Consider the following 61,050-nt stretch of genomic DNA (forward strand, 5'->3'; position numbering starts at 1 on the left):
ACTTTTTCCTATTAACATACGAGCAATACTGAGCACTGTGAAACATTCAAATAATATAGATGTGTATAAAATAAAAAGTGAAAGTACTCCCTTTAAATCACTATCAGACGTAGCAACTACATATAATTTGAGGTTGGAAGAACATAAACACATCTTTTATTATTTGTCTTCATATTTAGATCTTTAATTCAGTCATATTTTACAATTATGAAACCTGTAAAAAGGGCTCCTTTCAAATTTCAAGTTTATTTTTCTCTAATCCAGCTTGCAGGAAAGGGGTTTCAGGAGATATTTTGCCGAGAACCGAAGGGAAATTGCCAGCTAAAGACGCACACGTTTTGGCAGACGCATGTGCTCGGCACTTTGTATACAGCGCGTGATTTTCTCCTCAAGCGAGTTTAAACTCCCAATTATAAATAAAGAAACTGGGTATTACGTAACATTACGTAAGGCAAGTACCCCGTACTGCCGGGATCGCAAGAGACCGGAACAGGCCAGGAGCCGAGAACAGCGTTTAAGGCACCAAACGCCACCCCCACTTTCCAAACTCTCGCGACAGTTGTGCGTCATCCGGGAGCGCCGGTGGCCGGGACTGTCGCGGGGCCTGCGACGCGCGGAGCTCTGCTCGGAGGTGCTGTCTCACCCGTGAGGCGGAGAAGCCGGCCAGCCCCGCGCTCGATTGAACCTGCAGTCCCCGGCCTCCTGCTACCATGGAGTACCTCATCGGCATCCAGGGTCCCGACTATGTCCTTGTCGCCTCCGACCGGGTGGCTGCTAGCAATATTGTCCAGATGAAGGATGGTGAGAGGAAGCAGGGGAGGCCAGGCCGGGCCTGGGTATAGGGACAGCCCGGGAGGAGTTCGTGGGAGGTTGGGTGAGTACCGGGGAGGTCTTGGGCCTGGAACCCCGACTGCTCTGGTCAGCTCTTGCGTAGTTTTAGAATTAGAAGACAGGCAGACAGGCTTAGGGCCTTGACTTTGGCTCCTCCCAGGGTTCCTGGGTCAGTACTGCGCTTCAGCTTTAGCTGAACTAGGCGAGAGTTGCTTAAGGGAACTCAGTTTAAGTGTTTAAGTGCCAGGCCGGCTCCAGGATTCCTAGACCCCCTAGTTTCTGATAAATTTCTTCTTGTCAGTGCTGAAGAGGTTAGATTGTGACAACACAAGGTGGGATCCTGGGGAGAGATTGTGGGACTAGAAACCTGCCATTTCCCTTCCACTGCCTGTATCTTCCCTAGTCTTAGCTCTGATCCTTCTTTTTCAGGGCACTGGCTACCTAGTTTTCCTTGTATTTAAGTAGCTAGTGGAGTTAGGAAACTGGAGCCCCATCACTCATTTGCTTTATGACTTTGCACAAGTTATTTCGCAGTGCCCAAGTTTCCTCATCTGCTAAATCAGGGTTAGTAACACCAACCTCAAAACTTGTTGAGAGGATTGAGTTGATAAAGTTTTGTGCAGATGTTTAACACTATGACAGATACCTGGTAGTAAACATACTGAGCGCTTGTATACGTGTTATTTTAAGCAGTTTACATTAATTCATTTAACCTTTTGAAATGGATGCTGTCACATTGACAGGAGGCATAGAGGTTAAGAAACTTGCTTAAGGCCTCAGCTGACAAAACCCAGGTTCAGACGTGTGCAGTTTGACTCCATATTTTTAAAAGATTTTGGTTGCTTGTCTGTGGAATCTTAAAGAGTGTGTTTTCATGATTCATAGATATCCTACTTTTGAAAAAGTATTATCTGTTGGCCCAGATGATTTAATGTTCATTTGACAAATAGGTTTGGGACACCTATATGTCTGTTGTAGTGCTAGGTGCTGAGGGGATGCAGAGAAAAATAAGATGTCTTATTAAGATGTCCCTTATCTTAGAAGTTGCAGTTTAATAAGGGATTCAGATATATGTACAAAGAATTATAACACAAGCTAGAAAATGATGCTGCATATGAAAAGTGCATTCAAACTTCTCAGGTAGTGCAGAGAAAGCAGAGACTGTTTTTATCTACTCCAGAGGAAGAAACTAGATCTCTAGTTGTAGAGACTAGGGATGGCTTTGAGGGCAGGTAACAGTTCATTCTTGGCTTAAGGAAAGGAAAATTATCAAACTGTTAAACATTGATGGTGTGGATTGTGTTCCTTAAGTCAAATTACTTTGTGAAATTCCATGATTAGTTTGTAGAAGTTTTACTTGTAAACCATGTTTTCCAAAGGAGTCAATTTGTTTTTTAAGGGTAAATTTGTTCATTATTTTGAATACTAAGGCCTTTGACATGCAGGTGAGTTTAGCATGAAGTAGTTTAGCAGTAACAAATTCAGTACATTTATAGGTGTTCTGTTTCTTCACAATAATATATATGAAGCCACTTCAAAAAATAGAATGTGTTTTAAGCCTACTTACATACACAGTGCTTTTAGGTGTTACAGGGTATGCAGTGTATTTGGTATAATCCATAAAGGGGTCTAAGACATTAAGAAAACCAGGAAATAAATATCACAAGATGATTTTGTATGATAAGAAGTATCACCAGTGAGTGTTAGGTTAGCTTTTATTTATTTATTTATTTTTTAAACATTATTTATTTGGTTGCTTTCGGTCTTAGTTGCACCATGTAGGCTTAGTTGTCCTGAGGCATGTGGGATCTTAGTTCCCCAACTAGGGTTTGAACCTGCATCCCCTGCGTTGCAAGGTGCTCTTAACCACTGGACCACTGGGGAAGTCCCTAGCTTTTAAATTAATGGTTTCAAAAGTAAATCCTTATGGTATTCAGAGAAATCACTGTGGTATAGAAGGAAGATGAATTTGAATTAGTTCTTTAAAAATGGTTGAAAATAATTGTATTTAGCTCTAATTTTCCCTATAGTGTTTTCAGATATAAAAATGTTTATGATAGAAGCTTTGGAATTGTATAAGGACTTTTTCCTTCCTTTCATTTCATAAAGAAACTATATAGGGTAGGCTGAAAATGAATTAACCTTTTGAGATTCATTATTCTTCTGGTATAAAATGAGAGTGACGCTTCCAATCAGTTTTTAGGTTTGTTGCTGTAAGATATTTTGATACTATAGAGAAGATGTTTCCCAGAGATTGCTTGCTTGTTAAAGTGGCACAATATTTCAGTCTGGTTATATGCCCCATTTCATTTCTCTTATCTTCTGGCCTGGGTAGAATTGCTTTTAAATTTCTCACAGTGCCTCAGCTCACACAGATTGCTCTTTTTACCCCCCAAATTCCTGTAGCATGTGTAAGCTGAACCACATCGTCTCACACTGAGTATGATAATGTTGTACAGTTTTCCCCACCTATGAGTTAGGCAGGGGTAGGTGACAGTATCTTCATCTTACATACCGGAAACTGGCTTAGAAAGGGCAGATAATTTGCTCAAGGTTAGACTTGAGCTCAACTAGGCTTGCTCAGCCCAGACTCCGAAAATCTCCTGGGTTCCGTCTAGAGTATTGTATGCTTACCTTGCTTATTTTGTTGTCCACTTGTTTCCTGCATGTGGATCTTGTATGTTCTTTTTTAAGGATGAGAAATTGCCTTGAGCTACATAGCCCGTTTCCTGCATGATTTAGGGAGTCCTTAGCATCTTTCTTTCTTTTTGATACCCCCTTCACCAATCACTATACAATGCATGTTTAAAAAACACTATTTTGGCCTTGAATTAAGTGTATTTCAAAATTGAATAGTTGAAGAGTTTACTGTTTCAAAATTTAGCATTTCTTCTAAGTATAACATAAATTCTTTGTAAACAGGCCTCCCCCCGCCCCGATATGAAGCTTTTTTTCTCATTATGACAATAAACATATTAAGTAGTATTTTCTTACAAAGATGATGCATATGAAGTATAAATATTATAGGAAATATTCATAAGCATAATGAAAGAAATAAAAATTGCCCATACTTCTGCAACTGCAGGAACTCAGATGCTAGCGGCATCTAATACTCTTTTGGTTCTTTTTCTTTGCATAGATGATTTATCTATACGTGAATTTTTTCTTTCATAAACAGTCTTTAAATCTTTAAAGTCATAGTCTTTAAATCTCCTGTAGCCTTTAACAAATAAAAGTGTTTCAATCTAGGAGTTTCAAGGCAGCTTGATACTACAGGCACATTTTGTGTGCACTTCCCCTCTAAAGTCTAGGAATCCTTATTACTGGTATCTCCAGTTCTCAAATACTTGTAGACTATAGCATTTGTTTTTTAAATCCGGTTAAGAGATTTTGACGTTTCAAAAGCTTTCAGACAGGAAGCATGTCTCCCAGCGAAGATTATTCAGCACTATTTGAAAAATGAAAAGTGAAAGTGAGAGTAAGATAGGGAGATTTAGCTTTTTTCTGAAGCTACGGACTGAATATAGAGTTTTCTTCCTTGGGCACTAATTTCTATCTGAGTATTTATTTATCTGTTTAATCTGAATGTGTCTGGTTCAGCTAGATAAGATTAGAGTATTGGGATTTTTGAGGTATTTTTAAATAGCTTAGTGCAATATTTGTTAGGATTTTTGCTTTGGCACTCATTGTAACTTTCTCTTTGCTTTGTAAATGGAGTTGGTTTACTTTTTTAGGTGATTTATAGTCTTAGTTGATTTTTTGTTCTTCCTTGAGATGGTTTCTTAATTGCAGCATTGATTCTTTTCATATATGCTTTTGTTTATATAATAATTTACATTCATATTTCTAAAGACATTTCAGGGTTTTGGAATCTTGAACCTAAAGACAATGGCCACTGGCTTGATTCCTTCAGTTTCTTCAGTTGTTGTTCATTGCATTTCAAGTGCCTTAATGTTTTTATGTGTATTTTCAGTTACCAACTTTTACATATATTCTCCACCTGAAATTGATGTTAATAAAATATGCAAATGAATTTAACCTGGCGAGTGAAAGAAAGTAATTGATACAGTTGCCCATCAAAGTCTTCATAAAAGTTATTCATAAAATTCAGTATGGTAATTGATAAACCTGTTTGTAGTTGCCATGTAATAAGAATAATTTTCTGCTAAGGTAATTTCTAACACTGTGTGTTTTTTCTTTGAGCAGATCATGACAAGATGTTTAAGATGAGTGAAAAAATCTTACTCCTGTGTGTTGGAGAGGCTGGAGACACTGTACAGTTTGCAGAATATATTCAGAAAAATGTGCAGCTCTATAAGATGCGAAATGGTGGGTAATACTTAGAATGTGGCTCTGGTGGTTTTGTCTTTAAAGTGTACTGAAAGAGAATATTCTATACTGGCAGTTCTATACATGCGCTCTTATTTTTATTTGAGTCTTACTATTTTTAAAGCCATAGTTAGATCTTCCTTCTGGTCCTAAGGATTTTCTACAAAAATCCCAGAGCAGAAAAGAGAACTATTACAACACTGATACATGGGGGATAAAAATAACCCCACCTTGAAAAATGAGCATGAGGATATAAGATTTTTAAGTGTTAGAGAATGTGACTTGAGCTACAGTATGTACGAAATCTCAGAACTAAAAGACCTAAGTTATACTTGGTTATACTGTTTTTTTATGTGACAAATCACTTAGCCTCTCTGGACCTTTACTTTCCTTATCGCTAAAATGGCATTATTGGGAATTCCCTGGCAGTCAGGTGGTTGGGATTCTGTACTTCATTGTAGAGGGGATTGGTTCGATCCCTTGTTGGGGAACTAAGATCCCACAAGCTGTGCAGCGTAGTCAAAAAACAAATAAATGGTATTGTTATAATAATATTAATGAATAGTATGTATGAAAATGCTTTGTAAACTTTAGACTCTGTGTAATTATAGGAGATTTACTGTGTCATAAAAGACTTCTGCCTTGCCTCTCTGGTAGGTTCTTGTCTAGGGAGATAATTAGAATTTTTGTGAGATATTTTGTGAACTCTCTGGGGCTAATAAACTCTTATCCACTGGGAAAGCCTTCCTGTGAAATAGTACTAGCCACTAGCCTTTTGATCCAGGGAAGTTTATAGTGATGCTTCAGCAGAAAAGAACCTTCCTTCCAGTTACTTACTTCACAGTGTAATAATACTGTTATACATAGAACTAATATAAATTAAGGAGCTTAATTTTAATATAATTGTATGTGTAAAATGGCTGGGTATGATCCATTTGTATAGTTTTTTAGGTGGTAAGCTTAGCATCATGCATTCAGTTCTATAAATGTTTTTGAGGGCCTCATCCACGTTAAGCCTTCTGCCTAGTATCACAGAGAATTCAAAGATGAATAAGGCTCAGTTCCTGCTGTTAAGAAACCTAAAGTACGTAGTATTTAGGTTTAAGCAAGTTTAGAATCCTTTTTTTGAAACTTTTTATTTCCTAATGGGATATAACCAACTAACAATATTGTGATAGTTTCAGGTGCAACAGTGAAGGGCTTCAGCAATACATGTACATGTGTCATTTCTCCCCCAAATTCCCCTCCTATTCAGGCTGCCACATAACACTGAGCAGAGTGCCATGTGTAAAATACTTTAATAATTATTTTTAGTGACTACTTGTTGTCTACATGGCCCCCATGAAGGATCCCAGTATTTCTGAAGTACAGTTGATAGAGCAATACTTCCCTGTCCTGGCCCAGGAGAGGGTGGAGTGATAAACAAGAGAGTTTCTGTTACATAACTCTCAGGGTCTAAAGTCAGTGCATAAAACACAAATTGTATATGGTTTAAAATTGCCCTTAAAACTCCTTAAGTTACCTATCGAATGTATTTTGTGTATGTAACCCTACACAATAGAGCTTGTGCATTTAAAATTCAGTCAGTTCAGTTCAGTTGCTCAGTCGTGTCTGACTCTTTGCGACCCCATGGACTGCAGCACGGCAGGCCTCTCTGTCCACCAACTCCCGGAGTTTACTCAAACTCATGTCAATTGAGTCGGTGATGCCATCCAGCCATCTCTTCCTCCGTCGTTCCCTTCTCCTCCTGCCCTCAATCCCTCCCAGCATCAGGGTCTTTTCAAATGAGTCATCTCTTCACATCAGGTGGCCAAAGTATTGGAGTCTTAGCTTCAACATCAGTCCTTCCAATGAACACCCAGGACTGATCTCCTTTAGGATGGACTGGTTGGATCTCCTTCAGTCCAAGGGACTCAATAACTGAGCCAAAATAAGGGAAAGAAAGAAAATCTATATGCACATGGTCAGGCATCAGACTTTTCTGCCTTTTAAGATAACTGTGAAATCCTTAGCACTGTTTAGAGAGTTAGATAGAGAACTGACAAGTATTCCTGCTTGTTCAGAGTTGTTTTCATTATAGTTTAACATGAACTAATAGACTTCTAAGGATGAAATTCAGTAATATATGTGAAAGCACCTAGTGTAAGCTCTGAAACATAATAGCTGTTCAATAAATGTTTGTTAGAATTTTAATCCACATCTTACCTGATGTGACGCTGGTATTGTGAGTGTTGTAGGAAATAATCACATGCAATCTTTCCAAACTGGCATTTTCTTGTGGGTCTGCTGAGTTGGGGTCATTCTTGTGATTTTTGACACTAGCCCCATTTTATGCTGGAGTGTTAATGTCCAGAGTGTGTTACTAAGGCACATCTGATGCCATTCCTCTGGGATGTACTTTGCTTGGCATTACAAATTTATTTAGAGGTTTTATGCTGGAGAGCCTCTGTTTTTAAAATGTTACAGATAGCGGTAGAACCAATTTTTTCCCTGTGGCTTGTGCTTTTGAAAATCATATTACGCTTCTTAATAAAATTACTTCACTTTAAAAAAAGAAAACCTTATAAAGTATGGCTGAGGCTATTCTAATTTCCAGCCTCTCTTTCCCAGTATCTTTTTAAAACAAACTAAAAACATTGTCATCTCAAGACCTCTTTCTTTTATATATATATATAAAACATCTGTATATATGTGTACCTCTTTCCTTCTACAGAGGAAGCCACAGTCTGTTGCTGAATGAATAGCTTAATCAGGAGGATGAATTCAGTCTCACTGTAGAATAGTTACCTTGGTTCTGTTTTATGCCCAGTAATCACTGCCGGTACTAACTAGCTATTTCCCAACTGTTGACAAAGGCTACCCACTCCAGTAGTCTTTCCCTTCTCCAGGGGATCTTCCCAACCCAGGGATCAAACCCAGGTCTCCCACATTGCAGTATTCTGGCCTGGAGAATTCCAAGGACTGTATAGTCCATGGGGTCGCAAAGAGTCGACTGAGCAACTTTCACTTTCACTTTTCAACTGTTGACAACAAGTATGTATCTCTTGTACCAGGTTATGAACTGTCTCCCACGGCAGCAGCTAATTTCACTCGCCGAAACCTGGCTGACTATCTTCGAAGTCGGGTAAGCAATACAGCAAGCAGCCTTAGGAACAGAGAAATCTATGCTTCTTTTCTGTTGCTGTTACACACGAGTAGTATTTTTGTCCTTATTTGGCCTTCTTGAGCCCTTCCTATTGCTACTTGTTATTCTTCAGTCTTGTGGGATTTGTTTTTTCTTTCTGCATAGTTGCTAATTAAAGCCCAGAGGGTGAACATACAGTTGCACAGAATTTGGAGGGGGCACACCGACAGGAAGGTCTGGCAGTGGCCTTTTAATTTTCAGTGTTTTCACAGCAAACCGTGTTTCTTAATTCCTGTGGTTGGATTATGTGGTGGTGGAGATGAAACCTTAAAATACTATTATATTCAAATTTTATTTTGAGAGTAACAGTGTCTTTCTGTGACTCTTCTTGTCAGTGCACACAGAACTATTCCTCTTCACTTAGTCTGGCCTTGTTGTTACCTTAGAACTGTCTTTGTTCCATTGACAGCATGTTAACAGATGCAACATCTTAAAGATTCAATGAGAAAAGAAAGGGGGAAAAGAGGATTGAATGTATTAAAGATTGTGTAGGATGTGCCAAGAAAGTTTATGATTGCTAAAGGTGTCTATTATTCCCTTCCCACAGGGACTAAGTAAGTAGAGCTCTGCCATGTGACTTTACCCCTGTGCCTGTTTACTCATCTATGAAATTGTGATAACTTCCTAAACCCCACAGGAGTGCTAGGATAATGAGTGCTTGTAAATCAGAATATTGAACATTCATATGACTTTTGCCTGAAGCGTTTTGCTTAATAATTTAATCTACTCACTAGTCTGCTGAGATATATAGTAGTTAATTTTCTATCACTGATAGGAATGAAAAGCATAAAGTGGCAAAGAGTTTAGCTCCAGGTCACACAGCAGGTCAGGCAAAAGCTACACTAATGGTACCATAATTACTTGCCTATTCTACCTTGGCAGCTACTTGGTTTTTCAGTAGTGTTTCTAGAACATAATTTTTTTTTTTAATCTGTACTTATTTAAGCTGTTTTATGACAAATCAAAACAAGTACAGGTTTTGATTTGTTACTTATTATAGATTTTAAAGCAGTTTATTTTCTAGTGTCTAATACTGAATTGAGAACTTCTCAGTAAATAGAATCTCTCTTTGCTAGCTTCGACCAAGGAGTTTGTGCAATATGAAAAATTGTGAAGTTTGAATAGAAGTTAAAAACAGAATGAATTGGGTAGAGGGGATAAATTTGTATACATTGTTTTAATCTGGGTGAAAGATCAGTGGCCTTTCTTATTTACTCTTCCCCAAGAGAGGTAAATGGATCAGAGACAACCTTTCCTGCTTCTTAGAAGTTCCTGTGGTATTCAGTAGAGAGTATACTGTGGCTTGCTGTGTAAAATATCCCTCTGACTTGCCAGGCAGAATTGGAATAAGAATTCCAGCTTTGGGCACAATAAACACTTTGTCTTAAATGCTACAGACATTAAGTGAGTTAAGCTCCTTTTAGAATTGAGATAAGAGTGGCAGTGTGCTTTATGCAAATATAGTGAATCCGGTTAATCTCCTAGCAGAAATGTTTGATGTCTTAACAAATAAATATCCCTTGTAGACAGTGACATGGGGCTCTAGTAAACATTGGCTGCCTCTGCCTTGCGCTTCTAGACCCAGTCCCTGCTCTGCCACCTTCCAATCAAATGAGATTGTTCTAAAATACTAATTCATATTTCAGGCATTTTTTTATGAGGAGAAAGGTGATGGTGGTTTTTCAGTCTTCCCAATAAGTACAAAATCACTAGATTTGGCATTTTTATATAGTCACACCATTTGGCACATGATACTTATTTGAGTCAGCCAGTTACCATGCATAATTTCATGTCTGTAGCTCAAATTGTTTGATCTCCAGTTTGCTATGTGCTGTGTTGTTTGCCAATCTTATATAAATTGGTTCTTTAAGATACAGACAGTTTAGTTGGTTGGTTAAACACAGTATCTGGAATTACACTACCTGGGTTTAAATCTTTGCCCACTGACTTGCTAGTTGTGTCTTTGAACAAATTCGTAGCTTAATTTCCCTACTTATAAAATAATGGTACCTAATTCATGGAGTTATTATGAAGATTAAATGAGATAATCATACAAAGCTGTTAACACAGTGTATGACACATAAACCTAATTAATACATTCATTTAGTAAATAATAAAACTTTCATTTTTATGGTGTATTACTGTTAAATTGCTGTTACAGAAGCAATTTAATAGTTAGTTTCCTATGGGAGATTGTTTTTTGTGCTATTTTATATTTTAGTTCAACAACCTGCTAGTAAAGAGTGCTATTAATAAGGAAAATAGAATTAAACCAACATCCATCATATATTATGTGCTCAGCTTTTTTCTAGATTGACATAGTCCAGCATGGTAGCTACTAGTCATATATGGCTATTTAAATTTAAAATAATTAAAATTATGTATCAATAGATGAATGGATTAAAAAGATGTGGGGTGTGTACACACATACAGTGGAATATTACTCAGCCATAAAAAAGAATGGAATCCTGCAATTTGCAACAATGTGGATGGACCTAGAGCATACTATGCTTAATGAAAAAAGTCAAAGACAAATACTCTGTTACCATTTGTATGTGAAATCTAAAAAACAGAATAAATGTATATAGCAAAACAGAAGCAGATTTACAGATACAGAGAGCAAACTATTGCTTACCAGTGAGGATAGGAAAGAGAGGAGAGGCAAGATAGGGGCATGGGATTAAGAAGTACAGACTACTCTGTATAAAATAAATAAGCAACAAGGATATGTTGTAAAACAGGGAAATGTAGCTATTTTATAACTTTAAATGGAGTATAATGTATAAAAATATTGAATCCCTATACTAGACACCTGAAACTGATAAAATATTGTAAATCAACTGTTTTAATAAAAAAAACTTACTTCAATTTTATTTAAAATTCAGTTCCTATGTGAGAGTCTCTTGAACATTGAAAGAGAAATAAACTTTTGTTTCTTTAAAGAAAAGACTTTGGTTCCTCAGTCACATTAGTCACATTTTAAGTGCTCAATGGCCACTTGTGGCTAATGGCTATCATATTGGAAATTATAGATGTAAAGTTTGAAAACTAGTGTAATTGAATGATTCCTGATACAGGAGGTATAGCACCAGCTCTCCCATGAACTAGATGAAAAACCTTGGGAGAAAGAACATACGGGTAATTTTTATAGTTTCTTTCAGCTCCCAGATAGCATGATTTAAAGATCTAATGTCAAATACTACAAAACTATAGTAATGAAAACAAGGTGATATTGGCACAAAAACAGACTTATAGGTCACTGGAATGGAAGAGAGAGCCCAGAAATAAACCACATACTTGCGGTCAGTTAATTTACAACAAAAGAAGTGAGAATATCCAATGAAGAAAAGACAATCTTTAGCAAGTGATATTGGAAAAGCTGGACAGTTAAATGTAAATCAGTGAAATTAGAACACTTTCTCACACCACATACAAAAATAAACTCAAAATGGCTAAAGACCCAAATATGCAACATGACACCATAAAACTCCTATAAGAGAATATATGCAAAACATTCTTTGATATAAATTATGGCAATGTTTTCTTAGATCAGTCTCCCAAGGCAAAAGAAATAAAAGCAAAAATGAAGAAATAGAACCTAATCAAAATAAAAGCTTTTGCACAGTGAAGGAAACCATCAGCAAAATAAAAGGCAACCTACGGAATGGGAGAAAATATTTGCAAATGGTGTTACTGACAAGGGGTTAATATCCAAAATATATTAACAGCTCATAAAATTCAGTATCAAAAAAAAATTTTAAAAAGTGGGAAGAAGATTTAAATACACATTTCTCCAGAGAAGATAGATAGGTGACCAACGGACACATGAAAAGATGCTCAACATCATTCAGTTCAGTTCAGTTCAGTTACTCAGTCGTGTCCGACTCTTCGCAACCCCATGAATAGCAGTACGCCAGGCCTCCCTGTCCATCACCAACTCCCGGAGTTCACTCAGACTCACGTCCATCGAGTCAGTGATGCCATCCAGCCATCTCATCCTCGGTCCTCCCCTTCTCCTCCTGCCCCCAATCCCTCCCAGCATCAGAGTCTTTTCCAGTGAGTCAACATCATTAATTATTAGAAAGTGAAAGTCTCTCAGTCATGTCTGACTCTTTGTGACCTCATGGACTATATAGTCTGTGGAATTCTCCAGGCAAGAATACTGGAGTGGGTAGCCATTCCCTTCTCTAAGGGATCTTCCCGACCCAGGGATCAAACCCAGATCTCCCACATTGCAGGCAGATTGTTTACCAGCTGAGCCATGAGGGAAGCCCAAGAATACTGGAGTGGGTAGTCTTTCCCTTCTCCAGCGAGTCTTCCTGACCCAGGAATCAAATGGGGGTCTCCTGCATTGCAGGTGGATTCTTTTAATTATTAGAGAAATGAGAAAGGCAAATCAAAACTGCATTGAGGTATCACCTCACACCAGTCAGAATGGTTATTATCAAAAAGTCTAAAAACAATAGGGATTTCCCTGATGGTCCAGTGTTAGGGCTCTGTGCTCCCAGTGCAGGGGGCACAGGTTTGATTCCCCTTGGGGAGCAAAGATCCCACGTGCTGCATAGAACTGTCAAAAAATAAAAATAAAAAGTCTACAAATAATAAATGATGGAGAACATTGGAGAAAAAGGAGATCTTGTACATATTGGTGGGGATGCAAATTGGTGCAGCTACTATGGAAAACATTATCCCTAAAAAATTAAAAGTTGCCATATGATCCAGCAACCCCACTCCTGAGTATACAGCCAGAAAAGACAAAAGCTCTAATTCGAAAAGATACATGTACCCCAGTGTTCATAGTAGCACTATTTACAACAGCCAAGACGTGGAAACAGCCCGAGTACCCATCAACAGATGACTGGTTTAAAAAGATGTGGTATGTATACACAGTGGAATATTACTCAACCGTAAAAGAGAATGAAATAATGCCATTTGCAGCAACAAGGATGGACATAGAGAATATCACATTAAGTGAAATAAGTCAGGTAGAGAAAGACAAATATTTTATTGTGTCACTTATATGTGGAATCTAAAACATAATACAAATGAATCTATATACAAAACAGAAACGGACTCACAGACATCGAAAACAAACATATGGTGCCAAAGGAGAAAGGCAGGAGTAGGGGTTAAATTAGAAGTATGGGATGAACAGAAACAGACTACATAGAATAGATAAGAAAGAAGGGTTTTGGAAGAAAAGCTATGAAAAGCCTAGACAGAGTATTCAAAAGCAGAGACATCACTTTGCTGACAAAGGTCTGTATAGTCAAAGCTATCATTTTTCCAGTAGTTATGTATGGATGTGAGAATTGGACCATAAGGAAGGTAGAGTGCCAAAGATTGATGCTTTTGATCTGTGGTGTTGGAGTACAAGGAGATCAAAGCAGTCAATCCTAAAGAAAATCAATCCTGAATATTCACTGGAAGGACTGATACTGAAGCTGAAGCTCCTGTACTTTGGCCACCTGATGTGAAGCATTGGCTCATTGGAAAAGACCCCGATGCTGGGTAAAACTGGGGGCAGGAGAAGAGGGAGGTGACAGAGGATGAGATAGTTGAATGGCATCACCAACTCAATGGACATGAATCAGAGCAAACTCTGGGAGATAGTGAAGGATAGCGAAGCCTGGCATTCTGTAGTCCATGGGGTCGTAAAGAGTTGGACATAACTTAGTGACTGAACAACAACAGCAAACTATATTCAATGTCTTAAAATAACCTGTAATGGAAAATAGTCTGAAAAAGTAAATGTATGTAACTGAAGTCACTTTGCTGTACACCTGAAAAAAGCACAAGATTGTAAATTAAAACTATACATCAGTTAAAAAAAAAATCTGACATCAAGACCATAACTAGGACTTCCCTGATGGTCCAGTGGTTAAGAATCCGCCTGCCAGTGCAGCGGACATGGATATGATTCCTGGTCCGAGAAGATCTCACATGTCGGGCAACTAAGCCCATATACCACAGTTACTAAGCCCACACTCTGTAGCCTAAGAGCTGCAACTGTTGAGCCCACGTGCCACAACTTGTGAAGCCTGTGTGCCCCAGAGGCCGTGTTCCACAGGAGAAGCCCCTGCACCACAGTTAGAGAGTAGCCCTCACTCACTACAACTCGAGAAAGCCTGACTGCAGCAACCAAGACCCAGTGCAGCCAAAAGTAAATTCATTTTTTAAAACGACTATAGCTAGACTTGAATTTATTTATTTTTTTTAAGTGAAAGGGAAAGAATATATAGGAAAGAATTTCAGGTATCAGTCATTTCTAAAAGTGACTTGTCTCAGCACTCTGGCCTGAATTTGAGTGTGTTCAGTCTGGTTAATGGTAGGCAGGTATTGTACGCTCCTGTCCTAGAAAAACCCTGTTGCCTTGAGCCTTCTATTCAAAGGACAATATTGTCCTCTTGCCTTTGGTGGCTGACACAAAGACATCATCTGTTTATTGGTATTGGTGAGGTCATGTGATCTTGTGAACAGATGGCCCAGGTAAAACCTTGGCTTTGCAGGTCTTGTCCCCTAAACACAACCAACCATTTGTTACTTGTGATTAAAATATCACTAACAAGGGTAATTTCACAAGCTTTTTGGCAAATGTGGTTAGCAGGATGTGACATGACACAGCACTGCTTTCTTCCTGCACGTGCCTTCTCCCTTGAGGCCTCGTCTCCCTGCTCGCCCATCTCACCCATGCCCAGGCTTGCCTTCTAGCTCACCTGCTCCAGATGGGCGACACAGTGGGAGGACGCTGGCAAAGGCAGATGTGTTTATTTTCCGGAGACAAAATGTTGTGTTGCTGCAGATGGCAGTGCCTTGGAGCAAATGGCAGCCTTTGACACTGCTGCCATGCAGCCCGGGCATCTTGACAGGCAGAGCTGGCTCACTCTTGGTGATGGGGAAATTGAAGAAGAAAAAAAAAACCAAGACGTTCCTCATGGAACTCATGGAGTTCAGTGCAGTCAATGGTTTTTAAGACCTGGAGAGCTGTTTTCTTCCCTGCCAGACCTCGGTTAGCTAGTCTGCTAGCTGGATTTTCACTATGGGCCAAGAGTTATATCTGTTAATTACTTTTGTCTACTAGCCTTAATAGAACATAGAGTAAAAACTTAAATGGCTACATATAGATGGACATTCAATGGTATTGCAAAACGTGCATTTCAAGTCACATCTCACTGGAATCTCTCAGGGTTGGAAGTGACTCATGTCTGACCCATTGGAGATACCACCATTCTATTTTTAGTGGTCTTTTTGATTATCCAGAGGCCTAGGGACAGATGTGCCCTGAAGTTCAAATGCCTTAATTAATATGACAACACTTTGTGCTTATAGTGTTTTTCTGCCAAGAAGAATAAGAATTCTGACAGCTGCCCTTTTAAGCGGTTTATTTATACAGTCATTAGGGCTTGACTCAGTCCATTAAGGAGACAAAGACTTGGATGTTGAATCATTGCGCCCACTAGTTTCCTAGGAAAAAAATGACTTAAGAACATCCTTCTCTGAAAGTTACTAGCTTTATCAGGAAACCTTTTTTCTTTTTCTTTTTTTTTTAAATATGTGCTGTTTTTCCCAGTCCTGGCGCTGATAGAGTTAGGAGTTTGCAGGTGTAAAGTCCTCCCCCCTCGCCTTCCCCATCTCTCTCCAGGGGGTTGTATGTGAGAAGGTGTTGCTTTCTCGCTCAGAGAGCATATATGTGCTACCCTGTTGTATGCCTGCTGTGAGCATAGAGAACCCCTATTCTCCGCTGAGTGGAATGAGCCTGTTGGGTGGCTGGGATTGTGTAACCTCATAATGCCAACTTTTCACTTAGAGCATCTTTCCTGTCCACAATGGGGGTGAAGCAGTGTAAGTAATTTGCCTTAAATTTGTGTTGTTTTGAAACTTTTATCTTGAAAATTATGTGGTTTCCTGTTAGGATTTGGTTTAAACCATAAGCAGTAGAATACTATTTTACTAAGCAGCAAAGTGTTTACCATTAGAAATACAGATTTACCCCACCTTTTAAGATTGCTTTAAACCAGTGCCTTGCCCTGTGTGGGCATGCCCTCACACATATTCACAGATACAAATACACATGTACCCTGGCATCTTAGTGCTTCTCTTTACCTGCCATGGACCAGGATCATGCAGAGATACGAATTTAGGGGCTGATCCCCACAGGGGGATACAAAGCCTTTGGAGGGAGAAATAGTTGACTGTTCTATTTCTTGACTTTGGTTGTAGTTAAATGTATGTTCACTTTATTCACTAAACCATATGTGTATATTTTATGCACTTTTATGTGAGTGTATTATTTCACCAAAAGAGTTTAATAGCATAAAAAGGAAGAGTAAAGGGTTAGGAAAGCATAACACATTTTTTTAAAAGCTAAAAATGGAAAAAAAGTTTCAGACTTACCATTACTTTTGAGTGTAGACAATAAAGCAGATAGCATGAAGTAGATAGGAAAGAAAAAGGGAAGGGAGAGGAAGTAATCTGAATCTATATTAACTGAAATACTTGGCCAGAATTTCACATCTCCTTTTCTGATGCCTCCTAATTTGTACAGTATAATATAGCTAAGAAGTTCCATAGGTGCTGCTAGCCATCCATTCAACAAATCTATAGCCTGCACTGTCCTTGGGAGCTGAAGAAATGTGCAAAGCTTAGGATGTGCCTTCAGATGGGGTGGTGGAGAAATAAATAGCTATACTGCAGAGTGACAAGTACCACAATAGCCTTACAGGTAGTTGCTCTGTAAACTGAGCCTAACTTGAGTGTTGAAGGACCAGCTGTCATTAGGCTAAGATGAAGCAGAAAGGAACACTGAAAGTGCAGACCTAGAGGAGTGTGAGAGAGGGTTAAGTTGGTGGTGGTGGTGGTTTAGTTGCTAAGTCATGTCTGACTCTTGTGACCCCATGGGCTGTAGCCTGCCAGGCTCCCCCAGCCATGGGATTCTCCAGACAAGAAAACGGGAGTGGGTTGCCATTTCCTTTGGCACAGTCATTGTCTAATGATGTTTGGGGCAGGCACAAATAGTTTTCTTGAGCCTCCTACTCCTCATTTTTCACCTGTTTTAACTAGTGGGGTACTGGATACGAATTAGGACTCTTCTGATGGAAAAACAAATAGAAATACATAACTTCATATAGTTTTTACTCTAAACACGATATATACAAAATCTGTAATCTAAAGTAGTTTGTTAAATATGGCTCAGAGTTTTAGGGGAATGGTAAAAGATTGAAACTAGAGAGTTAGTCCATGTCATGAAGACTGATAAAAAAAAAAGCTCTTGTGCTAAAAGCAGTGGGCCTCTCTGGAAGCTTGTTGGCTAAGAGGAGGTTAGCATGATCAGATGAGGTTTCGTTAGACCATTGGCCACTCTTTGGTAGATCATTTGGGGAAAGTAGACGGCAGCAGTGGCTCAGTGGTAGAGGATCCACCTGCAGTGCAGGAGACTCAGGAGACGCAGGTTTGATCCCTGGGTTGGGAAGACCTCCTGGAGGATGAAATAGCAACCCACTTAGGGTTGTAATACTCAGGCAAGTATTCTTGCCTGAAAAATCCCATGGACAGAGGAGCCTGGCAGGCTAGAGTTAGATATGACTGAGCACAGCACACGGCGCAGAAGGAAGCCCGAAGACTAATGAGGAGCTTTCATGTCCATTGTGCTGGGCCTAGGCTGCTATTGGGGAGTACTGTGTTCTAGTTCAAGGGCTTCTTAATAGTCTTTTCCCCAGGATTTTCTAGTTGCTATGGGCATCTGAAAACATACAATTCTGTGTAGCCCTAAGTAGTTTTTTTTCCCAGCGACTTACTTATTAATTCAGGGAGATGAATTAGGACACATGCTCAACATTCAAAGATACTCATGGGTGGGAGTTCCCTGGTGGCCTAGTGGTTAGGATCCTGGGCTTTCACTACCACAAACCAGGTTCAGTCCCTGGTTGGGAACCGATACACCACAGCTGAGCAGTGTAGCAAAACAAAACAACAACCCCAAGCAAAGATATTCATGGGCACGTTCACCATATGCAACTTAATATATATCTGCCTTGTGGTGTACAGAGTGTGACTTCGCCCTGGAATTTTTTGGGAACCAGTGAAGGTATACGGAGTCTTATATTGGGTTGACTAAAAAGTTCGTTTGGGTGTTTCTGTAAGCTATTACGGAAAAACCCAAACAACCTTTTTGTCCAACCCATAATTTTCCTTGGAAACTGCTAGCTCATGAAAAAAACAGTTCAAGTGACCTTGTTGCAGATATGGTGTTGTTAGTTTTACCATTGCACAATCAGCAATTTTATTTTGATGTTATTTGGGAGAAAGCAGTATTTTTGATTAGCAAGTAAAATTAATGTAGAAAACAAATACTGTGTTAACTAGTTGGTATAATAAGGCAGCTGTGCCATGTTACATTTCAACTCATTAAATTTCTGAACTTCTAATTATGATGAGATTACAACTTTAATAGAAGAACCACTCAAACTTGGGGTTAGTGATGGTTTTAGAGAGGTAAAATTTACAGAAATTTCATAATTATTGAATATAATTTTGCTAAAAATTGAAATATACACAGTATTTAATTTTTTGCTTGTAAAATTCAGATTCAGTTGACATTTATTAGGCACCTATTACTTACTGGGCCTTATTCTAGAAACTTTTAACACAGATGAGTACTTTTCATTCCTTGCAGCTATCAGGCAAGCAGGACTGTTCCCATATTCAGATGGGGCACTTGAAACTTCAAGGCCAAGTGGACTGTCTTTTGTAACACAACTGTAAAGTGCTAAAGCCACATTTGACCTCAAGTCCTTATTTTTCACAAAAACACGTGCCTAACTTTTGGCATATGTCATTTTAAAAATATCATTTTCCAGGGAAACTCTGTATTTCCCCATATATGTTCGTTACTCACGAGAGCTTCTTTGTGCTCTCATGATGACCTAAGGAGAATATCTCTGCCATGGTGTGTCCTGTAGTAATTGTTTCCTCTGGTGTCTTCCACACGTGAACATAGGAATGTGTGTTTGTGTAAATAAAACCCTCCAATTGGATGACTCCTCCTTCCGTCTTCCCTCATAGCTCAGTCAGTAAAGAATCTGCCTGCAGTGCAGGAGACCTGGGTTCGATTCCTGGAACCGGGAAGATACCCTGGAGAAGGAAATGGCAACCCACTCCAGTGTTCTTGCCTGGAGAATCCCATGGACAAACCATGGGGTTGCGAAGAGTCGGACACGACTGAGCAGCAGCTAACGCTGACACTTTCATTCAGTCTCATGATTTCAGCTGTACGTTATTTTTTCTTTCCAGTTGCTTCTGGACAGCTCAATTTAAGTCTCATTGGGTGTAAATTGAGTTTTTCACATTTGCTCTATCACCTTTCCCTTTTTTGAGCATCCTCTTAACTCCTCTTTCTCTTTCACCTTCTATTTCACTATTCATTAATTCCTATCTATTCTGCCTTTTAAATATATTTTATATTCCACATGTCTCCCTCCATCCCTACTGCTTGTGCAGTGTTCTAAGACATGAAAAAGGCTTATACTGGCATGGGAATGGGGGTGGTTTTCACTGGTTCCTCCATAGTTTATGTACGGAAGCTCTTTTTTTTTTGGCTCAGCTGCATGGCTTGCAGGATTTCAGTTCCCCAGACAGGGATTGGACCCAGGCCACAGCAATGAAAGCCTGGAATCCTAACCACTAGGCCACCAGGGAACTCCCCTGAAGTTCATATTTCATAGTCTAGGAAGCCAACGACAGTATCTTTCCAATTCCTGTTATCTCAGTTCCTCTCTGCTTTCTACTGAAATCACCTGCTTCACTAAGTATACATGTCCCATATTCCCCAGTACCCAAGTATTCCCCGTTCCTTTGTGTCTTTACCTTCACAAATGCTGTTTCCTCCATCTGAAATCTTTGCTACTCCAGTCTGTCTTGTCAGCTCCTTCCAGATCCAGGTTTCTATCCTCATCACCGAGCATAATGCTTCTCACATAATAAGTGCTCAGTAATACTTATTGAATTTATAATATATTCACATTCCACATGCAAAAGTGAAGCTGGTTAGGGCATTCCCTCCTTTCATAATTATTCTGTGCAGCCTCAGAGAATTCTCTCAGGATTTAGTTGAAGCCTTTTATAAACTCTGTATGGTTTTACTTAAAGTGTAGTCACCCCTGTTATTAGAAAGAAGAGACTGATGGTTTTCCTTAAAAGAGATTCTTGTCAAAGAGGATTAAAGTCAAGGTGCAAGTGATTCTGTATTGCTTAGGCGTTACAGATAAGGAGTTCTTCCTCAGCTCCAGTACTGTCCCCATCCGTAATCTTTTAGAGCTGGGAAAGCTACTTGGTCACAAGAACAGCTGGAAGCTGCTAAAATCTTTTAGATTTTCTAGAAGTGTTTGAAGTAGTGAACATTGCAATTCCAGTATACGTATAAAGTCTTTCTTTAATTAAAGTGGCAAAATTAACATTGAGATTTTAAAGTTATACCACCTAATCTAGCCAAAGCAGATAGCTGATAAAATCTGTTGGTTATTGGAAACAAGCTCCTGATTCAGAGTTCAGAGCACCAGTGTAAGAAAATAACAATGGATCCATTTTATTTATTAACAAAGTTGAAAAACTGAGCATTGGCAAAGCAGTTAAGGTGTTAGCATCTATTTATATTTATTTAGTATATCTTGCATAGTTGTAGACCCTTTAGAGAAGTCATAATGGTCTGACATTAAACCTGTCCTTTTAAAACTTAAAATATTATTGGTCATATAAGAGGTAATACATGAAACAGAGAACAATAGATGCTGGTATGCAAAACAGTACATTCTGAACTTTTTTGAGTGTGAAACTGACATTTACATATTGAATCATATTTTCACACTAATTTCCATTTTGTGGAGGCAGCATCGTTTCCTAGAAAAGCACACAAGACTTGAGATTAGAAAGCCTGAATTCTGGTCCTGACTAATTAGCTGTATAATTTAGAGTAAGTCACTGTCCCCTCTTTGAACCCGAGTCCCCACATTTATGGGAGGGACATTGGATAAACTAGATGAGCTCTTAGATCCCTTCTAACTGTAAACTGCACTTTTGTGAAATATTCTTGGTGCCAAAGATGTAATTTTAGGCAGCTTTGACAAGTGACTGGACTAAATGAGATAGCAGGCACTGTTCCCTTCAAAGCCCAGTCTCTGTTTAGAAGCTGCTTTATTGAAACACTGGCATCATTAGCCAAATCCCTTGTCCCGTTGGTGGTTCTGCCTCTCCTACCAAATTACTGGCCCACGAGGAATGGAAGTATACTTCACATGCTGTTAGTTCCAAGGTGTGCTGCACATTGCAAAGGAAACTGCATCGTTTTCCAAGGTACCTCACTTGGAGCAACGTCGTCCTGTTCAATTAGAGGTGGGAAACGCTGGCCTGGCTCCAAAAGAAGACTGTCAGTTCCTCTCCTTTTCTGTGTCCACGCTCGGCAGGATGCTTCCTCACGCCCACCTCTCTCCCCCTTGCTGTGACTTCGGCTTCCGCCAGATGTCACACCGCTGCTTGTCACCGCCCAGACTCTCGTTGCTGATTTTGTTGTTTCAATGTATTTATCACAACTGTTCTCTTTAGCTGTAAAATTTATGGAATTTCACACTCTTCTTAATTACTACAGTGTTTCTTTTTCATGAGAGAGGGAATATACAAGGAGTTGTATGCACAAGAGTTAGAAGGAAATGCTCCAAGAGTTAGAAGGAAAGTTTGCATGTGTGTGCCATGTATACCTCCCACTTTCAAACGTACAAGGGAATTGAGCTCAGAGGTACAAAGTGAAACTGAACTCAGTTCTGCAGGGCTCACAGGTACTTAGGAAGTCCATTTCAATCCCAAGGAGAGGGACATAAGAGATGTGCTTATTGGCTAATTCCCCTGGCTTTAATTGTATTCCTTTTAGCAACAGAAAACGGTGGGTAATTTTCTTAGCATTCTGTGGTACTTGTTTTTTTGAGCTGCGCTGTGTCACTTGTGGGATCTTAGTATCCTGACCAAGGATTGAACCCAAGTCCTCAGCAGTGAAAGCTTGGAGTCTTAACCACTAGACCACCAGGGAATTCACTGGTACATCTTCGTGATCTTGTTATTATCTAGTTAGATCTGTTAATAATGCGATCAAATCCTAAAAGCGGTGGTGGTGATGATGGTGATACAGATCATCTGTGTTATTACTGTGTAACAGCAGTCACTCAGTAGTGTTTGACCATTTGTGACCCCATGGACTGCACCACACCAGGCTTCCCTGTCCTTTGTTGTCTCCCGGAGCTTGCTCAAACTCATGTCTATTGAGTTGGTGATGCCATCCAACCATCTCATCCTCTGTCGTCTCCTTCTCCTTCTGCCTTCAGTCTTTCCCAGCATCAGGGTCTTTTCTAATGAGTCAGCACTTCGCATCAGATGGCCAAAGTATTGGAGCATCAGCTTCAGCGTTAGAACTTCAGTGAATATTCAGGCTTGATTTTCTTTAGGATTGACTGGTTTGATCTCTTGCAGTTTAAGGGACTCTCAAGAGTCTTCTCCAGCACCACAGTTCAAAATCATCAATTCTAATGTGTTCAGCCTTTTTTATTGTCCAGCTCTCAAATTTGTACATGACTAATGGAAAAACCATAGCTTTTACAAGACGGGCCTTTGTAGACAGAGTTATGTCTGCTTTTTTTAATACACTGTCTAGGTTTGTCATTACTTTTATTCCAAGGAGCAAGTGTCTTCATTTCATGGCTATAGTCACCTTCCACAGTGATTTTGGAGCCCAAGAAAATAAAGTCTGTCACCATTTCCGCTGTTTCCCCATCTATTTGCCATGAAGTGATGGGACCAGATGCCATATTCTTAGTTTTTTGAATGTTGAGTTTTAAGCCAACTTTTTCACTCTCCTCTTTCATCTTCATCAAGAGACTCTTCAATTCCTCTAGTTAAAGCACATTACATTTGTTTACTTAAACCTTGCCATAACCTTATAATGATACTCTTATTATCCCTATTGTATAGATGAGGAAATCTCAAAATGACTTAAAGATTTCCATTTTAAAAATAAGCTTATATCATGTATTTTTTTAAGGTGGGAAAAGATATCAATTTATTGGTTTTGTTTTTTTCTTTCCCTGCTTATAAAAAGAGGCAAAATTTTGGTTGTACTTTATTTTAGAAACTAAAGTTCATTTTGAGTTCCAGGGTGGTTCATTTAAATTTGAGTGTGTCAGTTAGATGCAAATTCATTTTTTAACTTTTAAAAAGTATTTATCTATTTGCTTAGCTGCGTCAGGTCTTAGTTGCAGCACGTGGGATCTTCATTGTGTCATGCTTGGATCTTTCATTGCGGCACATGGCTCAGTAGTTCTGGTGCGTGAGCTTAATTGCTCCACAGTATGTGGGATCTTAGTCCCCTGACCAGGGATCAAACCTGTGTCCCCTCCATTGCAAGGCAGATTCTTAACTGCTGGACCACCAGAGAAGTCCTTGAATACAACTTTAAACCTAAACATGTTGGCATTTGCCCTGCAAACCGTTGCTGGTGATCCTTGTGGTCATTGGACAGTGTCTCAGCTAAATGTTTAGATTAATTTATTGGTCACTTGGATGTTTAGGTTAGTTAAGAATTATGTGTAATATTTAGTGCTAGCCTTTGCTGTGGAAGATGCCTAGACATAGAAGATACTGTTCCCTCCGTTGGGGACTTCATAACTTTGCTTATTACTTAGACTTGCTATCTAAATAATTAGAATAGTGGAGGCAACCAAAGACTTAGATTACGTCGTGCACGGGATAAAGATTACCTTGTTAAAGACAGAGGATTCCTGGCAGTTTTATCCTGATTGATTAGTGTTGCCATTTCTTCAGGATAATTGGCAATTCTTCACATGTAATACTGATCATGGGAAAGATGGGAACTGATGAAAAGGTAGACAGAAAGTGAGGCTTACCACTCAGAATGGACATATCTGTAAGGGTAGAAATAGTATGAAGGTACTTAATAAGTGGTAATTTGCTCTCTCTCCAAATCTGGATGTAGGGATTGTTGTTTTTGTTTTTTCAGGCTTCCAGAAAAATGTCTCTATGCCTGTATCAATTTCAAGATAGGTTAGGGTGTGTGTACTGTGAAGCAGATATGCTCGAAGTGTCAATGCTTGTGAATGTTTGTGACAATGAATACTATCACCTTAGGGCTCCTGCCAAGAGTCCAGGACGGAGAGAGGAGGAAGCTATCATACATTTCTACCATGTGTCAGGCAGTGTGCTGGGCACTTTTATAAAAAGCCCACCATATCCCTTTAGGAAGATGTATATGGGCTATTTATTTCTTTTCCTTTAAATTTTTATTTTCCTTTAACAATTAAAAAAATTACTAAGGTATAGTTCATTTATAGTGTTTCGGGTGTATAGCAGAGTGAATCAGTTATACATATATATATACTTTTTCAGACTCTTTCCACTACAGGTTACTATAAGATACTGAATATAGTTTCCTGTGCTGTACAGTAGGTCTTTGTTGTTTATCTGTTTTACATATAATGGTCTATATCTGTTAATCCCAAATTCCAAATATATCCTCCCCCCTTCCTTTTTGGTAACCAGAAGTTTCTTGTATATGTCTGTGGATCTGTTTCAGTTTTGTAAGTAAGCTCATTTGCATTTTTTTAGAGTCCACATACGTGTGATACTTGGCATTTTCTGTCTGACTGACTTCACTTAGTATGCTAATCCCTGGGTCCATCCGTGTTGCGCAGATGGCCTTATTGCATTCTTTTATGGCCTATTAGTTACCAGTTGCGTATGTGTGAATACGTGTACCACATCTTCTTTACCCATTCATCTGTTGAGGGACACTTAGTTTGCTTCCATATCTGGCTATTGTAAACAGGCCTGCTATGACCTTTGGGGTGCATGTGTCTTTTCAAGTTAGAGCTTTATTCGACTGTATGCCCAGGAGTGGGGTTGCTGGATCATATGGTAGCTCTGTTTTTAGTTTTTTATGGACCCTTCCTACTGTTCTCCATAATCACTGCACCAGTTTACATTCCCACCAATAGTGTGGGAGGGTTTCTTTTCCTATTATTTTGATCCTGCAGCACAGCATGTGGGCTCTTAGTTCCTTGGCCAGGGATTAAACCTGTGTCCCCTGCATTGGAAGAACAGAGAGAGTCTTAATCACTGGACTGCCAAGGAAGTCCCTATTTATAGGTTTTTTAAATGATGGCCATTCAGACTGATAAGAGGTGGTACCTTATTGTAGTTTTGATTTGCATTTCTCTAATAATTAGTAATGTTGAGCATTTTTTCATGTGCTTTTTGGCCACCTGTATGTCTTTGGAGAAATGTCTAGATCTGCCCATTTTTTGTTGAGCTGTGTGAGCTGTTTGTGTATTTTGGAAATTAATCCCCTCTTGGTTGCATCTTCTTTTTTAAAAAATGTCCGTTTATATATTTTTGGCTGTGCTGGGTCTTTGTTGCTGTGTGTGGGCTTTCTCTTGTTGTGGCGCATGGGCTTCTCATTGCGGTGGCTTCTCTTGTGGAGCACGGCCTCTAGGGTGTGTGGGCTTCAGTATCTGTGGCTCCCAGGCTCCAGAGCACAGACTCAGTAGTTGTGGCGCATGGGCTTAGTTGCTCCTCAGCATGTGGGATCTCCCTGGACCAGGGATCAAACTCACGTCTTCCGCATTGGCAAATGGATTCTTTACCACTGAGCCAGCAGTGTCGCCCCCTGGTTACATCTTCGGCAAATATCTTCTCCCATTCCACAGACTCTCTTCATTTTGCTTATGGTTTCCTTTGCTGTCTAGAAGCTTTTAAGTTTAATTAGGTCCCATTTGTTTATTTTAGTTTTTGTTTCCTTTACTCTAGAAGATGGATCCAAAAAGATAGTGCTGCAAGTTATGTCAGAATGTCCTGGGTCTTACATTTAGCTTTGTAATCTATTTTGAGTTTATTTTTGTATATGGTGTTGGAGAATGTTCTAATTTCATTCTTTTACATATAGCTGTCCAGTTTTCCCAGCACTACTTGTTGAAACGACTATCTTTTCTCCATTGTATATTCTTCCCTCCTTTGTCATAGGTTAGTTGACCATATGTGCATTGGTTTATTTCTGGGCTTTCTCTTCTGTTCCATTAATTTGTGTGTCTATTCTTGTGTCAGTACCACACTGTTCTGATTACTGTAGCTTTGTAATATAGTCTTAAGTCAGTGTGATTCCTCCAGCTGCATTCTTCTTTGTCAAGATTGTTTTGGCTGTTTAGGGTATATTTGACTATATGAGGAATTTATCTTGTATCTCATTTGCTAGGAGTGGATGGTCTTCTCTTGAGTGCTTGCCTTGTTTTTTCCATGGACACTGTGAACTTCATAAGTGACTATGTTTCCCTGGTAATTATTTTAGCATTGATTGAGCCTTTACTAGGTTTCGGGCACTGTGCTTATTTTGCATGCATTATTTCTTTGAATGTTCACTGCAGTCTTTTTGTAGTAGGTAGCCCATGTTTGCAGTGAAGACACTTTCAGAGACATTAGGTTACTTACTTTTCTAAAGCCACATGTCTAATAATAAAGCTGGATTTCAAACTCAGGCCTAACTCTGTAGTGTAACCCATCTGTTTCTTCCTGACATGAGATATTTATTTAAGCTATTGCTCTCCCCTTCATTTAATTTTAAATGCCTATAGTACAGTTTTTTTCTTTACTTAGCAACCTGTGTCTAAAGGAAAGTAGAAAGAGAAGGACCCAGGAACCTAGGAAAAAAATAGCAGTATATATGTAATTATAGTGATACTGGCATCAACTTAAACTTGAGCCAGTTCTCAGAAGTAGGACCTGTCACTTTCTGACATTTGTTTAGAGATTTTCTTCATCTTTCTTCTTGTGATTCTACGCATTAGTCACCTATGTATGGAAAAATATATAAGGCTTTTTGGTATGATTGTTATTCACCCAGCAAATATTTATTGAATATATACTATATGCTTATACATCATTGAACAAGCCAGACAGAGTCCTGCCTTCATGGAGTTTGTAATTGGTATAAATATTTGAATGGGTGGGTTGTGTCTTACACCTACTATGTATTTCCGTAAATACACCACAGTCACACATGTATATGCCGTAGGAATTTCACAAAATTGAACGGCTTGCAATTTGTCTTCTTCCAGGAAAACACTGTTGCATCAAGAATATGAGAAAATGTAAGAATCAAGAAACCCATCAGTATGGCTTTGTCACTTTGAATGCCATGATTCTTAGAGGAGTAAGGGAGTAGCAGTATATAAGATCTTATTTGAAATTAAAAATAAAAAGCAAAAAGTCGTGTGAGCCAGAAATCTTTGATGGAGCATTGTCAGAAGAATTTCAGAAACTGCAAGTTGTTACACAGATGTAATGATTTAATTAGTCTAGATAACACCATTTATTTATGCTTAAGCATCTCACACATGCAAAAGTTGGTAATTCAAAGTCACACAATAATTTGTGAGTTGTCTTCTATACCACGTGTTACAGCTTCTGAATACCAACTTTGATGAGCCTGTGTGTCAGATGCTTAAGCATAAATAAATGATATTATATAGACCAATTAAGCAATACAGTTTGTTTCTGGAATTCTCTTGACATCTTCACATAAAAATTTTGTAGTGGCTTTTACAGATCACATTAATTGTTTTAAACACAGTTTAATCTCAGTGTGGACAAGATCCTCATTGGAGAGAGCATATATGGTTTCTGCTGGTTAGGTCTCTTTAGATATCTGGGTGGATTCTTAATATACAACTGGATAAAATAGCCATAAAAGGAATGTCCTCTAGTAAATGGAGAAGGTTTGTTATCCTCTTAGCAAAAAGATGAGCTTATTTTGTGATAGGTAAGTAACTATATTATTAAATCTCTTGGGGAAGGAAACCAGTTCGGATCTCCTTGGTATATCTCTCTCTTTTTTTGCTTTTCATTTTAATTCATTTATTTGGCTGCATTGGGTCTTAGTCATGGCACATGGGGTCTTCGCTGTGGCGAGTGGTCTCAGTAGTTGCCCTGTGGCATGTGGGATATAGTTCTCTGACCAGGGATTGAACCTTCGCCCCCTGCATTGGAAGGTGGATTCTTAACCACTGGACTACCAGGAAAGTACCTCTTTTTTGCTTTTCTAATTTTAACTATAAAAACACCATGGTATTCTTTGTCTCCCTGATGTTGTATTAGTGTTGTCATAGTTTTTTAAAAATACTGTTATATTTATTTTTTATTTTTAGGTAATTCAGACAGTTTTGTTGTTGTTTAAAGTGGTAAGCTATCAAAAAGGAGATTGGTATATAGCAAATATACTAAGAATTTAGGTCACATTTTTTTCTTCCAGAGTTTGGGATGTCTCACCTCTATTATTTTTTTCTCACCATATTTCCTAGAAAATAGAAAGGGGAAGGATTAATTAACCTAGTTTTACACATAAGGAAGTATGTTCTTAGAGGTTAAGTGTCTTGCTTAAGGTCAGACTTATTAAGAATGTAGTCACAGAATATGGCAGAGAATTCCAGAGACTACTGGCAGAAGTTAGCATGATACTTACTGGGAAATGTAATAGGCAGTTAATTATTGTGTCAAAAGACTTAACTATTACTGGTTATTTCTTACTCCTCTGAGACTATTCACCGTTTTATCCGCAAGGCAGAAACTTGTTTGCAGGTTAGAGCTACTCTGTAATCTTTGGGAAATACTGCTTAGCACAGCTGGCTTGGAATTCCAAGTATATAATGTTTTCATGTGTATCTTCTAACATGAGTTAGACTATTTCTTCAAGCTGCCAAGTACCCGTGCTGATCAGTGTTCAAAGAATACAAAACATCACTTTTAAGACTATTAGCTGTAATTACTTTATGCCCCATTATATGATGCATAAATGTATTTAATTTCATTTAATGTCCGTTTGATTGAATTTGTAAGTTTAGGAATGGGCACCTAAGAGTGGGCAAGGCCTGCTCACTATCCACTGAGGCAAGGGCAAGAGGGAAAACGTACTTTGCAGAGAAAAAGGAAGTCATTTTTCATGGAAGTCACACCACGGATGCCTGGGAACACAGACAGTCTGAACTAACATGGTAAATGGCCCACCTGGTGTAGAAAAATAATCATCCATTTAGAGACGAAGATCTGTAGAAACTTACCTCGTTAAACTTGCAGGTAATACAAAAAAAGGATATCTATAAAACAGGTTATTATAATTACTTTTGTCTCATTGATAAAAATTACCTCTTAGTTATCTTAGCACAGCCTTGTTATATTAGAAAAATAATTAGCATTTCACCTAAATCTACAGTTCTTCTAGAGTTACCACATTTCTTTGAACTTAGGAACTTCCATTATTACTGTCTGCATTAAAAGTGTAATGACTTGGGAATTCCCTGGTGGTCCAGTGGTTAGGACTTGGCCCTTTCACAGCTTAGGGTGTGGGGTTCACTCCCTGATCAGGGAGCTAAGATCCTGCAAGCTGTGTGGCACGGCCAAAAAAAGTTTAGTGATTTGATTTAAATATTTGAGACCTTCTACGCTTCCCTACCCCAAGACTAGTTTCTTTCTCTTTCTTTCTTTTTTTGTAGTTGATACACAGTATTGTATTAATTCCAGATATACAGCAGAATGATTCTGTTTTATATATATACTTTTTTCAGATTATTTTCCATCATACGTTATTATAAGATTTTGAATATGGTTCCCTATGCTATATAGTAAATCCTGTTACTTGCCTATTTTATATATAGTAGTTTGTTGCTGTTAATCCCACGGTCCTAATTTATAACCCTCCTCCCTTTCCCTTTTTGTAACCATACGTATATTTTCTATGTCTTTGAGTTAGTTTCTGTTTTGTGTGTAGATTCACTTGCATTATTTCTGGATTTCACATTTAAGTGATAGCATATACTGTTGTTTTCCTCTGACTGACTTCACTGTGTATGATGTTATCTAGGTCCATCCATGTCGCTGCAGATGGCAGCAGCTCATTCTTTCTATGGCTGAATGGTATTCCCTGTGTGTATGTACCACATCTGCTTAAGCCAGCCACCTGCTGGTGGGCACTTGGGTTGTTTCCATGTCTTGGCTATTGAAAATAGTGGTGCTATGAACATTGGGGTGCATGTATTGAATTAGGGTTTTTGTTTTTTCTTGGGCATATACTCAGGAGTAGAATAGAAGGATCATATGGTAGCTCTGTTTTTAGTTTTTAAAGGAATTTCCGTATTGTTTTCTATAGTGGCTGCACTGGTTTACATTCCCAGCAACAATGTAGGCCTTTCCTTCACACCCTCTCCAGGATTTATTAAATGCAGCCCACGACTTAGTTTCTTAATAGTGAGACATACAGTTTACTGTTTGAGATTGTGCTCCAAATGCCCGTACTGAGCCTTTTTATTTTGGATGATATGGTTGGTGCTATAGCTTTCTTTAGCCTGTGGCCTGACACTCTCAGAATAGTGTGTTTTGGTTTCAGCTATTAGGAACAACACAAAAACACCCATGCTTTGCCTCTGAAATGCTTTTATAACAGATTGTGGTCCATGAGCTTTAAGAAGCAACTTTTTCAAATACCTCAGAGAGGTCCAAATGGTCTTCCGTTCAGAGAAAACAAGCTGACCTCCCTTTACCTGTGACCACACTCTGGGTCCTTTAGATTTCTCTGAGTCTTTTCTTTCGTCATCATTTACTCAGCTGCTGCTGTTATTCGCCGACAGTTGGAATGTCCCTGTTTCCATGAGAGATGTTGGTGTTACTGCTTTGACCGTCACGTTAATGTCTTTCTTTGCAGACCCCGTATCATGTCAACCTCCTCCTGGCCGGCTACGACGAGCACGAGGGTCCAGCGCTCTACTACATGGACTACCTGGCGGCCTTGGCGAAAGCCCCTTTCGCAGCCCACGGCTATGGTGCCTTCCTGACTCTCAGTATCCTGGACCGATATTACACGCCAAGTAAGTTTCAGCTCTCTAAGCTGGTAACAGTAGCAAAGCCCTGTCCTCAGCTGCTTCCTGGCTTTATGTACAACCCCTTGGAGTTGGGTGGCCAAAGAAGGTGCCCTCAGGAAGCTTTTTCCTGTAGGTCGTTAGGGTTATGGAAAAGCTGATCCAAGTCCCTCTTCCACCAGGTAAAATGAGGTATTGCATATGTCCAGAGCTGGGTTTTGTTTTGAAGGGGGGTTGGAATAATGACTAAAACTATAATTCTTTGGTTATAAAAGTTCATGTTTTGCACTCATTTTGCCGCTACTTAGGTGCTCATTAGCTTCTCAGGTGTAGAGAATGCAAGTAAACCAAGTGGTTTGGGTATGTTTGTTTGGAGCTTGTGATGATGAACAGGACTCCAGCATGACAACTGAGGGTTTCTTTTCTTAAATGTCAAAGCTTTTTAAGGCCACAACCTGTATTCTTATCACATAATAGCGGCCCTCTCCTATATGAGAAAACTGGCGCTCTACTTGTCTATGAACCGTCCACTTGGCAAACCTCTAGGCATGGGGGTGCTTCTGTGTTAAGTTCTATTTTCTGACCCCATCCCCAACCTCAGCTTCAGCCATGTGAGCAGTAGGCACTCGGGATTCACAGCTTTTGCACGCTGTAGATGCAGCACAGATAACCAGTTTTCGCCTTACATTCCGCTCTTCCCTGTTAGTGTAGAATCTGGCTGCTTCTTTCTTTTTATGGTGCTGCCCTCTCAGCCATGCCGGAGCTCCAGGCCACATCCTGAAAAGGTTAGCCTGGCCTCCTAGTGACCATTGCTTGATTTGGCATCTGTCAGTAATACAGTGATTTGCCCACTGAAATAACCACCAGCCACCCCTGAAGCCGAACTGCATCATATGTCGTCCCAGTTTGCCATGCCTGTGGACAGTTCCTTTGGCTCCTGTTTTACGAGAGACTCAGCCCCATCCTATGAATTCTGTTTCTATTGTTAAACTGGGGCCCAGCTGGCAAAGTGAGGCTGACACACTGGCCCTGCCCTCCCTTTCCCTGATTTGCAGCTGGCCAGGGCAGATGGAGCTGATTTAAGCCCTGGTCTAAAGGAGGGCTGGGGGTTGAGTTGGGGGATGGGCTATAAAGAAGAGGCAGGCCGCTGGACTTCTCTGGAGGCAAGCACTGGCCATGGGAGACAGATTCCGTCACGCTTACCCTTCTCTGTAGCAAATCAATTTTCAATGGCTTGTGGCTGCCTGAGCACTGGGCCTGGGATACTCAACTGCATATAGAGAAAGTTTGTTGTACATCAGAAGCCTTGGCTTTTTTTTTTTTGCCTTATCTGTGTGTCATGTTGACCTGAGAAAGTTTGAAACCTATTTCAGAGTTGTGGCAGAGCGTTTTACTTAGTGTCAGCACCTTGAGTGCCTGACTTCCGTGTTCTCTTTCAGCTATCTCGCGTGAGAAGGCAGTGGAGCTTCTTAGGAAATGTCTGGAGGAGGTGAGTAGCTTTCATGGGATCCTGAAAGGAATGTTTTGTCTCTCTGTTGGCCAATATTGTTTGCCTTACCCAGTTGCATTTTTTTCTGATCCTTGCCAGAAAGTGTAATATCCGCTAACCATATGTGAATTTCCTATCAGGGATACAGTTTGATGCATAACAAGCTGATTTTTTTTTTTCTCCTGGGTCACCATCTCATCAATGTCAATTCTACAATCTAATTACTTTTATTTTTGGTTCTTCCAGACTAGTAATTCTCAAATTCTAGCATGTGTAAGAATCATCTGGGGAACTTGTTTCTTTAAAAAAGGCATATTCATGCTTTCCACCTCACCTTAATTCTGAATTAGTTGTCCTGGTGTAGCTCTTGAGACTCTCTTGGCCAGCAGTCCCAGGTGATTTTGCTGCAGGCGGTAACAGGGGTGGCGGGCAGGGGGGCCGTACTTTAAGAACTATTGTGCTGCATTTTAGACCTGCTCCATTTTTATGCTACCTGGGGTTGCCATAAAGTCTGCTTCCTTAACAGTACGGAGTCTGGGAGGGAAAGCCACCCCTGGGAATTCAGGAGGCCATAGAAGGTAACGAGCAGGCTTTGGGCAGATGGAGAGAGTAGCCTTAAGTTTATGAGGCCAGGAACATGGGCCCTTCCTCTTCCAATACTTCTGCTAGGAGTCTGAGGCTCTGGTGTGAAAGGAGGATGAGGAGGAAAAGAAAGCAGCTCCTTTAGGCTTTTTAATTCTTTTGTTGTTCCTACAGCCTAACGATGAACTTGAATTTGTACTCTAGTGAGAAGCGAGTAGGAGGTGGAGAGCAGCTGGTAGCATCAGTAATGTCAGTTTGCCTCTTACACAAGCCTGTCATTTTCAGTCCACAGGGCCCCTTCTTCCTCTTGTTTGTAAATCTCCTTTCCAGAGCAGAAACTGAGAATAAACTTGTGCTTTTCTTAAAAATTCAGCCAGGAGGCCGTGTTAGTCCAGCAGCTCTAAGTGTTGCAAGGGTCTGCCAGGAAGAAGCCACTGGAACGTGGAATGCTTTGAGACTTTATTCCCCATGGATCCTCCACATTTCCTTATTATTATCACCTTTTCTTGATCTTGGAACTTTTTTCTGGACATAGGAGTCATCAGCCAGGGAGGACTATGGAAATGGAAGTGGTGGTTGCTGCCCAGTCCTCATCTGTAAGGGAGATGGGAAACATCAAGGGAAGGGGGGCTTGGGCCAGGGGAGGGGCACATTTTCAGGATGTGTCCCTAAGGGGGCAGGTAGAGCTTTGTGCCTTCTGTCCAGGGATTAAGTGAACTGTCCAGGAGGGGTCACCCACAGAAGCGAAGGTCTCCTCCAGCTGTGCCCTTGAGCGATCTCTAGCCAGGTTGACGGGGCTGTCTGCTTTTGTGTGCATAGACCGCAGGTCCTTTGGAGCAGCCTCTCAAGCAGACAGTCACATGAGAGGCCAGAGAGGTTCCTTTAGTGACAGTTCAGCTTGGATTGAAGAAGGTAGAAGTAGGGGTTGTTCCAAGAGCAGTTCTGAGACCATCCTTGCCACCAGCCTCCAGCTCTACACACAGACACACTCACGTACACCTGGTCCGTATAATATGGGTGGGTGGCTGGAGCGCACTGTAGGACCTAGGAACACATGGCTTTGGTCCAGAGCTTTTCCTAGGGCAGTATCTCCTTAGTTGGCTTCTTGCCTTGAGATATTTTGAAAGAGAAGTCTGTGTTTACCAGGCCTGATTGGTGGCAGATTGTGAGGGATAGAACATTAGAGTGTCTCATTCTTCACCAGCTGACTGACCAGAGTCAAGCTCCTGCTCACTACCTTCCAGTCAGCCTCCAGCTGCAATTTGGGCTTTCCTCAGTATCTTGGTACCAGCTGTCCTCAGTAGGGTACCAAGCACCCCCAACACAAAAATCACTATCTGCTTATATGTCCAGTGCCTCGAACAGAGCCTGGACCACAGTTCTCAATAAAAATTTGTTGACTGATTTCCTTCATGTTTCTCTGCAGCTCCAGAAACGCTTCATCCTGAATCTGCCAACCTTCAGTGTTCGAATCATTGACAGAAATGGCATCCATGACCTGGACAACATTTCCTTCCCTAAACAGGGCTCGTAACGTCATGCCCTCCCTCCCACTTGCCGGGGAACTTTTTTTTGATGAGCTCCTCTATTTTTTTCTACTCTTTTGATGTCTGCTCTCCACAGATGGTTAATTCAGAATAAAGCTGACTGTGGATCGATTGAGCCCTCTGGGTTGAGTCTGAGTTTACCTAACATCGCCTCAGGAAGGGGGTGGAGGGAGCATTACCTGCGTTGGACTTCCTGTGAGGATTATCTTTCTTCCTGCCCCTTTCCTTCATTGATGCTCGGGATTGTCCTTCAGCAGCTGACAGTTTGCTTGCTAAAGTCTCATCCCCCTAAAGCAGTGGTTCTTTATTGCCCCTAAGCTTAAACACTTTTTAAATTAATTAATTTAAATAGATAATACATACATGTAGAAAAATTGCAAACAGGGCGAAAACACACAGTGAAAATGTTTCTTCCATCCCTATAATTTACCTTCTTCCCTTCCCAGAGGAAACTTCAGCTACTAATTTCTTATCTAACCTTTAGAGATATATTGTTCTTGTATAAAATATATACATGCACATGTCCCTTTAAAAAAATATTTTAAAATGTTCTGCATATTGCTTTTTTCATTGAACACTATTGGAGATGGTTTTTATATCAGTACATAGCTACCTTACTCTTACTGACAGTTGCATAATATTCCATGAAATTGGTGTACTCTTAAGTGGTTAACCAAGTATTTATTTTACTTTCTGAATGGAGAAGGAAATGGCAACCCACTCCAGTGTTCTTGCCTGGAGAATCCCAGGGACGGGGGAGCCTGGTGGGCTGCCGTCTCTGGGGTCGCACAGAGTCGGACACAACTGAAGCAACTTAGCAGCAGCAGCAATCTAGTTTTTTGGTAATGAGTAATGTAGATATTTTTCAATTGGTGCCACTAAAACAGTAGTTCTTAACTAGATGTATGTATCAGAATCACCTGGAGGGTTTTCTTTTTTAATCTACTTGATTAGCCTGCATTCACTCCCAGATTCTAACAAGTTTGGGGCCTAGACTAGGAATATTTTTTAAAGCTTCTACTCCTTAGTCACAGTAGAGAACCGCCAATTTGAAGCTTCTTTGGAGCAGTGATCCTCAAACTACAGCATGCATCTCAACTTCCTTATAGACACAGCTTGCTGGGTCCTACTCCAGTAGTTTGAGGGGGTGGCCTGAGATTTTACATTTCTGATATTTCTGATCGATGTGATGCTGCTGGTCTGGGAACCATACTTTGAGCACCATTTGGTCCTAGACTAAGATAAGCCCCACTGTATCCCATTCTGTGCTGCTTAGGACTTCCCTGGTGGCTCAGACAGTAAAGCGTCTGTCTACAATGTGGGAGACCCGGGTTCGATCCCTGGGTTGGGAAGATCCCCTAGAGAAGGAAATGGCAATCCACTCCAGGACTATTGCCTGGAAAATCCCATGGACAGAGGAGCCTGGTAGGCTGCAGTCCATGGGGTTGCAAAGAGTCGGACATGACTGAGCGACGTCACTTCACTTAATACCACATACAATAGGTTTTTTGTTTATCTGGGGTGAAATATATCATCTGTCTAAGTTACTCCCTATAGATAGCACATTTGTGTTAACAGTATTGAATTACCATCAGATTTGAGTGCCATGCACTTTTTAGTACACCGGTGGTAAATGCTTTGTACCACCATAAGAAGGAAGCTAATCATTGAATAAGTGGGAGAAAGAGGTGATTCATATGACCATGCCTAGTTCGTCATTAGTTTGACACCACCCTCGCTATGCATAGGTGTGAGCTTTTGGCTGGCTTCCTGACTCTCTAAGACATCTATTTTAAAGCTCCACAGGTGATTCTGATGCTTGCCCCAGTTGAGTGCCACTACTAAAGTGTAAGCAGTCCTGCGTCATGGTTTTCCTATCTGTAGAATAGAATTGTATGAGGATTCCATGTGCTAACGTAAAGCGTTGCAGGGCCTGGCATGTGGTAAGTGCTCTATGAACACATGCATGCCTGCTAAGTCACTTCAGTCATGTCCACCTCCTTGCACCCTATGGACTTCTCCAGGCCAGAATACTGGAGTGGGGTGCCTTTTCCTTCTCCAGGGGATCTTCCCGACCCAAGGATCGAACCTGCGTCTCTTGCGTCTGCTGCATTGGTAGGCAGGTTCTTTACCACTGGCGCCACCTGGGAAGTCCCAATAAGTATGGGGTCATTGGTAGACTTACCATTCTGCATCCAGGCCTCACTAAGAATGAAATCGTTCTCTGCCTTTGAATATGTGTCCACAAGGCAGTCTCATAGGGAAGGCCACCAGCCCACCCTGACCTCCAGTCTGTTTTCTCCAATCCAGATCTCTTTCTTAGGCTCAATATATACTTAATGCTAGGTATCTCACCCTCTAGTCACAGGACATCAAACTCAGCATGTCTAAAGCTGAGCCTTACCACCAGGCCCTGGCTCCCAAGTACCCAAGCCAGAAACCTATGCATCATTTATCTTTGATAAACTTATTTTGGAATAAATTTAGTTTTATAGAAAAATTGCAAAGATCCTTATACTCCTCGCCTGGTTTTCCTTAGTGTTAACATGTTGGCCACAATACATTTGTAAAACTAAGAAACATTGGTTGGCACATGAGTATTAACTAATCTCCAGCCTTTATTCAGATTTCAGTAGTTTTTCCACTAATGTTTTTTTTCTATTCTAGGATATGATCCAACATGCCTCATTGCATCTAGCTGGGCATCATTTTTTTTGCCCTCTTTATTTCCTGCCTTCACAGAGTTACCAAGTTCTTGCATTTGACTTCCTAAATCTTTTAATGAATTCTCCATCTCCAGTATTTCAGTTCCCCTACCAAGGATTGAACCTGGGCTACGGCAGGGAAAGCCCGAAATCCTAACCCCTAAGCCTAACTCCCTTTCTCAGACTACTTTAACAGCTTCGTAGCTTCTCCCTACTTTTAATCTCCTCCCTCTCCAGTTTTTTCTCTGTACTCTAAAAACTGGATCCTCCATTCCTCTCCTCACTTAACACTTTCTGATGGTTTCCATTGCTTATGGAACAAAACAACTTTATTCTGTTCTATTTATATTCCCTGATAGCTCAGCTGGTAAAGAATCTGCCTGCAATGCAGGAGACCCTGGTTTGATTCCTGGGTCAGGAAGATGTGCTGGAGAAGGGATAGGCTACCCACTCCAGTATTCTTGGGCTTCCCTTATGGTTCAGCTGGTAAGGAATCCGCCTGCAGTGTGGGAGACTTGGGTTCGATCCCTGGGTGAGGAAGATCCCCTGAAAAAGGGAAAGGCTACCCATTCCAGTATTCTGGCCTGGAGAATTCCATGGACTATATAGTCCACGGGGTCCCAAACAGTCAGACACTACTGAGTGATTTTGAAAATGTCAAACCCAACTTGGGTTTGACATGCTACACATTTCATAATCTTCTCCCAGCCTAGCTCCCCAATTTCCTTTCCTTCTTCTACACTTCATAAAGCCCATGGCCCATTGAATTGATACAGCCTCAGCATATGTTTTTCACTGCATACCTACTGTATAAAGGGTAAGCATTGCTTCCTGAAATCTTTCTTACAGATACGTATATATGTATGATTGGGTTGTGGTGCAGTGTACCCTGATATTTCTAATCTGTTCTCTCTACTAGATTTTTTTTTTTTTAATGCCAGCTTTATCCTTAATTTTCTGAAGTTGCAAAACACTGGGAGTGCACCGATGCTTTAACACTTCTGGCCAAACACCGCTCAGAATGGTCTCCCAATTGGTTCCCATCTGCTTTCAGGTGATTAATACACTGGAAACAATTTATTCCTTCCCATGCTTGGGGTGAGAGGGGATAGGTTGGAGCAGAGAGCAGCTGCTTTGCCTCAGGGTAGGGAAGCTTAGCTCTGACTAGTGAAGAGGTTGAGGAAGCTGACAAGGAACCCCTAAGAAATGGAAGGGGGTGCTGAGATAGTCTAAGTGCCATATGTCTTACTTTTAATTCCCTCAACTTCCTGTAGTCTAAAATAATTTTAGTAGTAGAACGTCTCTTGCCAGGTCCAGGTCTTTCATTAACACAGAAGATACTTCCAGCCTTTCCTCCCATCCTTTCATAAGTGTAGGTTGAGGCAGGGAACCTTCTTGGGAGAAGCACTCACATCTTTGGACCTTTCCCCTGAGAGATGATTCCTAAACCTTTCCTTTCCGTGAAACACCTGACCATCTGCCTTTGAGAGCACACCTATGAGGAACTGCGGGAAGAGAATTCCAGGCAAAGAGAAAGGCGAATGCAGTGGCCCTGAGGCGTGAAAGTGGTAATCTGAGGAGCCGAAGGGGAGCCGTGTGGCTGCGGCAAAGGAGGAGGGAGAAGTCCAAGATGAGGTCGAAGAAGCAGGCAGTGTCTCGGTTGCTGGCGGGGCTTTAGTATGGTGTACCAGTGAAAACAGACCAGTTGGAAGGCTACTGTACTATTCCCGAGGAGCAGGGTGGCAGCAGAGGAGATTCTTCTATCTGGATGGACTTTGTGACGGATAGGGTGTAGGGAAAGGATCAAATGCAACTTCCTAGTCTCTGGCTTGAGGAACTGGGTATAGAGGTGGCACCATTTACTGAGGTCAGGAAGGTGGCCAGGTCAAGATTTGAGTACTTGAGTCAAGTACTCCATTTTGGCCATGAGTAGGGAGTGTTTCAGAAGACAGCAAGTAGTCTCCCATATCAAATGCTGCTAAGTCCAGAAGAGGGGACTTTGGACTTGTGGCCACTGATGACCTTGCTGAGTGGATTTCCATAGGCTGGTAGTGGTAGAAGCCAGAGTCAAGTGGGTTGAGGAGTGAATTGGGGGTGGGGAAGTGGAAGTAGAGGTGTCATAATCTTCTTAAGAACTCTTTAAAAGGAAAGGATTTATGTTTGGTAAGGTAAGAGATCCTAGAATGTGTCCTTTAGGGAGTGATCTAGTAGATGACTTAGTAGGGACGGAGAGACTGAAGGTGCAGGCAAGAAAAATGGCTTGAAGAACGAAATCCTCAACAAGACAAAGAAGCTAGACCTGAATGGGCCAGATAGTCATCAGCATTCATATTGACATGTGTTTAGACCCACCACCAATGATCACAGTAACTCATCACACAGACCTATAGCCAGACTGACACCTTCACCCACAGGCTTAGTGAGTCACAATAACATACCCCCGTCCCCCCACCCAGGATTCACCTCTCTCACACACACACAACTAATAGCCACATTGACAAGCCAGACAGACCCACCGTCTGTATCCCCTCACACAGTGATGCCCACAGCCCCCTCCAAGATTTCCCCCTTATACACTCCACCTGCTTTCCCCAGTCCCCAGGCCCTGTCTCTCCCCTGTGACCTTGCCATCTGGGGAGGCAAATCCAGGCCTGGACTGAAGAAGGACAGGGAGGGCTTCGTATCCAGTGAAAGGTTTATTAAGAGAAGGAGAACGCAGTCTGAGAGTTGGAGAGGTACACTGACTGCAGGGTCAAGAGAAACAACCGTAAATAACAAAATCTCAGCCACAGCCTCAGAGTCCCTGACATCTTCCTTCCCTCCCAGCCCACCCATAGCCCTTTGCGAGCAAAAAGACCCTCTCTATCCTAGTGTAGCTGCACGTCTTGGTGCACGAGCAGAAGACAGTGAAACAAGAGTCCTCAGCTCACTGGGATAAATAAGCTGCACTGGACATTTTTAAACTTTAATGATAAATAAATAGGACACACAGCAACAGGACTGAAGTGCAGCCTGGACTCAAGTTACCCAATTTGTGCTTTATCTTCCCTGTTCCTTGAGGGCCCCTCCTGCCCACTTCTTTAGAAGAGTGGCAGCGATCCAAAGAATCCACTGGGGCCTTCTGCCAGCACCCCTTTTCTGGGGGTAGGAGACTGAGATGCCCACCAGCTCCTCAGTAGCACCTCTGGTTGGTTCATTTCCCTCCTGGTCTCAGTAAAAACAGCAAGGCCTTGGCCCCTGGGGATACCCATCACTGCCCAGGCACCCTCATGGGCAGCGCTGGCCGCAAGAACCAGGCTTTTCTGTGCCAACCTCCTCTTCAAACCCTTCTCAGCAGTCAAGGGTCAGAAAATTGCACACAGGAGGCAAACACCGGGGTGCTTAACTTAACAACACAGAGGTCACTTCCCCTTACTCCAACCCAGATCCCTAACTCATGGGTTTCTGGAGGAATGTTCTTTTTCTAGTCTGACTCCAGCCCCACCTTTGAATTCTTTCAGGCCCACCCCCAGGAGGAAAGACCTCATTTCAGATCTTGGGAGCCCCTTAGGGATGGGGTGGGGCAAGCGGTTACTTCCGATGTTTGGCATCCTTCTCTGACGCCTTGCTGTCCCCATGCCCACTGCCCGCACTGCTTAGAAACATCTTGTCCAGCCCCTTGAGTGACTCCAGTAAGTAGTTCTGGAAGGCAGTGAGGGCAGCACAGATGGCGGGCCCGCCGAAACCATGGGTGATGAGGCTGAAGTGTGTCAGACAGCTCTGCACTCCCGGTTCCAGGATGAGCGCTGGGCGATTGTTGCCCAGCGGTGAGCGGTCCTGCGCCATCAAGTCTGCAAACTCCTTACAGATCTGCCTGGTTGGGGAAGGAGGGTCAGAGGTTAGAGACAGGTCTGAGTTCAGCTGGACATCATACATATTGCTGACCCAACAGTCGACAAATGATGGTCATACCCATGTTACCGAGAAGTAAACGAAGGTTCAGAGATGGAAACTGACTTGCCCAATATCACACAGCTAATAAACAGCACATGCCGATACCCTACGATTGCTTTTCCTGTGGATATTCTGCCCACATTCCAAGTCCAGCTCAACTCCTGCCTTGTCCAGGAAACTTTCCTTGATTCTCTCTCCTACCCACACCTGCACCCAAAACAGCCAATGCTTCAAGAGCTTTGTTTATGAAATTATTGGGGAACAGTCCAGAGTCTGCCTTAAATAACTGAAATAATAGCTAGCAGTGAATATGAGTTGAGACCTGGATTCTGTGCCAAGCACACTGTCTGTATCAGCTCACTTAACCTCACAACAAATCGGTATTGTTATCCCTGTCACATGGAAGAGGAAACTCGTTAAGTTTCTGACGATTAGATGACCTGTCCAAGTGACTAGGCTGGAAGTTGAATCCAATTCCATTCTGCAGCCATCATTCATTTCTCTATGCATCCTGTGTCCACCTCAGGCAGGAGAACTACTTGTGTCCTCCCTTTGCATCACCAAGGAACCCAGTCAGCATCTTAGATGTGACTGGGACCCAGGAAGGGCTTGCTGAGTTAGCTGATTAATGAGTGAGGTGGGTCCTGCCCTAGACAGTCTCAAAGGCCCCGTGAGTCATGGCAGTCCCATGAGTCTGTGAGTCCCTTTCTGCCTAGCGCACTTGAGGGAACTGTGAAGAAGGGAGGATGGAGTTGTGATATGAAGAACTGCCTCAGGTGGAAGGACTGAATGTCATTCTAAGCGGAAGAGCAAGCCCAAGAATGGGAGGGCAGGAGAGAGCAAGAGAGTCAGGTGGAGTGGGTGGAGTTTGTGCTGACCACATTATGGGGGTCCTCAAAGGAGTCTGGATTTTATTTTGAATGGTGGTTTTCAAACTGCCCTGTGTCTGTCTCTTCTTGCAAGGGAACCCTTCCTAAAAGGTAAATCTTCGTCAAACATCAGTTCATTACACAGGCTCTGCAGTGTCCCAATAGAACCTAGTTTGAAAATCGATGTAGTACCAGTGGGAGCCTTTGAAGGTTCTTGGGTAGAGTAGTGCATGTGCGGGGTGGAAGGCTGGGGGAACAGAGGGGCACTGGGGCACACGTCCGGGAGTGAGACGAGGAGACCAGCACTGAACTGGCATGTGGGTAGGGTGAGGGAGGCATCCGTGAGACTTGTAGAGGGGCAGGTGTGAAGTGAGGACAAAGTAGGGGCAACATAGGGGCCTGGCTGGGTGCCCTGATGGAGGCGCCAGGAGCAGAGGGGCTGATTGGCAAGGCCCAGGAATGGGGCGCAAGGCGAGAGACCCTCAGCCTTGCCATGGGTGCCATGGGGCCGTGGTACCCACACCTGGGCTTCTGTGTGAGCCTGTCCTGACACTGTGTTTGTGACATAGAGAACTCAGCTATGCTCACATGTCCACGTGTGCCCTGTCACGTGCAGCGTGGAGCCTAGGTGTGTGCAGTGGATCACGCACCGTGTGTCCATCACGGGTACACATGGTGCCTACTGTGCCTGCGCTTGGCGCCCGTGTTCATGCCCTGCACCCATAAGTGCCCGTGTAGGGCACCCACGGCAGCCTGTGCACGGCGCCCTCACTCACTTGGCAGCCAGCAGCATGCTCTTGCGGCCATGCAGCTCCCCGGGGTCGGCGTGTTGTCGGCACAGGTACTCGGCAGCTGCCTTGGCGGGGAACTCAGTCTCACAGACGTAGCCAAAGTCTCGGGCCAGGTGTACGGCCTCTCCTGAGGGAGGGGCGGCAGAGATGAGACATCACGACGCCAGGTGTACCTCTGAGCCTGGAGCACAGCCTGGACCCTCCAACCCCTGACCAGGGCCAGCCTCCATTCTGCTTCTGTTTCCCTCTTCTTCCGATTCCCCTCTCAGCCCTAGTTGCAACCCACTGCCCTCCCTTCTCAGAAGGCCTCTGAGCTCATGGGTGGGAGCTGAGCTTGAGAACTCAAGATGATTGAGCTCAGAGTCACCAGCCTCCAGGGAGGGGACTCTAACCCCCTCATCTCTACCACATTCAAACACTGGCCACTCTTCCACACACACACACACACACACACACACACACACACACACACACACACACTCTACTTCACCAGCACATGCATCTGTGTGCTGTGTACACACGTAAAGACTGCACACATTTCACACACACCCCTTTCATATGGGGCACAGAGAACACACATATGACTAAACACGCCCTCCTGCATCCGAGACAGTCACACACAGTCACACTGGGTGGTGGCTCGTGGCCCCTCGGGCCTCACCCTCTACTAGCGAAGTCAGCAGGGTCACGTTGGCGGCCTTGCGACGGCCAGCTGGCAGGTTGAGCCCAATCTTCTCCAGCCGCTCGCGCAGGCACCGGCCTCCATTCTTGGACTTGGCCCTGGACGTGCACACAGAGAGACACACACACTATGAAGAGAGAATCGTGTGTGCTCAGTGAGCCAACAGGGCCTTGCTGCCTCCACCAACCCTGCGAGGCCTGGGTCTGGCCCTGGGGACACGCTGGGGTCTCCACCTGCCCGATCCCAATCTCTTCGTAATCTCACTGGGTTTGCAGCCACGATGGGAAAGGGGGCCCTACATCCAGCTCCAGGAACCGCCTCATTTCTCCCTAATCCTCCCAATAGCAGGGACAGCCCAAGGTGGGGCAGGATGGACCAGCATCTCAGGGTTCTTTCTCCCACCTGTGTACATCAGCATAGCTACCCAGGGACATGCAGGCCCAGAGACAAACGGGAAACACAGAGAGATACATGGGAGACATTGTTATACACACAGCTGCCCAGGGGCACATAGACACACACAGATGAAACACACTGAGGACCAAGAACAGAGACATGCACACCAACAGAGACAGACACAGTCTCAGAGGTCCAGGACACAGAAACACGTGTCCACACCAAGTCAGGAGCCCAGGGACATTTGTGCAGACACCCATGGACTCACACAAGCCGCTCTGGGATGCTCAGAGACCAGGCATAAGGGGACGCTCCCACACCCGCACAAATGCGGCTCCTACCCAAGGGTGCTGTGCTCAGTCACACAGTCGTGCCTGACTTTGTGACCCCCATGCACTGGAGCCCACCAGGGTCCTCTGTCCATGGAATTTTCCAGGCAAGAATACTGGAGTGGATTGCCATTTCCTACTCCAGGGAATCTTCCTGACCCAGGGACTGAACCCTCCTGCTTTGCAGGGCAACTCTTGACCACTGCACCACCTGGGAAGCCCCACACAAAGGTAAGCATATACTCACACAGACACACAGAGTAGAACATACTCTAACCAACACATCCCACTGAAAGTAACACAGGAAACTCACACTCATGGAAACATATACTCCTGATCCACTCCCTATACCACATACATATACAAACACACATGCAAGCATGCACACAAACACTATCCTCAAATACATCAAAAGTCATAGTCCTGAAGCAGAAATACCTACCCAGGCACAAGGACATACGCAGAGACAGACCCAATTGTGAAGACAAACCATGGACCCCATGCTTCCTGCTCAGAACACACACACCAGAGAAGCCTATAACTGACACAGGGAATGGGCCTTAAGTCCTGGGGACCCTTTTTCCGGGTGGGGTGGGGGCTGTCCCTTCCCCTAACCCAGCCTTGTCCATCGTGCCCAATGTGGGTGAGTCCTGCATCCCTTCTCAGTACCCAGGCTCTTCTCTACCCCCGGCCTCCAGCCTGCAGACCCATGGGAGCTGCCAAGGACATAGGCCTGTCCAGAGAGCATACATAATCCTCCTGGGAGACTGAGGTGGAGATGACCCTGTGTGTCCTGGGGTGGGGCCGTCCCCTCTCCAAACCCCTGAGAAAGTCTGAAAGGTTTTAGCCTTGACCCTGGGCAGGGAGCTGTGGGCTGGCCTTCCTACCTGCGAAGGACACCACCCAGGAGAGAGGCATTGAGGCACTCGGGAGGTGAGAGTCGCCGCTGGACCTCCCCCACCGTCACCTTGTACTTGGACGTCGAGCTGAGCAGAGAGAGCCGGCCGGGCACGGAGCAGAAGACCTCACTGGGGTTCGTGATGCCGCCAACCAAGCTGTCTTTGGCCATTGAGAGGGCTGAAAGGCTGCTGGCTTTGGAGGGGATGGGGACTGTGGAGCAGAAGCGAGAGCAAGGGAGAGAGACAACACTGAGCGTGGGGCCACGGGGCACTGGCCAGCTGGGCTACGAGCGTGCTGCTGAGGCGCCAGCTGCGCGTCGGCACCGTGCTCACATGCTGTGCACACACAGCTGCTTCTGCACGTCCCAGCACCTTCCAGAAGGATGTTCCACTAACCCTGCTTTACAAGAGAAGAGACTGAAGCATGAGGCTAACATGACTCACTCATGTTCACTCAGCCAATGGGTGGTGGAAATGAAACTCAAAGTTCTCTGGCTCTGGAACCCCGACTCCCCTCATTGAGTCAGGCTGGTTCCCTGTTAAAAATCAAACAGCCTCAGCAGTCTTGGGAGTTTGGGCATGCATGATCACAGAGGGTGTTGGAAATAAGGAAACGGAATGTGAGCTGGAGACTGGATTCCTGGGCCACTGCAGCAGGGCCCAGCCAAATCTATGTGATCACAAGGAGGCCCCGACTCCCTGTTCCCACTCACCTGTGCTCCCCATGTCTCCCCACCATCTCAGGTCAGTGAAAGGCCGGGGGGCTTTGGACTCCCCCATTCCAGGGACAGGGAGGTTATGGCCCCATTAGGCCCCCAACCCTGGCCCTCTTCCCACTAAATCACTCTGGGACGTCAAGGAGTCCAGGAATAAAGAGACATCCCCTATCGTTCCCTCCCCCAATACTCTCTAAGTTTGTACTAATATCTATGAAGAGGAGGGAAGGGAATCTGAGAAGTTCATTTTGTAACACGCATTTGGACACTCTTGGCTCTAAAAGAAAGTTCTTCCTGCAGCCTAACCTCCATTCTCCTGCTAAGCCTCAGGGGGAAGGGAGAATGACTGAGGCACTTGTTTCCCCTTGGGCTTTTCTTCTTTAGAGGAAGTGAGAGACTTAGTAGAAAAGGCAGGCTTTCTGTGTTTGTGGAGGGGGATCAAGTGGAGATCCTGAGGCCAAGAGTCAGTGAGCACTCACTGTACTATATACTATGTGTGACTTCACTTTCACTTTCACTTTCTACCAATAACCTCACTGAATCCTCAGAACAAGAGGCTACGTTTACTATCCCCATTTTACAGATGAGAGACTGAAGCCCAGAGAGGTGAAATAATGTGCCTGAAATCATGTAGCTGATAGACTTAGTACCAGTAGTAAGCCCTGGGCTGTGGTCTCAAAGGTGGCACTTGGCCCTCCAGTCATCTGGCAAAACGTTCGCTGAGCACCGGTGTGTGGGGAACTGTGCCTAAAGAAGGCACAGGCAAGCAAGGCTGGCCCAGTCCCTGGCCTGGCAGAGCCCCTCCAGCTTTCCCCTCTCTGAACGTGCATTGAAACCCTCCCTGCCTTCGCCCAGCCAGAAACCTCAGTGAGGCCCTCCACACCGCCCTCTCCCACCCCATCCCACCCATCACTGTGGCCTAGGACTTTCTTTTCTCCACATGCCTGGATGCAGCCACAGGTATGGAGGGACACTCATTCACTTCCCACCTGAATTTCTGCACAGCCCCTGCTCCAGAGGGATCTTTCTGAAACATCCATCACTCCCCAGCCTAGAACTCATCAGTGCCTGAGAATCAAATTCTAGCTCCATAGCTGAGCAGAATGATGCTGCCTACCCTCCAGTGAGTGCCAATCAAGGGCTTCACATTAACAGGTCTGTGGAGTAGATGGTATTTTCTATCCCCATTTCAAGATAAAGAAACTTAAAGTTCAAAGTTTTAATAGTTAAGCTGGCTCAGCAATAAGGAACAGAGATGGGTCCTGGCCTTTGATGATGACCGTAGCTGTCACAGCTCCCTTCTTGGGACTTCCCTGGTGCTCTGCCTGCCAATGCAGGGGACACGGGTCCATCCCTGTTCAGGAAACTAAGATCCCACATGTTGCACAGTGTGGCCAAATTTTCTTTAAAAAGTGGGACCTAGCTTGTGGTCCAGCCCTCCCTACCTGTCCTGTCTGGTCCTCCATCTGTCCTTTAGGCTCTCGACCACACTGTCTAAGACCAATACACTCTGAGCCACATATATAAATTTATATTTTCCAGAAGCCCCATTTTTAAAAAGTGAGAAACACAGTAAGACTAATTTTAATATATTTTACTTACCCCAATAAATAAAAACATTATCACTGAGTCATACAATCAATATTTTGAAAATTATGAATGAGCTATTTTACATTATTTTCTTGTATTTGGTCTTCAAAACTCAACACATATTTTATACTTACAACCCATCTTAATTTGGATTAGCCACATTTCAAGTGCTCTATAGCCACACGCGGCCGGTAGCTCCTACAGTGGACAGCATAGTTGTAGACTTCAAAGTGGGGAGCGCAGCAGTTAATGGGAGAGTGTCACCATGTAGGACACACCAACACTGCCAGAACTCAGCTTGTTCAGGTTTTTGGTTTGTTTTTGCTGGTAAGACCAGATTTTGAGGTTTCTAGGTGATATCTCTGGATTATTTTTTTTCACTGCACTGTGCAGCTTATGGGAACTTAGTGCCCTGACCAGGGATTGAACCCACACCCCATGCAATGGAAGCATGAAATCCTAACCTCCGGACCATCAGGGAATTCCCTGGATTTTTAAACATTGGCAACTGATTCAAAAGTTTAGGGACGTCCTTGGTGGTACAGTGGCTAAGAACTAGATGTGGAATCTCATATGCTGCAACAAAGATCTAAGATTTCATGTCCCTCAACTAAGGCTCACCACAGTCAAATAAAAACTGAGTTTTAAAAAAAATTCATAGAAATGCACATTTTAAAAGGGTGAACTGTACTATATGTAAATTATACCTCAAGCTTGACTTAAAAAAATAAAACTATGAATTAATAAATTAACAAGAAGGGTAAAGAGACTGTCCGGTCGCCCATGATTCCTAGGCAGAGGGAATGGTCAGAAGAATAGAAAATTCTTCTATCCCCAGCAGCCTCCTCCATCCGGCTTTTATTAAAGTCTGGAGACCCCTGAGGCCAGGCTCTGTACCAGGAGAGAGACCAAAGCTGGGTGAAGCCGTTTGTGCATGTGCAAACAGGGACATATGTGAGCACACGTGTCACACAAATGTCTATACATAAAAACTACATGCCCTGCTACACAGCAACGAGGGTGACCCTGTGCATGCGTACACTTAACAACAGACAGTGAGCCCAGCTCTATACACACAGGCTCTGCCCTTCTCCAATGTTGCAGGAATGCAGCAATGTACATAAGGATATCTGCAGGTGCTTTTGCTACTGTTGATATATTTAAATATAGAGTATATGCCAGATTTATGCAGACATAGGTGCAGCTAGCATAGTGCAAGACAAGTGTTTGTCTATATGATTAAAGACTTTGCTGCTTCCCCCCACTTCCTCCCACTTATCTGTATCTTTCCCCTCGGAGCTTCTTCCTTCAAAAATGATGGGTGTGAAGCCAGGGTTAGGAAGGGAAGCAGATGGCCTGGGGAAAGAGCAGTCGTAAAGGTGGGAATTAACTAGCACAGATTGCAAGGCAGGGACACTGGCGTCTGTCTCCCACACCACAGTGAGTCCTGAAGCTGAAGTGGTCTACTCATGGTGTCCCCCTGGTCACGCACTCAGAAGGCATTCACATGTACACACGCCTGCAGATAAGACCCCCACACACACACCACAAGTCTACACACTCTGTCCACAGGTGGGAGATACGTTCTGACCACTGATTCTGGGGAGTGTGCCACAGATGCTCAGAAAGCTGGTTAACACTGCAATTCTTTCCAGCATAAAATACAGGAGAAAAGCTCTCCTGACGTTGGATTGGGCACAGAGTTCCTCATACAAAACCAAAACATGATCCACAAAAGAAAATCACAAAACTGGATTTCATCAAAATAAAAGACTTTTGCAAGTGAAAAGACACTATTAAGAAAACGAGGGGCTTCCCTGGTGGTCCTGAGGTTGGGAATCTGCCTTGCAATGTAGGGGATGTGGGTTCCATCCCTGGTTGGGGAGCTAGGATCCCCCGTGCGTGAGCCTACATGCTGCAGCTAGAGTCCACGCACCACAACGAAAGACCCCGCACGACCCAGTGAAGACCCCGTGTGACTCAACCGAGACCCCTACGTGGCCAAATAAATAAAAGCAAGAGTCTCTTCTAAAAAATGAACGAGATACTCCTGAATAAGATATCTGCAAATCCTATATCTTATCAAGGATGTGGATCCAGAATATATGAATTCTTATAATTCAATAGTGAGATAAATAACCCAATTAGAGAATATTCAAAACATGTGAATAGATGTTTCACTACAAATGAGATATGAGTGGCTAGTAAGCATATGAGAAAGAGCTCAACATCACTAGTGATTAAGGAAATGCAAATTAAAAATATACTGAGATACTCACCAGGAAGGCTATAATCAAACAGACAGACATATCAAGTGCAGATGACGATGTGAAGAAACTGGAATCCTCACATCTATTTGGTAGGAATGTAAAATAGTACAGCTGCTTTAGAAAACAGCTTGGGAGTTTCTTTAAAAAATTAAAGACAAACTCATAAAAATCCCACAATTCCACTCCTAGGAATTTAAAAGCAGTGAAAACATGTCCACACAAAGATGCATTGTGAATGATCACAGCAGTATTATTCATGCTAGCCAAAAAGTGGAAACAAACCCAGAGTCCATCAACTGATGAAGGAATAAACAAAATGTGCTCCATCCATACAATGGAGTACTACTAAGCAATAAAAAGGACGACCTACTAATAAAATCTACAACACAGATGAACCTCAAAAAGATTAAAAGTACAAGAAGCTAGATGCAAAAGTTGGCATATTTATATAAGTGTTTCATTTATATAATATGTCCAGTATATGCAAACATATAGACAGAAGGCAGATCAGTGGTTGCCTAAAGCTTGGAGTGGGTATTAATTACAAATGAGAATAGAGGAATTTGGGGGGGGGGTGTTGGAAATGTCTTAAAACAGACTGTGGTAATGGTTACACAACTCTATAAGTATACTAAAAATCTTTGAATTGTACTCTTCCAATGGGTGAATTTCAGGTATGTAAATTTTACTTCAGTCAATCAGTTTTAAAAAAATGAAGTCCCAGGGCCATATTTCCAGGGATTCTCATTCAGTAGATGTGAGATGGTGCCCAGGAAATCTTCATTTTCTTAAACAAGCACCCACTGGGGATTTGATGCGTGTGGTTCCTTAGACCACACTTAGGGTACCACCAACCCAAGGATGTGGGGAGAGGGAGGAGGAAAGCAGACAGGAGGGGTCCTGACCCTCCTCCCAGCCCACCTGAGTTCCCTCGCCTTCCCCAGTGGGACCTGTGGGTTAAGTTTCCATCTCACCAACTGCTAGAGGGTTTCTTTTTTAAATTTTTTGATTTCTTGGCCGAGTCATGTGGCTTGTGTGATCTTAGCTCCTCAACCAGGGATCAAACTCATGCCTTCTGCATTGGGAGCTTGAAGTCTTAACCACTGGACCACCAGGGAAGTTCCTGGAGGGTTCCTTTTATTTCAAATTTTAATTTCTTTTAATTGAGCTATAGTTGATGTACAATATTACATAATATGCACGGATACAACATAACAATTCACAATTTTTAAAGATATATTCTATTTATAGTCATGATAAAATAATGGCTATGTCCCCTGTGTTGTATTGTCCTTGCAGCTTATTTTGTACCTCCTAATCCCCACCCTCTCACTCTCTCCTCCCTTTTTTTTTTAACTATAACTCCTACCCTTCACTGCCCTGCAGGTGCTATGCTGCCCTCAGGCAGAGTCCACAGTTCATTTGCACTGGTTTTTTAGTCTGTGCTGGTGGCTCAGATGGTGAAGCGTCTGTCTACAATGCGGGAGACCCGGGTTCGACCCCTGGGTTGGGAAGACCCCCCTGGAGAAGGAAATGGCATCCACTCCAGGACTATTGCCTGGAAAATCCCATAGATAGAGGAGCCTGGTAGGCTACGGTCTATGGGGTTGCAAAGAGTCAGGCAAGACTGAGCAACTTCACTATATATATTAGTCTCATGCTGTGGCTAAGGTAGCCTGGGAGGCAAGTGAGGTAGGGTTGTAGAACTGAGAGTCAGATTCCATCTTTGTGTAAAATTCTGGTATCCTGTGTATTGTGGATCTATTTTGCATTCAAATATTTAAAAAATATTGCGCTAAGATGCATTATTTGTCTTGATTACTGAGCTCCCAATCTTGCTTCAAGTGAGTTCCTCCCTTATCTCACCCCAGTCCTGGCGCTCCTTTGAAGCCCAGAAACTCCCCATTCCCCTTTTCCTTCCCAGAGCCAGGGAGAGTGGAGGAAAGGGTGACTGCTCACATCAGCCCCTGTCCTGAGGGCGGACAACAGAGCCCAGCAAGGGGTTTCCCCGCCTGAAATTCTGCAACTACTCACTCTCCTGGGGGGAAGGAGGAACACCTCCGTCCTCATCCCCCAACCACTCCCCTCCAGCCGTGACTGTGTGCTCAGAAACCCATAGAGATGTTTACCCTTTTTAAACCTGTTGGTCTTTCCAAAGAGAGGCCACATACACACGCCCGGTGGGGTGAGTGGAGCTCGGCCATTTGTACACGACCTCTCCGAATGCACTCAGACTTCAAACCCTGTCACTCATTCATTCGACAAACCTCCGTACCACCTCCTGAGCCTCATGCTGATGTTTCAACTTCAGGCACTCACCGCTTGTCTTTTGAGCTCCCGCTACGACCTGTACAAAACGGCTCACTGCCGATACTCGTGTCCCTGTCTGTCTCTCTGGCCAGTACTGCCCCATTTCTGTGCCCTGAGGACAGGTCGCAAAACTGAAAGTGACAAATGTGGGTAGAAAATTGAGGGCTCTCCGCTTCCCTCCGGCTCAGCCTCAGCCCCATCCGCCATCGCTGCCGCACAGCTGCCCCGGCTGCCAGGGGCGGCCAACCTGCAGGTGTGTGGTGGGGCCTTGCCGCCCCTCCCCGGCCTGGCCTTCTCTGACTCACGGTCAAGGCGGAGGCCCGAGGCCGCCTTCAAGTAGGAAGGCTGCTTCTGGGGTAAGGCTGGGGCTGCCTCCCTTTCACATCCAGGACCCCAGCCGCCCCTCACACAGCTGCCCCTCCCGCCAGGGCCAGGAGGAGCTGGAGGAATGAAGTCCTTGCTGCAGCTAGCCAAGAACGAGTTTCTATAATTTCAGGGCTTTGCATAATTCTGTAACTCCAGGACTTTCTATAAATCCAGGAGTGGGACGGTCCTCCATCGCTCCTGGCAGGTGCCAGAGGACTTCAGGACGGGACCGGGGCTCCCCAAACCTTCGGAAAGACACGAGGGCGAAGAAGGACGCTAACCAACCGCGCCCACGTGGCTGGCGGCGTGGCGGGAGTCCCGCAGTGACTGCGGAGAGCGCAAACGAAAATCGCCCGCTGTGTGGGGCGAGGAGGCTCCAGGACGCAGGGCTTCAACTGGGCCACCTGCGTGGCCACAGCTAGGTCGCCCGTGCGAGGGCTTTCCGAGGCCTGACCTTCGAGGATGGGCTCCGCCTGTCTGGTTGCAAAGCCGCAAAGTGCCGCACGAACTCCGTCTCCTCCTCGAAGGCTAGCCGCGCCCGCCGCCAGCCAAAGGCCAAGTTCGCCGCTTGGGAACCAGCCTCCTCCTTCATCTGGGAGATCCAGCTCTCGCCCCTCCCTCTTTGCGGCACTGCCCGGGGCTGTGACTCTCTGTCCAGGTTGGGGCTCCCAGCGTGCAGTCCCTAACTCAGGTCGCCGTCCCACCCACGGGCTGACACTGCAGTCGGGCCGGTGTGCGCGCCCGCGACGGCGACATCCCGCGCAGCACGGGCGCCCACATCCATCCCGCACCTGCCGGGGTCAGCGCGCAGCACTCGCGAATCCTGGCCCCACTCCCTGTGTTCTTGGGGCTGCTTTGGGGGATCCTCGCGCACCCCTAGGACCCAGAATTTATGGAAGTTTGGGGCTGGGAGTTTTAGGCAGTTTTAGTTCCTCTTTGTAGCCAGTCTCTTGTCCTGGCTCTGAGCAGGGGACTGGGGTTTAAGGTACTCAGAGGCCCATTTTTCTACCCTTCCCCAAAGCAGAAATCCCCAGGTTCCTTGGGCTTCCCAGGTGGCCCTAGTGGTAAAGAACCTGCCTGCCCATGTGGAAGGTGTAAGAGACATGGGTTTGATCCCTGGGTCGGGAAGATCCCCTGGAGAAGGGCACAGCAACCCACTCCAGTTTTCTTGCCTGGAGAATCCCATGGATAGAAGAGCGTGGTGGGCTACAGTCCATAGGGTTGCAAAGAGTCGGACACGACTGAATTGATTTAGCACGTGAGCACTTCCCCTAGGGAGTCAGTGAGTCTAGACCCCCCTAATCCACCGAGTCAGGGCAGGAGTCAGGAACTGGGAACTGAGGCCATGGAGACCATCTCCAGGTGGACGCAGCCCCGCAGCAGGCTCTTGCCACTGGAGACGAATTCTTCCTTCTGTCGGTTTTGGAAAAATTCACTAAAGCAAGGCAGTGGCCTCTAGCAAAGAGCTGGCTCTGACTGCACACCTCTGCTGGGACTCCAGGCAGCCTCCCCAAACCTCTACCTCCAGGTAACACAGCCCCAGTACCTGGTGCCCCCTTCCCCAAGGTTCTGGGTAGGCTATCCCCTCATCTTTCCCCACACATACTCCAGGTGGTCCAGCTAACTCCCAGCCCCAAGTCTTGGAAATCCAAGTCCTGCCCCATGCCCTGTACCCGCCCCCTGAAACCCACATGCTCTCTGGGAGGGCAGACTGAGCCCAGGCTTGAATTCACTGGTTTGAAAAACAGCTTGTGCCAGCCCTGGGCACTGTGGGCTTGTCTGTGCCCCCATATTCCTCTCTTCACCGTCCCCTGCCCAAATTCAAGGAGCCTGTTTGATGCCTGAGCTTCCTGAGTCTCTGTCTTTCTCACTTTTCTCTGTCACTGTCAGAACTCACAGGTCCCAAGATCCAGTGGAGAGCAGATCTCAAACCCCTGGATTTTACTAGGGCAGAGAGACACAAACACCCCGAAAATAAACAGGGAGCAACTCTCCATCCTTACAGATCCTCAGTGCCAAAAAACAAGTTCCTGGACACAACAGGGACCCTGACCCCCCAAAGCATGGAAATTACACCAACATGATGGACACACATTACACACTCAACAGCAAGAGACACCAAGAAACACTAGAAAGACACCTAGGAAAGGAATATTTCAGACATGTACAGGACTGCAAACTCACATAGACACCAACACCAGGCCCTGACCCTCCTGCACATGGCCTGACACAATATTCACAGACCGCTCCCTCATCCTGAACACTGAAAGAGGCTCCCTAGTGGAGAAAAAATTCCCTAGGGAAACCACCAGGCTCCCAAGGACCTGCTGGGAAGGGAGGGGCAGAAAGAACCTGGCAGGCTAGGAAATCGTAAAACTCCCAAGTGGAAATCATTTAACGACATCCATGGGAATAGCACCCCTATTACCACCTCTTAGGAAACAGGGAAGTGGTTTAACTTGTTCTGCAAATTACTCCAGATCTAAAAGAGTGCCCTTCCCCCTTGGTAGGGAGAGGCCAGGCCCCTGCACAGGCTTGGCCGCCAGGGTAGCTAAGTGAGCGTGGTCGGGCTCCCAGGGCACCTGGGCTGGTAGGCTCTGGGGCCAATTCACCAACCACCCTAGCTGCCCAGGCTTGCAGCCTCCGCAGCCCCTCTACTGGGCCGGAAAGAGTGACCGGTGGCCACCGAGCTCGGCGATGCACATGAGGGACGCGCCGTAGGGAAGACGTTGGGTCTGTGTGCCAGGGCTTGCACCATCTCGCCCAGTTCTGCCCTGGCAGAGGCATGCCATTCTTGCTTACCTTTCTTGATCACCGACTGGTCCAGGAGGCTCATTCCCTGCTCGTCCATGGCCTGCAAATAGGACAGGGTAGTGGTAAGGGGGCTCGTAGACTGTAGTCTCTTGTCGCTTCCCAAGCCCCTGCTGTCTGCTCCGCCCGACGCGCACCTCCCGTCGCCTGCGGCGGCCTCGAGCCGGACCAGGATTCACCCGCGCTCCAGCATTTGCGACCGAGTTGGAGCCCTGGGAACCTCGCCGTGCAGTTCAAAGAGGGAATTTTGAACCTCAGGCAATTCCTCCGTCTCTCTTCGCTCCAGACACAGGCTGCCCCAGTAGACCAGAACTGGGCATAGATGCCCTACATTGCCCAGCGGAGGGGGACAAAGTGGTTCAGCCCCTGTCCATTTACTCGGCGAAGGGTCGCTGCCACCCAGACCCCAGGCTCACGGACTCAGAGCCAGGCCACCTGAAAGGCCAGGCAACGTCCAACTCAGGACGTGGGGGGCATCCTCGGTAGGCTGGGAGAAAAGTCGGACGGACTTCTGCACTGACCACTCTTTGCCGCCCGCCAGGTCCTAAGTCACCGCAGCGGATGCTGGCCCATCGCGGACTGTTCGGGCCTTACCTGCAGGTCCTCCAGGCCCGGCGGGGCCGCCAGCCCGGGGAGGCCGAGGGGCGCGTCGGCCAGGCCGTGCGCGCCCTCGGTCAGGCCTTGCAGGAGCCGCGGCACAGCAGCGGCGGCGTAGTCGCGGCGCGGGTCGAGGCCCAGGGCGCGGGCGGGCGGCGCCAGCAGGCCGGGCGGCTCGTCGTGGGCGCGGGCGGCGGCGCGGGGCGCGGCCCAGGCGGCCTGCGGAGGCTGCGGCTGCGCCAGGGGCGCCAGGCCGCCGTACGGGTCCCCGGCCAGGTGGGGAAAGGCGGCGGCGGCGTCGGGCGCCTGGCCGTAGGGCAGCGGCGGCTGCGGGTAGGGCGGGGGGAAGTAGGGCGGCTGGAAGTCGGCGGCGGTGGGCGTGTGGCACAGCGGCGGCGCCGGCCCGTAGGCCGCCTGGGGCAGTGACGACAGGCGGGCCCCGCCGGCCGCTGCGCCCAGCCCGTCGGGGCGCTCCTGGGGAAGCAAAGGGGCTCGTCAGGCGATCCAGCGGCAATTGAAAGGACCCTCCTCATCTCCCAAGGGGCCGGCTGCCGTCCTGCCCGCTTCCGAGGCCCGAGGTCTATCTCTGAACGACCCGTGGGCGCGGGAACCTTGGGCTGGGGACAGTCCGGTGCGCACGGTTCTCCGCGGGCGCAGTCGCTGTGGCCCCCTCCATCCGAGATTTCTTTGGAAATGGGAGGCTCGGAACGGAAGGTCCAGCACCCAGGCTGCCCGATCCCCGGCCGGGCACGCCCCGGTGCCCAAGACTACTCACCATGGCGGAGTAAGTGTGCACCAGCATGGGGCGGGCAGCGCGGGGCGCGAGGCGTGGCGGCGGCGGAGCCCTCGCCCGACGGCGAGCGCGGCTGGAAGAAGGGCGCGGAGCCTGCACGACCCGCGGGCGGTCACTGTGCGGTGGCAGGGTGCAACCCAGCCCGGAGCCCGCCAGGCATCTGGTCCTCAGCAGTGGGTGCCCCGGGGCAGGTCCATGGGGGCGGGATGTGGGTCGGACGGGAGCTGATCGCACTTGGAAAAGTCGGTCGAGTGCCCAGCGCCCGCCTTCTTCTGAAGGCAGCTTGCTCCATGCACTCCAGTTATAGTGGCGGGGGCGCGCGGGGCCTCCGGGGGCGCGCATTAAAGAGACATGCTAGGGCCGCTTTCTCCCCGCTCCCCAGTGACTTGCTCCAGAGGAGGCGTGGCTTTGGCGCGACCCCCTGGAGAGGATAGAGTCTTGGTTCCAGTCTGCGCTGGTCTGAGCGTCTTCTAGGCTTGAAGCTCCCAGCTACCTTGAAACAGAGAAGAATTCGAGGTTGGGACACAAAGGCCTTGGTTTGCTTTGGCTCTGCCCCATCTTTGCCTTTGGAGCAAAGCACTACCCTTCCTCGGCCTTAGCTTGCTAGTCTGTAAGATGGGTATCAGTCCTTTCTCTAATCACCTCACCCCGTTATGGTTGAGGTGGGCAGTACTGAAAGTGGAAGAGGTTTCTGAGTTGCAGACTCAAGCCCACTGACTCCTGTGCAAACATATGTTGGCGTATGGGTCTGTGTATGTGTGCGAGTTGGGGGCCATCCCAGCCTCTCTGCATGTTTCTGGATAAAAACCCCTCTGAGGGTGCTTACTTCACTCAGGCTTCCCCCAGCTGGTAACTCCCAATACCTAGCCCGGGTCTGAGGAAGCTGGAGACACAAATTGACTGTACAGAGAGAGTTGCCTGGCACTGGGATTGGGCATGAGTTCAGTCTGAGTAGGGTTCCAGGTATTTCTGAAGGCTTGAGGTCCTGGGCTATTGAGCGTGGGTGGGTCATCCCCAAAGGCTGTTGCGTGACACCACGTGGACCGTGTGCTGTCATCGCATTTACATGCATGACATGCACAGGCTGTGTGCGTACTACCAGGACAGGCGCCGGCTGGCTGGCAAGCATGTTCCAGTCTCTGCAGTCACTTTTGCTTTACTTCAAATCCCAGCCTTTCCTTCCTGAGGAACAGGGACAAGAATTAAAGAAGGGGAAATGAGAGGGGGCAGCAAACGATGAGATGGTTAGATAGCATCACCGACTCCATGAGTGTGAGTGTGAGCAAACTCCAGGAGATATCGAGGGGCAGGGAATCTTGGTGTGCTACAGTCCATGGGGTCACAGAGTCAGACATGACTTAGTGACTGAACAACAAAATGAGAGAAATAGTAAGGGGAACGAGAATTAAGAAAGCAGATGGGAGGTGCTGAAAAGAATAAGTTGGGATCTTCCCTGGCAGTCCAGTGGTTAAGACTTTGTGCTTCCATGGCAGGGGCTGTGGGTTAGATCCCTGGTTGGGGAACTTAAATCCCACATGGCACGTGGCACTGCAAAAAAAATGGCAAGAAGATACTCCAACCAGGGCAGAGTAGAAATGTTGTTCAGTTGCTAACTCATGTCCGACTCCCCAACCGCATGAACAGTAGCACACCCTGTTCCCTGTCTTTCACTCTCTCCTGGAATTTGCTCAAACTCATGTCCATTGCGTGGATGATTCCATCCAACCATCTCATCCTCTGTTGTCCCCTTTTCCTCCTGCCCTCAATCTTTCCCAGCATCAGGGTCTTTTTCAATTAGTCGGCTCTTCACATCAGGAGGCCAGAGTATTGGAGCTTCAGCATCAGTCCTCCCAATGAATATTCAGGGTTGATTTCCTTTAGGATTAACTGGATCTCCTTGCTGTCCAAGGGACTCTCAAGAGTATTCTCCAGCACTGCTGTTTGAAAGCATTAATCTTCAGTGCTCAGCCTTCTTTATGGTCCAACTCTCATATCTGTACATGACTACAGGCAAAACCATAGCTTTGACTATTTGGACCTTTGTAGGCAAAGTGATGTCTCTGCTTTTTAATATGCTGTCTAGGTTTGAATAGAAATAATCACAACTTATTACATACTATGTCAGACTCTATATTGAGTTATTTAATGCTCACAACAACCCTATGAGATAGAAACCCTTATCACCCCTATTCTCCGGTAAGAAAAGTGAGATACATAGAAGCGACATGACTTGCCCAAGGTCAAGGAGCTAGTTAAGTGGCAGAGCTGGAGCAGTCTGCCTCTGCTCTTTCTGTGTTCAGAATCACTATTCTGTACTGCCTCAGACTCAGGTGCCTAAAATTTAGTCTTGACTCTGATGAACTGTGTGATTCCGAGCGAACCCCCTTTCCTCTCTGATCTCAGTTTCTGCAACTTCAACAACAACAGTATGGGAGGGAAGAGTGGACTAGATGTTTTCTTAGACCCCTTTCTAATGAAGTGGAGGATGAGAAAGTAAAGATTAAAATAGTGAGCTAGATTAGAGGAGAAAGGGAGATAGAAAATGGGAGGTGTGTGGAGGAGACTTGAGCGGTGTTTTGCAAAAGGCACACCTTGGGTACAGAGCTCAGGTCTGGGTCATCTCAGTCTGGGAGGCTTTAGGGGAAGGAGGAGGCTAGAAACAGCCAAAGTTTCATCACTAGGAACTTTCCAGAAGCTGAAACCGCCAGCTAAGGTGGTAGAGAAAGCAAAATTGGGCAGCTTTGCAACCTTGTGCCCAGGGCATAAAAGAAGTCAGGAGTATGTATGTGTATATCTACTTGGATGTGGGGGTCTGTGGTGAGACCACTCTTCCCCACAGGATATTAGACATCAGGCTCCAAGACAGGTGTATGTGTGACAGCGCGTGCATGCAGGTCGGTGGATGCCTTTGGTTAACGTCCAGGAGAAGTGAGACTTATGATGCCTGTGCCAGCTCTGGGTATCTCCCGCTCTCCCCAGTAGGCTTAGGAAGGCCAGAATGACCAGAAAAGCTGCCTGCCCAGTGGCTTTCCTCACCCTACTTCCTTGCAGTTTAAGACAACTCCTTCTTGCTTATTTCTCCTCTTTTCTGACCCTTTCTCAATCTTCTCTTCTATCTCCCTCTTTTCATCCACACCCTTAAGGTCACCTATTCATCCTGAGTTGTAGCTTCTACCTTTTCTTCCTAGCTACACTCTTCACTAGTGAGTTCATCCCCTTTCAAGACTTTAATGACTCCTGGCCCATTGTTATCTCCCAACCTTGTTATCTCCAGTCTGTATCTCTCACTAGAAATCCGGACCCACAGGTGTGATTGCCTACTGGATATTCCCTCCAGACAACTTGTTGCAGCTGAGACCTTCCAAACCCCAAACTGAAGTCAAACATCTCCTCTACCGCCACCACCAACTCCAACCTGCTTCTGCAGATTCTTTAAGAGCTGAGCCATAAGGGAGCCCCTAATCCTCATAGAGGATCATCATTTCTAATTCTTAAACATCTCTCTTCATCCTCTGTCAGCATCTTAAGCTGCCATACTCTTCCTTTTAGACCAGTTGTTCTCAAAGTGTGGTCTCTGACCCAGCATCACCTACAACTTCTGAAACTTGTTTGAAGTGTCAGTTCTTAGACCCCACCCAGACCTACTGAATCAGGAACTCTGGGCAAGGGGCCTAGCCATAAGCCTGTGAGGTGACTCAGCAGTACAATAAAGCCTGGGAACCACTGCCTGGACCATTGCAACAACCCCCTACCTCAAACTGGTCTCCTGTCTTCTTTCATATCTCTTCTTCAACAAAAGTGACTGGACCATGTTACCTCCTGGCTGAAAACTCTCCTGGGGCTCCTCATGGCCCATCTTCAGGGAACAAAAAAATTGAAACACCGTAATTGGCATTTTAGGCTCTTTGCAGCTGCAACTAATTTTCCTTTCCTGCCTCATGAACCAGTTTACAAGAAGAAGAAAGGTGAAACAGAAAATATGTCTAGTCTAGTGCTGGGTTTGGTACATAGCAGGTGGTCAGTAAAGGTTTGTTAAGTAAATGATGAATGAATGAGTTTATGAATTCCTCAGCCTATTCCTAAGC

General features: G+C 44.5%; 2 protein-coding genes across 2 annotated transcripts; one reads left to right on the plus strand and one right to left on the minus strand.

Moving 5' to 3' along the window:
• Positions 1-589: 589 nt before the first annotated feature.
• On the plus strand, positions 590-35,023 carry PSMB2 (proteasome 20S subunit beta 2). The gene is made up of 6 exons (XM_052636998.1): positions 590-801; positions 5,038-5,160; positions 8,214-8,284; positions 31,137-31,299; positions 32,730-32,779; positions 34,788-35,023. Exons 1-6 carry the CDS (start codon positions 711-713, stop codon positions 34,893-34,895), a joined length of 606 nt encoding a protein of 201 aa, XP_052492958.1. The 5' UTR covers positions 590-710; the 3' UTR covers positions 34,896-35,023.
• Positions 35,024-41,183: 6,160 nt separating this feature from the next.
• Positions 41,184-56,974, minus strand: TFAP2E (transcription factor AP-2 epsilon). Its single transcript, XM_052637742.1, has 7 exons — positions 56,948-56,974; positions 56,170-56,646; positions 55,567-55,618; positions 45,501-45,723; positions 43,868-43,986; positions 43,192-43,333; positions 41,184-41,466 (listed from the first exon to the last, which is right to left on the minus strand). The coding sequence occupies exons 1-7, from the start codon at positions 56,972-56,974 to the stop codon at positions 41,184-41,186; spliced, it is 1,323 nt and encodes a 440-aa protein (XP_052493702.1).
• Between the last annotated feature and the right edge of the window lie 4,076 nt (positions 56,975-61,050).

The sequence above is a fragment of the Budorcas taxicolor genome, chromosome 3 (assembly GCF_023091745.1).
Source record: "Budorcas taxicolor isolate Tak-1 chromosome 3, Takin1.1, whole genome shotgun sequence".
Taxonomy (NCBI): domain Eukaryota; kingdom Metazoa; phylum Chordata; class Mammalia; order Artiodactyla; family Bovidae; genus Budorcas; species Budorcas taxicolor.

What these genes read in the sequence shown, in the direction of transcription:
- PSMB2 (XM_052636998.1), top strand. Translation starts at nt 711, where the DNA reads ATGGAGTACCTCATCGGCATCCAGGGTCCCGACTATGTCCTTGTCGCC. An exon ending in GCTCTATAAGATGCGAAATG is followed by an intron (nt 5,161 to 8,213) that starts GTGGGTAATACT and finishes CTCTTGTACCAG; the next exon opens with GTTATGAACTGTCTCCCACG. An exon ending in GGACCGATATTACACGCCAA is followed by an intron (nt 31,300 to 32,729) that starts GTAAGTTTCAGC and finishes GTTCTCTTTCAG; the next exon opens with CTATCTCGCGTGAGAAGGCA.
- TFAP2E (XM_052637742.1), bottom strand. Translation starts at nt 56,974, where the DNA reads ATGCTGGTGCACACTTACTCCGCCATG. An exon ending in CGGGCCTGGAGGACCTGCAG is followed by an intron (nt 55,619 to 56,169) that starts GTAAGGCCCGAA and finishes TCCTATTTGCAG; the next exon opens with GCCATGGACGAGCAGGGAAT. An exon ending in GCTGACTTCGCTAGTAGAGG is followed by an intron (nt 43,334 to 43,867) that starts GTGAGGCCCGAG and finishes CCCCTCCCTCAG; the next exon opens with GAGAGGCCGTACACCTGGCC.